This window comes from Gasterosteus aculeatus, chromosome X (assembly GCF_964276395.1).
Source record: "Gasterosteus aculeatus chromosome X, fGasAcu3.hap1.1, whole genome shotgun sequence".
Lineage (NCBI taxonomy): Eukaryota > Metazoa > Chordata > Actinopteri > Perciformes > Gasterosteidae > Gasterosteus > Gasterosteus aculeatus.
In genome coordinates, this window is record NC_135698.1 from 11789890 (window position 1) to 11861978 (window position 72089).

The following is a 72089-nucleotide window of genomic DNA, read 5'->3' on the forward strand; positions in this document are numbered from 1 at the left end:
AGCGTTGCTTAATAAGCTGGAGTCTGGCAGATCTTACTTGGTCTCGCCTGACAAGTGAGCCGTCGCTGTGCCGGCCCTTCGGATCCAAAGTTCGCTCCGTGCTCTGGCTGGCTCACACCTAAACAATCTATTTCGGTCTAGAACCTTTGAGCAGCGCCGCCGCCTCTCGCCTCCCGTGTTCAGTCCCTCCAGCAGCTTTGAACTCTGCACACGATCCCCTCTGTCGCGCCCTCGACGAGACCATCCTAACAGCACATGACTTTCAGTTTAGTAAAGATGTTTCAGGCTCCCCTCCCTCCTAGCCCCGTTCTCAAACAGCCATCTATATTCATGTAGTCGACGGCTGAATCTTATGCATGAACCAATTATTTCTTCCATGTTTGCTCCAACGTTCTTTTGTTCTCAATGGCTGCCTACTGCTCCTTCTATTCTAATTCACACTTCAATAGCTGAAACGTGTCACTCACTCGTGCATATCTTTTCATCTCGTAGACACACAGCACTTGTGATATTCTCAAGGTAGCTCTCAATGTCACCCTCTTGGACATTTTTGGGCTGTGTTATCCAACTCAAATCCTGGCCTGGGGCACCTTGCGATCTGATGAAAAATCCTGAATAGGGCTCGGATCTGCGAGTGGCTAAAGTTCAGCACGTGATAAAACACCTGCGATGGTTGGGGGGTTCGCGAAAACGAGGGCAGCCTGCGGCTGCGTGCAGTGGGCCGAGCCAGAAAAGATATGCTATGAAACAGGTCGAGCCTGCTGGGAGCACTGGTGCCGCTTCTCATCCTGGCCTCACTCCATCAAATGACCTTCTCGCCCAGATGTCCTCTTCTGTCCTTCTCCCCACGCTTTTCTTTTCTTCAATATTTTATTAGATTGTGTCTGTTAGAGTGGTTATGTGTGCCCAGGCTTATGCACAATGGGGAAGTAATCAAAATGTAATTGAGTTCTTTTATTCTGATTCATCAACTTTCATTTTTAAGATCTTTTTTTGCAGGATGACATGAGCAACACCTGGCAGAAGAAAGAGAATATAATTGAAGAGGTGGACATTATGCAGCGAGGAAGCAATAAATGTCTTAAAATGGAGGAATTATGTGAATGGAATAAATGAGAAATCTTTTTTTTACTTTCTGAGACAGTTTTCTTAATGCTCTGTTGAGTTTAATACAATTCTGGTGCTTGTGAGCGGTCCAGAAAGACTTCACAGGGCCATCCAAAGCAACAACAGATCAGGAAACAGAAGGTTGTTTGTCTGTGACTTCCAAAAAAACGATTTTCTGATGTGCCAGCTTCGTGGTTAAGATTTAGGTTCAAAGGGAAAATGACTCGATGGTTGATGTTAAAAGATTGGGCCATTTCCACGCTGAAGGGTTTTCAACACTGCGTCATGCTACTTCCACCTTTTTGTATGTGCATTACAGTTGCATTAAGTGTTGAACAGCTGCACCACTCCATTGGTCCAAATAGTTTGCCAAATACCCTGGATGGACCTAAAATTAAGCAAGGACATATGTGGTCCTCATGGGATGAATATTAAAGTCGTATTCTCTGCTTTTTCCAGTGCTACCTTGAGGTTGACAATCATGGTTTTGTGTGAAGTGGCCAACCAGCTGTGGAATGGGATGATGCACTGCTGAATATGCTCGGGGTTAGCCTCACGACGTTTGCTCCCCACACTTTTCATTCAGCTCCAGCAGCAGAGAAATGTAGCATTTCTCTAATCATATCTCTTTTTCTCTTCTTTTTTATCTCAATAAAGTGTCTTCACACAGTCTACCGTGGTCCTGTGGTTCATGTAGCGTCACCAGCAAGTTCACAGTTGTAGGTAGGAGTAAAATAAAAATAGTATAGCTATAATAGTTGCTGTCATGAATAGCTGTCATGAATTATACCCTGATTATTCAATTAATGTCATACACAGGTCACCATTTTCAATTCATCCAATACTATGGTTCATGACCTCACACATGCAAAACTATAACATCCTCACCAGCACCAGTTGCATGATAATCAGTGCACTCCCGCGCCTCAGTATCATTCTGACGTACTGCCACTGGTGTATCTGCTCTCTCTAATCAACCATCGTTTTTTTTAATAATGTCACCGTTTACCGTGAGGCCCAAGACAGTAACAACAACAACAGTTTAGCTCGTATTTGGCCCACAGAGAGGGACACAATCTGAGGGATGAAACCTTGAAGAGTGCTCGCCGTTGTTTTCTAATTATGTGTAAGTGAGAGGAGATCGTCCATTGCGTCCGTAGAGGCTGTTATTAAGAAAAGCCTCGACGTGTTGTTTAGAGACCAGACGTGATACTGGACTACTGCTGCACGTAGACCTGCTTTGCCAAAGAAAGTTAATCCGAACGCACACACACAGATTTATTTTTCATTTGGATCTCTTTCTATTAGAAAGAACTGCTGACTAGTATTTACATTTGTATGTGCAATGCAAGGCCCGAATTGATCTCATTCTTTTGCAGTCAGATAGCCCCATTTTCTAGTACAATAATGTTGTTTTAATGCTTTAATTTATTATACTTAATTTCAACATTGTGTTTTGCAATTTGCTGTGTAACCCATTCTAATCTGCACATTGTTTTCTCTCGCTTAATTAGAAAAGTAATTGTTGATGCTGCAGGCCCTTCTACCTCAAATTGTTATCGGCCCCCGCCTCTGAAATCCCAAATCAATATCTGCTCCTCGTTTGATTCTCTTCCTGGGCTTTATAGATTGACGGTCGGAACCCCCCCCCCCCCCCCACACACACACACACACACACACACACACACACACACAGACAAATGCACACATGCACGCCCAAACGACCCTTTCTGTCTCTGATTCAATTGTTGACGCTTATCTGATGTCCCTGCAGCGCCGCCATGCTGGACGTCAGCTTTGCTAACTAATGTCAGTGGAACCAGAGCATTAGTCAAATAATTGAATGATATTTCAATTAAGGCCTTTGGAGGAGCATGAAGGAGACTCTGGTTGACCATGAGAGTTGTTTAACTGTGTGTTTGAGCGTGGGATTGGTCACAAAACCTGTGCGGATGCGTGTGTGTGTTGCTTTGCGTATGCATTGTCCCTCAATATGTCACACACACACACACACGTTGTTCCTCTTTCTACCGCTATCTGACTCACACACTTACTCACTAACAGAGATTCGTCCTTCACGTCGGTACGCTGGTTATTAAATGTAAAAGGAATGTCAAGAGACACGCACCGGAGAACGAGCCAGTCCTTTTCGGGGCCTTGGCATATGGCGTCCCGACATGACAAGGACATGTCAACCCGAAGCTCTCAGCAGTTTATTGCTCTCTCACTCGCATTAGTTTTAGTGATATATTGGCGGAGTTCTCACTGACGGTGAACTCGGCAACCCTCGTTGGCAGAGTTACAGTGTATTTACATTCAGCAATACCCCACAGATCGCATTAAATGTTTGGTAAAATGCGGTTTTATTCCAATTAATTTGTCCTATTGTTGGCTTTATCTTTCTATTACAATATCCTCCACTTCTTCATCTCTCGCTTATCCCCCTCGTACTTTTTCCTCACTGCCGGTTTCCTTACTCATTCTGCTACTGGTCTGAAAGTGTTGTTGTTTTCTCTCAGCACCCACACAAACACAGATTCCCTCTGTGCGGCTCTTCTCACACGTTCCCTTACCTCTCGCTACCTCTCCTCTCAACGCCACCGCTCCCCCCAGAGGCAAAGTCATCCGAGGTTGTGACGCCGTCCGCGGTTTTCCACCAGTGATTTTCCAAATTGTGCCACTAATTGGGTCTCTCCTGCCATTAAGTCAATAACAACCCTTCATAATAGAGTTTAATGTCCCCTAATGGGATAGTCTGAAGGCCGGCGGCTAATTAGGTCCGAGCTGTTTAAAGATAAAGCCTAAACTGAGTGATGGACATTACTGAACCACTGCGTGAATCAGGAACATAGTTAAACTAATTTCTGCTTTTCGCTTGCACCCCCCCCCCCCCTCTCCACCCCCTGAAACAGATTATACCGTTGTGGTTCATAGATCAGCCTGTATAATTTGTGAAACCGCTCTGCATTAACATTAATGATAACTCCAGGGGAGCAAAATGAAATCCATTTAACATTGACTGACAAATCATCTCCCACCTCCGCAAGCGTTTAGTTTTATTAGCCCTGATTGTATACAGGATCTGTGCGGAGGAAACCTGTGTCTGCTTTCGTTAGCTCATTAAGATATTCACACGTGCCAACCGCATCCGCGAGCGAGAGCGTTTACGCCGTCTCGCATCGGGAGTCATAATAGACTGAAATACGTAAGGCCCCGCAGGCGACAATGGAGGGATGTGAGGACGGCGGGGCCCTCGCAGCAGCAGCAGCTATCGAGCTGGGATCTTTGACGAAGTTTAACAGGTTCAAACAACATGCAAAAGAACCTGCACTGGAGTTTGAGTCTGCACGAGGCTCTGGCTCGATAAGGCAGCGTGTGGATGGATATAAAGTGAGCTGGAGAAGTCTGATATTGGTACCCATCCCAATCGTACAGGCCCCCAGGTTAGCGTGCTATCAAAAGGGGGGAGGCAGGGGATTGTTTGAAGAGAGGGTTGTCTGTCTGCACACAGCTGCAGTCGTGTGATAAAGAGGAGAGAGGTTTGATAGGTAAAGCCTCCTGCCGTTCTACCCCTCTCGCTGTCTCCCTCTGATTCAACTTAAACACCCATATGAAGCACGAGGATACATGCTGGGGTGTTTTCTGCCTCGTAGCGCGGATGAATCAGCGGCCGGACAGTTCTCCATCTGGGTTGTTAAATATTTGATTCATGCCTATGTGGAAGGTACAAATAGTGAGACAAGTGTGGACAACTCGTCCACGCTTTGATGTTCTGAAGGTGTTTTCCTCTTTCAACATCAAGGCAAAACATACGTCTAAAGAATGCTTCAAATTGTTTGCTTCATTTTAATTTCTATTTAAAAAGACTTTCAATCAGTACCCCCTGCACGATTGAAGGGGGTACTTTTAAACCTTCCTACAGGGTGTCTATTTAATACAAAATCCTAATTGTTGTGTGTGTGTGGGGGGGGTCTGATAATTTAAGTCAGGCAGTGCTTTCTAACATCATGTTTTAGAAAGCACTGCAACGTACAATTACATGTATTGTAATGAATTAAATTCTTAAATGAATTTAAGTTATTTGGTCACAAAAGTCAATCAAAAGGAGTATTAAAATGAAAAAAGATGATAAGCTGTTGCTTCTCAACTATTGAGATGGCATTCTGTTTTTCATAATGTTTTTAGGTGAAGCTTTTTGGAAAGACTTTTGGGCTTTTGGGTGATAAAGTGGAGATGAAGACCCGAGAGGCTTAGCAGAGAACAGCAATGTCATCATCACGCCGGCATTTACAAATATCACAGTCTACACCATGTTAACTCTGCTATCGTTCCCTCTTTTAGTAGTGACATAGTCCGTCTCTGCTGTATTGCCCGAACCACTTTTCCTAACGGTGCGACCAAAAACAGGACCCCCGGCTCACTCCGCAGGGGACCGTTAGCGGTCCCCCGCCCGCAGTTTGAGAACCACCAGTCCCCGGGACTGGGGCGACCTCTGTGCCTCCGACTCCGACTCCGCCCCCCCCCCTTCACCCCTTCCAGCCCGGACTCCCTCCCACTCCCCGAACCGGACGACGTTACGTCCCAACGCGAACCCACCACCACGTCGAATGGACTCCTAGCTCTTACCGGAAGGAGAAGAAGAAGAAGAAGAAGAAGAAGAAGCAGCAGCAGCGGCTGAACTCGTCTCTTATCCGTGTCGGATAAGTTTGTTTTTTCTTCTTCTTCTTCTTCGCCCCCCCGAGTTTACGGCCCCGCGGCGGGGCAGGACAGCCGGGGCAGACCGGGGGAGGAGGAGGAGGAGGAGGAGGAGGAGCGGGCGAAGGGGGCGAAAGGAGACCGTAGGATGTGGATCTGGTACCTTCTGCTTGGTTCGGGGTCCGGCTCGAGAACAGTTGGTAAGGTTGTTTTGTTTTTTTTGTTTTTAAAGCAAACGGAAACCGCTTGTTGTGACGACGCTCGACACGCTTTACCGTGCGGGTGGGTTAGAGGAGGAGGAGGAGGAAGGAGGAAGGAGGAGGGCGATGAAGGGATCTCTGGACGGAGGGGGGTGAAGCTTCTACACTAAAGTAAAGAAGTTATCCGACTTTTTTATTCGCCGAAAGTTGCTTTTTCTGCAGTTTAGTGTTGCGTTGTTGTTGTTGTTGTTTTGCGCGTGTCCCCCTTCACTAGCTGGAATGAACACGGCGTCCGTGTCACAGTGTCCTCCGGCTGGGTTACGACCGAGCGGTTGTTGACGGCACATGTGGGGACAAAGTCAATCGATCCTCCGGCCCCGCCGTGGACAGCTGGGGCCCTGCTGTTGGTGCTGGTGGAGGACACGGAGTACGCGAGAGGACAGACACTTGGCATTTGGACTCCTTTTGAACTGGACAGCTGTGGGTTTTGGGGATGGGGTCTCGATCGGGGACACACGTGCGTCCACATTTTGCAATTAGATAGAATGCTTTGAGGCAAAGTTAAAGGTACTTGAAGGCGGCTTTTTAGTGTAAACAAACTGTTTCTGTGGTGAACAGGCGTTGAAGAGTTATGTCTTATCTGGGAGACATACAAACATCGGTGGTTGATGATTTCTATTTGGCTTCCTTGGGTTCGGGGTCCTGATGTTTGTGGATCGTGGCTCACTGTCACGTGGTCACGGCCTACTGGGACGCTTGGACGGAACCATTGTAGGTTATTAGTAACACCTGTTGCTGGTTCATGGCAAGCGCGTGCACATGAATATCCTCGTGTGAGTGCAAGTGAAGTGTAAATATCATTTTATTAGGTGTGGAACAGAAATGTAGTGTTGCGTGATTGATGTCAGGCATTTATATATTGTTTTATTAATTAATTTGTGCGTATGTATATGTGTGTGTGTGTGTAATATATATATAGAAATATGTATGATAGATAGATACTTTATTGATCCCTCGTGGGAAATTTTGGTATCACAGCAGCATGTACAGGAAAGAAAATAGAATACAAAGATACACATTATATACAATATAATAAGATAGACATATTAAATTAAATAAACTAGAACTGAAACAAAAGAATAACCTTGCAAAAGAGACAATAATAATAATAATTTGTAAAAGGAGAAGAGGAAGAGGAAAGAGCAGCAACATCACAGCAGTACAGGGTTGTTATTGTCATTATTTAGCCAGAGATGATTTATTGTAAAGTGTTATTGCACTGGGCAGGAATGATCTTCTGTATCGGTCCTTGTGTGCGTGTTGCAGATGTGAGTGCGGTGCATTCCCCGCACAGTGTCCCGTGGAACCTGTGAATCACAACACAGTAAACATCGTTTTGCATGTTGTGAGCAATGAACTCGCATTAACGTTCACCAAAAGAATCATTCATTTACATTTCCACTACGGTACCCAAACTCTCTGCTCTTCACAATCCATACATTTAAATCCAACCTAATTTGTGAGGCTTTGCAAAGCAGCGGATTCAGTCTACCAATGGCTACATCTGTGGTACTCGACAAGATGTAGATATTAATTTGTGGCCTCTACTTTACATACGTAATGAGCCATACAGTACACAGGATGCTGCAACAGTCGGCCAGAGCCCATTTCAGAACGAAAAAGACGTTCATAGTCTGCAGTTCATTTTATAAAATTGACAGAATTATCTGGGTTAGATGCTCAGCCTGAGAAGGTTCCACATTATTTGTCTTATTAAGTGTCACTCCTACTGTTCCTTCTTCTGGAACTTTGTGTGCTTTTGGTTGATAAAGCAGTTGTTCTAGTTGTATATTGTGTTTTGACTCAAAACAGATGAAGTGCAGAGAAACCTGTGTTCCAGTTTACGCACAGCACCTCTCCCACGGTAACAATATTAAATGCTGAGATATTAAATCTTAAATAAATACCACTTTTTGAGAGAATACTCACAGACTTTGCTTTTGCACGCTGCAGCCCAGATAGATCTGTGATAATATTTAGCTTATGAATTTGCCACACGACTGTATGAACGATGACTTGTTACGATGCCGTTACGAACGAGCCACATTTTTGGCGTTGGGCCGCGCAGCCTGAAATGACCGTGAGGATGTTGAGCTGGTGTGCCGGGCCGTGCACCATGTTAGCCGTAGAGATACACCGAGGTACGACGCCAAACAGATGAATTACATTTACAGTTATTTATTTCCCAAGGAGTGTTGCTAAAGATCAGCGATGTGATTTGTGTGTGAGTACATTGCTCTCACACAGAGGTCATCCCTTAATGTAGAGCTCTTTTACACGTGTGTGTGTGTGTGTGTGTGTGTGTGTGTGTGTGTGTGTGTGTTGGCTGTACTTTGACTTAAGAATATATTAAAATACTTACTCGCTGCAATCCCACATTATATAAGTAATAATATCAGATATCACACTCGTTCAAAATGCATCTCCTCGTCCGTCTCTACTCGTGAATACAAAGTGCAAATGGGAACGTTTCCTTTTTGTTAAATCCACCACACACGCACACATACACAAGTGCGTTTCGACTTGCTGTCACGCGTTGCAGCTTTAAAATGACACGTGCGTTTAGAACGAGCAACCTCAGGCAGCTCGGAAAAGCCGATGTCGTGCTTCTGTGCCGAATTCGGCGGGGAAGCGCGATGCTTTTCCACGTCGCTGTCGGGCTCAGTTCCCCCCCGGCTCGCCCACTCAACAGCCGCACAGTACAACCTGCAATACGCCTGTCACAGCCTCCTTCTCAGTTCTTTTTTGTTTGTCCACAGCGTTGTATGCAAGGAGACCATACACACTCTCCTGACTCCAATACGGCTCAGTTAGCCGGCTGACTCGGCCACTTTAGGATCTCCTCAATCAACGTGAACGTCCACTCCCGTTGCCTCCCCGCTGGGTCATTTCTCCCCTTTTTGAACGGGGAGACAGAGTTGCACTGTGTGCTTTGTATTTCCTCCCACAGAGAGGCCAGTCGGCCCCATAAAAAGCTCTGCGCCCGTGCTTATCTTCGGGGGAAAGAGGGAGGGAGGTGTTGACGGTGGCGGCTGACGGTGCTTCCTGCCGTAGTTGCCGGGAGGAGGCCTGGGATTAATGCGTAGCTCGGTTTCCCCCCGTAGCTGTTGATAAACAAAGACACGTGGCTGGAGTCAGGTCTCGGGCCACGTCAGCCCAGCGGCTTTGACGCGAGGGTCGGCGATCTTCTTCGTGGTAATATTTCAATCATATCTGCTGAAGTTCTCTTTGCATCCCGAAGGCAATCAATAAAACAAACGCTCTGACAAAAAGGAAGAACAAACGCTCTATGTTCATGCTCTTTGAGCATCTGTGATACATCGGTCATGAGGCTAAATGTTTCATGAACCCCGGGGTGTGCGGATCGAAGGGGACGCAGAGAAACGGAGGGTCAAATTTACTGGAAAAAGTTTGGGGACAGCTCATTACACATTGATTTTGGATTGATCCTAAACTAATCCGCCATGCAGCGATGCACAAGCTTTGTTAAGCCCCCGACGGTGACCTTCTGCTGATCCACCGCGTCCTTGGATGCTAAAGTCAATCTCCACTCTTTGAGGAATCTGCTTCTTTATTGAAGACGGACGTTTTGAGAATTCTAGCCAATAGATTTTGGTGTTGTGTCCACTTGTGAATATATACGTCCCTCCTGCTTTTTACCAAATATAGTGTCGGATCGGTACATGGGATGCTGGAGGATTGATTTGTGCTGGACCGTTTGCAGTCTCGTAGCTAAAGGCAAGAGCAGCTTAAGATGTGCTGACACGTTTGTTTTCAAGTGAGGCCCAAAGACAGAAAGCTTTTTTTTAAGCATTTTTAAGATCGCCGCTGTATGTTCACTGCGCCCGAGAGAGAAAAGCAGATTTACTTGGTTTTACAATGGAATGAACTGTGACTCAAAAGAAATGAAGAAGTGCAACGATGGTAACCAATCACACCTGACGTTGGTTACATATCTTATTGATATCAAGTCATTTTATTGACGGTATTGTTTCAGATGCAGGCTCCGCGCTCATCTGATCTTTCAACAACTACTGAAGCTCGCAGTAAACCGCGTGATTTATCCGACCACAACAAGTGGAGGTTTGTACCGGCAGCCTGACATTCTTTACCCCCACTATGCGACACCAACATCTTGTTCGATATCGATTAAATAACAATAACTATCTTCAGGCACTTTAGAATCCTTTCAAATGAGCCGAGTAAGCATATAAGATGTTGCCAACTCCGGAGCTGTAACCAGTAAGACGAGTCAGTGATCAACATGATTGTTACTTGCCGCCCATTTTCTTTTCTTTTCTGTTGCTTTTGTGTAGTGCAACGGTATTTCATCCCCGTGGAGGCTTTTATTTGTGTACTTTGAGGGTCGTTAAGCTTTTGGATTCACTCGGATTCTGCGTATAAAATGTCAGGTGGTGCTGCAGATTGTAGTTACTTTGATTCTGTACAAGGCCGATGTTAAACATTTCGATTCGCATGACTACGAGCTGTCGGCAGTGAGCTGGTTGTCTCTCTCGAGTTGAACCCCCGAGCCTTTGCGAATGCTCGACCCTGAAGGTGATGATATACAGGCATGTATGGAATGCAGACTTTGGACGATCTTAACTCTGCGGGGGGAGGGAGTATTTATTTATGAATTTTCTACCGAGCACATTTGCTCATCTTGGATTCACCACTTTTACCTTCGTCCACGGTGTCCCCTCTGAGAGGACAATGTTGTGTTGCTCTGGGACAGGGAAGGGACACTGGCCGGCTGACAGCTGGCTCCCCTGCTGCCCCCCCCCTCCCCTCCTCTGTGATTAGCCGTCATTTGCTGCACTCTAACTCTGCCAGTGTGGACGGGCTATTTTGGATCCCAGCATCCTGCTGTCAAACCAAACAAACACCACATTAAAGGTCAACAGACACCCAAAGAGAATCAGAGATAACATAAAGGCCGACTCTCCTCTGCGCGTCGTCTCCACCCGGGGGAAATATATATACGCGGTGTGTTTTTATATATTCGGTTCTTCGAATGGATTTGATTTGAGGTACTAAGAGGACCATGGTGCGGAAAATTGAGTCAATATTTTCTGCTGATGTGCGCTGAGCTCCTTTTTGTGATGTGAAGTCAGGTACACTAAATGATCTCCCACTGTTTGATGGTTCAGTGTCTGGAACCAGGCAGATCGCAGAAGAAGACAACTTTCACGCTTTTGTTTTTCCCTTGTTTCAAACAGGGTTACGTAAGCATTCAGTGTCCCGTGTGATGAATATGCAGATTGTCTTAATGTCTTTGGGGGTAAAATCAGTTTTAGGTTGCTACCAATGCATTTATCTGCAGGTTTAGTTTTTCGTTCACTGATCACAGAGATCTTTTGTGCAGCCGCTTTTTTTCTCCTTTTAATACACAACACAGGGATTGAGGATAACTTAATAGGAAAATCTGAGAAATGCTGGTTCATAAAACAAAGCATTTGCCGAACTGAAACACAATTATTTTTGAGGTGTCACAGTGTGAAATTTCAATTCTTTTGGTTTCTTTATCTTTTAACATTTCTCTGAATGTTGTGTAGCTGTGTGTGTGTGTGTGTGTGTGTGTGTTATTAATGGCAATTTGACAGATTATTTTCAAGGTGGAACTGGGAAGATTGCATACCAGTTGTTCTGGTACGGAGATCTTTGCACGCCACAATGTGTCTTATTCCAGTTTCCCTCAGAGCGCGCGCACACACACACACACACACACACACACACACACACACACACACACACGCACACGTGGCCTGGCCGGAGCAATATCAGCAGTACGAGGGACTCTCTGCACCAGACCTTTAAGCGACAGTCCCAGTAAAATTGTCCTCACCCCGGCACATGTTGTATTTCGCCTCCCAGGTGAAGTTACAATCACGTGATGCAAAAGCTGTCACACACATTAGGCTTAAATGAACAAATAAGCTCAATCTCAAGTTGGGTGACTTGAATAATGGGCAATTAATCGCAATTAATTGCAGAGCTTCGACTCTAAAACCCCCTTAATATTGAATTTTCCATTATTCCATTATTCCATACCCGAAAAGCGGCTGATTTAATGGAGCCGAAACCAAAGAATTAGTCTGTGTGTTAAATAGATGCTAAAAGGTTCAAGGCATTCAGGGGTAATTTGAAGGCTGTTAAAAGGAGGAGAGGCCAAGTGATGCAGAAGCAGGAAGTGGAGGAGACACGACTCCACCTCTGTCATGTCACAAACCCCTTGAGCCCTCAGCCCCTTGCTTTGTGTGTGCACTCTGTTTGATTCCCCGATGCATTATAGCTTGCTTCGCTAATAGTGCGTGTGTGTGTGTATACGGTGCAGTGAATGCACAATACATGTAGGGTAATCCTCTCTTGGACAGGACCCAGCGGAAGCTTATCTTCACGGGAACTAATCACCTGGTCTCGCCTGCTGTTTACAGAGGCGGTCTCGCTTGCCAAAATCAAATGCAAAACCCATGTTAATTGCCTTAATTCTGCTTCCCCGTCAACCATGACTTGGCGGAGGCTCCAGGCTGCGAAATGAATTCTTTTCACTTGTTCAATGGATGCCCAAAATGAAAGTGAGCTCCTGCTCCTTGGGAATGAGAAGCCGAAATGGATTTCCACCCTCTGATATTTTCGACGGGAGAGCAGAGGAGAGGTCGAAGGGGGGGGCGAATGAAAGTTGAAGTGGGTTTGTTGTTGGGGGCGGGGGGGGGCAGGAAGTTCAGGCCTGGCTTGGGTCATGATGGGGCCAAAAGCATTAGTCTTGCCCGGGTCCACTGTGTCGGGGTGGGTAATTGAGTCCGTCTCTGTGCAGCCTTCTCTAATGAGAAGCTGCAGGCCTCAGATTTGACTAATTTCTTTTATGCCCTGGACGATATGTCAGCCCGGCCTTCCTGTGCCTAATGACTCTGGATACTTAATGAAGGGTTGGTGGGATTTCCAAAGACTCTGATGGAGCTTTGTATTAATGTACTTCAAAAGTTTGTGCTCTCTGTGGATTTTCCTAATGACATTCATAGGCTTTTGATGTCCTGACGGTGCACTATGCCGCAGATCCAAAAAGTGGTTGTGCATATCGATACAGCTCTGGAATAAATAAAAAAAACACTCCAAAGTTGTTCTGAAACATCTTTATGGCAGCCATTCCATTCCAGTGTCTGTTGAATTCTAGTGTTTTGGGAGGATGGAAAAAATATTTTTATTTCCTTTTATTTCATGCCCCCTTGTTCACTGGTAGGAGAACCACTGCAGGAACACCTGATTCTACCTAATGTGGTCGCTTGAACCAAATCTTACTTGATGAAGAACAGTATAAAAACCAGTGGTGTGGTCATCACTCACTATCCTACTTCAGTACTGGCAGCAATTGTAATAAAAAGTGAGTTAAAAAATAAAAGAAGGATTCAAATCTGGTTTTGCTGGCAGGTGAAGCGTCATGTTGCTTCTATCATTCAAATTTCAAAGACGGTGTTTTATAAGAACAAGATCAAGCAGCAAGACATTGGGGACACAGAGTCCTGCACTTACTGTGAGTCAAGCTGCTCAAACCTTTGTATCCACAGTGACACAATGTCACCCAACAGGAAAGAGACGGGAGGAGAGCAGGTTGAGATGCACGGAAGCTGAAATTGTAAAAGATTTCTTGCTAAGTTAAAATATTAGTGTAGCGTTAGTGTTTGTTCTTTAAAAATGAAAATTAACTTGTTATCCTAACATTGTTTGAGAACTGAAAACACTGCATATGTTTCTTATTTTTGCTAGTTTTTTAAAATTTGGATTAAATATCAATTTTACTCACACACCAGAAATAGCAAAACTTTAAACTTGAAGTTGTCTCTTAATTTTTTCCAGACCTGCATATATGGGCTGACTATCGATACCTTTGGAACCACAAAACAACATCATCATCCTAACATCAAAACGAACTTGAGTTATGAATGGCTCTTTTCTAGGGGTGGGAATCTCTTGGCACCTCACGATTCGATTCGATTCCGATTCAGAGGTCAACTATTCGATTCTAAACTGATAAAACGATTATCGATGCATCTCAATTTTCTAAATTTTCTCAAATCTGAGTTTGCTACTCAGAGGTTGCTAATCACTTCCTACTTTATTTGATAATTAAAGAAAATCAACAGATGAATTACCTTCTCTAATTATTTATAAGAGGGGAAAAAAAATGTCACAAATATGATTTTCTATCAACAATGCAAGAACCAATGCAGCTTGCATTTCAACACAATATGGAAGTAGCCTATGTAAAAAAAAATATTAAACAGATTCATTTTTCTTTTAAATGAAGATAAAGCTGCTCTTAGTCTCAGACCGGTCCGTATTTGTAAAATACCGGAAAAAAGTCCAAATCTGTGAATATCTTTCACTGAATCAACTTTCAATACGGATCGACTTTTTGGAAAATGGAAATAATGAGGTGAGATATGCGCAGGATCCTCCATAGTTCGGTAAAGTTGACAAGATATTCAGATTCAGACCGACGGACCGCTCTGCGAGCTGGACGCATTGCTCTTAATGTGTCGGTAATGATGGTAAATAATGGTTGTAGCTGGTTGTCATCTACGGTCCACTACGATTACCGAAGGGGGGCGTTTGTTTTTTGACAACGTTTTCAATCTCATAATTTCGATTGGTTACAAACCCAATCAGGTGTAGAGACCATGGTGACTGGCTCCGCCCCCTTACTGTCAAAAAGAAAAACAGCGAGCGCGTAGAAAACACCTTCGAGCGACTAACCTCGCGAGCGAGGAAGTTCACGCTCCGCGAGCGAGCGAGCAAATATCTCACGCGAGACAGACTTTTTTTATTCCGATTATTAACTTTTCTGAATCGAGACCGAATCGTTCTAGAGAGAATCGAGAGAAATCAAAGAATCAATTTTTTTCCCCCACCCCTACTCTTTTCAAATATAATAATATTGAGAAAATATGATGTTCATTCATATGTACGATCATTTGAGTGACTTAAACTGCAGGTATTTGCAATTACCAAAATGCTAATATTTTATGTGCATGTGCATCATTCACAGTGCAACATCAAAGAGGTGATCTGAAGCTCAATAACGTCATGCTCCTGTAGGCGCCCTGATGTGTACACGTTGTCTACACGCCGTCCGATAGAGATGAGAAAACGTCTTCTACAGGAACCAGTCAAGCTGGTAAACATCACGTTCCTCTCCAGCGTGTCGGCCACGGGTCAGGAGCTCATCTGTTCTGAAGAACCAGCGCTGCAGCTGATTATGATGGATTATGATAGATTCCTCCTTGACTGACCTCTGCAGCCAGCCACATATCCTTTACAGCACACACACACACACACAAATAGACAATCACTGATACATGGACACTAGTGTAAACATTCGCATAACTGCGGGACAGTTGTTGAAAGAAGGTACATTCATCCGAGGAAAGACGTGCAGGACATTCAGTCACATATGGATGCACACACACACACACACAGCAAGCATTAGTAACTGACCCTCTTGCAGGTTGGCTTCTGAAACTTTTCAATGCAGTGTGAGTTCATTTTAGCCATTACCAACAGAGAGATCCAGGGCTCTGTGTGTGTGTGTGTGTGTGTGTGTGTGTGTGTGTGTGTGTGAGAGAATATGAGAGAATTAAAAGTATTGCAGCTGATCTCGTAGAAGGGAGGCAGAATCAGATGAATTAGGCTCAACAGCAAAGATAAATTAAGTTCCGGTACCGCCGATACCGCCGCCACGTCAACATGGGTTCAGATTAACAAAAAAACTGTTCAAGCAACAGCAGATGAAAATCTCCCAGGCGTTCACTTTCCTCCCTACAGCGCAGAGAGACGAGCGTATCGCACTAGAAAATCCGACATCGCCATGCTCTCTATGAGCTCATTGCCCTTACTCTAATTACCATTTGGGAAAAAAAATTGGTGACCAAGTACTCCGGGGACCTTTCTGTTCACTGCTCATGTCATTTCCTGTCACGCGGCGTCTTTGTCCAAGTTGGCCTTTCAAAGACGTGCGCAGACTCAAATCGTGTAAGAACGACCTTTTTTTTCCGTTTGCGAAATCATCTGCCGCCGGTGAGAACTGTTCACTCGGCCGGTGCCTTTTTAAACTCAAACTCCATTTGACTTAATAGCATTTTGACTCATTGAAATTCAGTTGAGTAGATATTTTATCGTACAGAGAAAAAAAAAATAGAGCGGCGACAGATAAGGAGCAAGAAAAGAGCACAGGCAACGACTGGCACTCTTTTCCCTCCTCTGCATTCTGTTGAAATAAACATTTGCCCTGCAAGGCGGCTGCCATTTTCCCCTTTCCCCTGTAATGTGGTGTCTCTATCCCACATCTCCCGCTCACCTTGTGCTCCTCTAACACTGTCCTTCCCGGCGTAATCACGGCAGATATAGTTCATTCACACGGCTTCTCTTCCCCCGTCGTGACTCCGTGGCCTTGCTACACAATTAGGAGCTCATTACTTGCTAATGCACAGACTAGTACATAGACCAGGGCAGTTTCTGCCTTTTTTTTGTTGAGATCCTCCTCCTCTCCTCTAACCCTCTGCTATAGTTTCCCCATGGTTTACAACTTCAGGGCGCGCAGACATATACACAGGAGGGGGTTTTGTCCCGCTGATGGGGCAATGCGGGGAGTCGGTATCAATGGAACGGATGGGTTTGGTCTGGTAGGAACAGTTTTCTCTTTGGGATTGATGAGCAATTGAAGCCCAAAAGGAGATATTTATTTTACTGTGCGTGCATTTTTTGCTTCTCTGTGTGTCAGACAAGACAGTTTTTGGTCCGAGTGGTGAGCAGCTAACCTTGCAAGTCCCATTTTTGACAGCGTCCCCCCCCCCCCCTCCCACCCCTCTATCTCCACCAGCTCCGCCTCGCTGTGAAGGTAATCCCAAGGTGATGTTGATAAGATGGGATGCCGGGGAAAATGCCGCTGTCATCTCTTAGAGGATTAGATGGACAGTTGCTTCTCTGCAACCCAAGCCAAGAGGTTAAAACCAAACTGCAACCAAACAAGTTTTCTCACCCTGTTATATACTAACTGTGTGGGACATGTGGTTTATTGTACTACAACACAACCACACTAGATGTTGTGACCTCTATATTCAGCTTGCCATTGTAATGTGTATAAATATTCGGATCTCGGTTTAAATTCCGTCACAGACCGACTCATAAAAAGCTAAAATAAACTAACGCTATATGGGATTATAGGCTGAAGGTGAACAGACCAATGAGATACCAGTGTGTGGTTATTAAGGCCAGTCACTGTTCCAATCTAAAGGCAGTGGTCACAATATCTATTCCAGGGAGGAGAGGCTGCTAATGAATACATAACATCAAGACAGAGGCCAATGAAGCAATCTGCTTTGTGCTCATGTTGGCAAAAGTTGTTTGCAAAGTAAGCATTTTTTTGTTTCCGTTAACCTTTATGCATCCATACGTGAGAACACGGAAATAGCTTCAGGGAATCAGTTGCAGGGAATTACTCAAACAGACTTCTGGAATTTGTTTATTATATGAATAACGTACCACCAATTCTTTCTGCAGCAGCATTGGGAGGAGAATTTGCTGATGTATTTTCTCCACTGCCCCTTTGGTTACACGGTGTGAGTCTACAGCCAACAACCTTCACCTGAAATGGTTTGCATGCGTGCCTTGTCGGGGTTTATGGAAGCCCAGTGGCATTTCATTCAACCAGTTTTGAATTGACAACAAGTTCAGCATTACAACATAACGCAAACATACAAATGTAGTTGATATTGACACACTACAAATAATACATACATTTTTGACAAAAAGACAAATATTACTAATAATACAAATAATGCAATGTAACTCTTCAAACTATTATATCCTCGCTCTATCTCTGTCTCTCTGTGTCTCTGTCTTGTTCTGCGATTTCAGCCCGCAGATGTGCCATCAATAATGCAGCCTCTTAAACAAGGCGGAGGCTTTTAAGAGGGTTTTTTTTTTCTGTGCCCCTTCCTTCTGGATGCCTGCAGGCTGCTGGGTGGTCACATTCTGATGGGAAATCTTTGCTTTTGTTCTGACACCAGAAATAAGATCTGTTAACTGACATTTCATTCCTCATTTATATTTTTTGGCGAGACTTTGTATTCCCGAATCTTGCAAACGCTGGAAAGTCCTCAATGCTGGCGGGGCAAAAGGTCGCCGCCTCTGAAGGGAAGGAAAGAACTGAGATCTGACTCTATGCCTTTAGGCAAAACCAATGAAATGGTAGCTAAGGCAAGAAGTAAACACACACACAGTATCATGCATATTCTACAAAACATATTTTGATTGCATCCATGCAGACCACAGATGGTTTGAAAAGGCATCGCGCACGTCGCACAGCCTCGTGCTGTGCTTCAAGCAAACTATCTTCTGCCAGACCCATGTGGTGCAGCCTGCTTGATTTTGAGTTGGATCTGTGTGTGTGTGTGTGTGTGGGGGGGGGGTTGTTTATAAGGGGAGTTTGAGGAAATAAAAGGGTGTTGGTTTTCTGAGTTATGCTCTGAAATCACAGTTATCCTTCAACGTCTGTGATAATGCTATTAGCTGGAGGAGGGAAGGAAGCTTCCATTTGTTTGTGCACGTTGGCTGTAAACAGCACCGTGTTTGATTGAGAGTTCACCCAATGCAGAACAACAAAACTAAATTTTGATAGTATTGACATTTTGGTATTTTATCTTTATTGTCAGAAAAGCTCAAGATTGAGAAGGATGAAAAGCCAAAGGCTATTTGCAGTTCATAAAAGCAACACGACTGCTTCCAAACTGCGATAAAGTTATTGTTTTGGTTTACATGCTCACAGTTAAAATACTATACAGTGTATGTATGCATATATGTAATAGCAAGAAACTCACGGTAACTTATGTATCAGAATACGACGTTTGTTGATTGATAATGCACAACTTGCATGAAAACCACTCACAAGGTATCTTTATTAAACACTCACATAGCACATAGGGATTAAAATGGACATTGGCAACATAATGGACAGTTTAAATCCATTTGAAACACTATCGTTAAAGAAGTACTGCAATACTAAACTATTGTTTACATTATCTATCCACAGCCCTAATGCTGTACCCGTGTATCATTTATGTTTCATACAAAGAATAAGTCGCGTATCTTTTTCTGCCTCCTTTTGAGGACAATGCAAACAACAAAGTATAGTGAGACGCCGTAGAAGAGACTGTTTTTCACATCACTCGTCTTATATTGTGTCTTCTTACCTTGAGGAATTTACGCCGACACTCTGTGTCCTTATTTCATTATACAGCCAAAGCTAAGTCCCGAACACAAACAGTTGCCTCGTTATCGCGCTGCATTGTCGGTGGCTAATCCTGCTTAAGCTGAGCGGACGGGCCTGTGGTCCATTGTTCGTTGCTCTCTCGATGCACCCGGGGGAATCTGGTTCATGCCCCACCGGAGAGGACTGACCGGCGCCATTTGGCCAATACTGTTGAGAATGAACCACTCTCTCCCGGTGAGCTTGGTCCCAAAGACTTTTTTTATAATTGCATCGTCCTTGGACTGTAATTCCTTTTCCCAGGATGGGGAAGTCGGCTCAAGTCATGATTACTTTTTCTTTTCACCGTCAAACTTGGACTTCATGGGCGATAAAAACAGCCATTCTACTTGGTTAGCATCCCCCCCTTGCAGTATTACACAATGGTATGCGCAATACTCTGCTGTAAAGGATTAAAAGTACACCAACTCCTTCGTACTTATCAAAAATGTCTAATTCATTGCACATGCAAATATGGACGTGCTTCCAGGTGCATTGGACCGCCCTGTTTAACTTTGAATTCTAAGCGCGTGTGTTGCATGAGCGCTGAGATTGTGTTTTCACATTTAATTCAGCCAGGTGGGTTGATGGGTTTAGAAATGTACTCTTTTTAATAACGTCTGCTCCCTCGGGATATTGGCACATGTGTCCTGAAATTTTCTTTTCATTAGTTGGGCAGACAGATGTGCTTTTTTTGTGGTAGGAATGTTTAAGTATTTTGTGCGATGGGGAAAAGTGTAATATTGCTACACCGCTGACTGATATAGGCAGTATAATTCTGTTTATCCCCCCTACTGCTACTGTTTAACTTCCTTGCACAGTATGCCTCCTCCGCTCTGTCTGTATGTCTCTTTGGTGATATTTATATGCATGGTTTACCAACAGAAATAAACAGAGGAGGAGGATGCTACTGCTGAATGTAAAGCCAGAGAAAACTGAGAAACATCATTGCACTTTTTCATTTTGATACATTTTATTGGTGCATTGGTAGATCGAATGGGCTATAAAGAAAAAAATCTATCATTACAATATTGTTGGCCAAATACCTCTATTAGGATTGATCATTGGTGCACAAAATAGTCACTCGATCACATTTCTAACAGGTAGTCGTTAGAAATTTGGATATGATGACTAAGTAGGCAAAGGCAAATAACTTTGCCCACTTACTGACAGAACAGTTTTGGAAAATTTAGAAAATTACATAACTGGCCTTTAAAACCATGAAAAAACTAGATTTATGCCATATCACAATATCGAAAATATATAACATTATTATATTGCCCAGCGTCACTTCATTAACTAAATCTGAATCCTAGAGTCAGTAGGAAAATGTTCTACATATGAAGTGCTGAACACAAGATCGGTTTCTGTAACCAAATCATATCCACCACCATATCAAAGCATCTTTTTTTCTTCAACTGTCTGTCTGACTGACTGACTCTTCCTTAATTAAGTGATGATGACTTCATGAGACACCAAGATGTCGGCAACGGTTTTACATCCTCATCCCTCTCTTTTAGAATAACGCTGATTCGGATGTTCATCGCTCGCAGCTGTCACTGCTAATAAATCTATCGTAGCACAGCAGATGACTCTAGTTTTCAACAAGGCAGCACTTCAGTAGTATAATATTATGCACTTAACTTAAAAGTGAAATGTAGAGTTGTTTGCCAAATAGAGTGCTGTAAATATTCTTTTTATTTTGGCGATCTACTCGCATGTTGAACTTTGACCCAATAGATATACCAGGAACTATAACCCGTCATTAAAACTAGCATTGACGAGATTTATTTATATATCTTTATTTTATTTCTTAATAATTTGCATCGTATGCATTTTGATGAAAAAACAACAACATGGTGACTAAAACAAAGAAATAATAACCCATACAATTTTTTAGGAGTGGTTTGAATGATGTTTTACGCAGACCAGCTGCTGTAATTAAACCACAAAGGGATCTGTATCTCTGAATACGGATCAGCAATTAGTGTCGGCGGCAAAATAACGGGATCAGGAATCTCTAAAAGTTACATTTTCTGTCTTTTTTCTATTGGGCTGATCTGAGTTTTACGATCCTTTGCACCACCAATTAGAAGTATTATGAGCAGCGAAGCTGTCTGGCCTTTAATATTCACAACCGTCTGCTCTGGGAACAACAGATGCTCCGGCAGAAAGTCCCCCTTGTCTATTTTTCTCTGGTGGGCAAGTCTTATTTTTGGAGCGTGCTACACATTAGACGCTGCAGTGAAAGAAAGATATGGCCTACATATTGAGTGATCCGATAGAGGCTTTACTGTGAATAAATCCAGATTCTTGTTAGATTTTGATAGATTATTTTATCATATATGCAAACAATTGGAGAACAATGTTGTGTGGTTCGCACATTTAGCCCTGAAGCTGCACAGGATTAGGTACTTTTGCATCAATACATTTTCAGGAGAAATATTGAAGGTTGAGGGACTAGCAAAAGAATCCTTGTTGGTTATTGTCCCAAATTGTCAACCTTTTTCTTTATTTTTTCTCTTTCTTTTTTTGAACAGATTATCCAGAATCCTGGGGTTTATTTATTAAGCAATACACCCCTTTCCTTCCTCAAAAGGAGCTTTTAAATAAGTTTCCCTCATGCGATGCTGTTCTTCTTTTTACTCCAGTTCTTTCTTACAAAGTCCCCTTAGTTTGCTTTAATTTTCTTTTTTTTAGGAGATCTAGCTTTGACATGTTGTCCCCTACATTACTTCGGTATCCTGACTAGATTATAATAATATATAGTTTACTGAATTACTCAAACAAATGTCTGTTGTAACACACTGTGACTAGGGTTTATCCTGCTGCACACCATCATGTTTAATGATGTGTCTAAAAATAATATGTATCTATAATAGGATGGTTTTCATAAGGATGCATCACATCATATTAATATGAGTGTTCAAATGTTATTATCTAGGACTTGATATCTGCTTAACGACGTTAGTTCATTTTTAAGCCTAATTACATGATCTGCTATTGTGTTGTTATTGACTGATATGATTCATATGGTGCATTGCAACTATTCATGGTTGTAATTTAACCTATTTTAAGAGCTCCCTTTTGAAATGAGTTTTGAATGAACTTTGTCTTTTTAGCTCAGTTGCTCATTTAACATTTTTATGGCCTCAACTTTCTGCGCCGCAAATAACCACGTTGCAGATGATGAAGCCTCTTCTCCAATACTCAGATTCACAGAACCTTCTGCAATTAAACTATTTCCATGTGTCTTTAAGAGAATAACAGGCCCAGCAGAAAGAGGTATAGAGGCTAACATGTAGCCAATATTATTCTGTTGTACTTTCTTTTTTCATGCAAGGCTGCCCTTCGCTCCGTCTCTGCCCATCAATTCCTCGCTTGCTCTGTTGCTTTGTGCTGCTGTGGCGTTCTGTCCAGAGCATTGTCTTTAATTAATGCACACCAGGTCCTTTACATTTTGGCTTACTTGGCGCCTCAATGAGCTGGAGGAACAAGATGGAGACTCTATTTCTCTTTCTCTCTCTCTTTCACACACAATGGAAGTGAATCGACCTCCTCCCGGCCTGCTACGCTTTAGAGCCTGCTTGTGTAGCCAGCCCATTAGGACTTGTGTGCAAATGAAAAATAAGTTTTCATCCTTTAACCTAGATAAAACCTGTTCAGCACTTGGCCGTATTGATTCGTTGTCCTCATCCTCCAACACAAGCAGACATTCTGTTCATGTTTGCGTGGACATTACCAGGCTGAATGTAACTTGACTTGCTTTTTTTACACAATGTTATTGAGGACACAATGTGGTGTTATTTCTGTGGCGGCCAAACTTTTGGAGAATTTCATTTTTATTCTACTTTGGCTTACAAGATCAAATCAAATCAATTTTCTGCTGCCGTTTCAGTTCGAGGCTCGACCTTTGACCCAGGGCTAGTCCACGCAAGTGGGCTATCTCAGCCTGCTGAAGAAGACGGGTGAAAGCAGTCACAGCTAAGCCCAAGGCCATCTCAGATATGGATTTGTATCTCTGTCCTTTCAAGCGTAGAGCACAGGGAATAGAACTTTCTTAGGGAGGCTATTAATAGGAATCTGAAGCTACAAAATGATGCCATTGTCCACCTCTCTTTCTTCCATACTGGTTCCATGTAACCCGTTCTCCAGGTTCTTTACATCCCATTCGCTCTTCATATACTTATCTTTACTTCACCTTTCCTCTTGGGGTTCTCCCCAACAGCTTTACTTGTCTTTGTTTCTCTGTTGAGACTTCTAGGAGCAGCTACGTATGTCCAGACATACACTGAATAGTCTTCTAATGGAAGCGAATACTTACATGTTTATGTATTTAATAATAATACGCTTTTTTTAAGAGTAATATAGAGATTGCTACCAAATTAGTTGTCCATTGTTAGGTGGCATCATGACATTTGGTTTTCATCTGGGTGGCTGGACTGAAGGCTGACCTGCGCGGCCATGTTTGCATACTCAGAGAATCAATAAGGCTCTATTGATGCCTTCACGCTGCCATTTCCAGCATCATCATGTTTGAAGTGCACCCATGGAAATTGTGGAATATTAGTTGGAAGCTTGCCATTTATACACTGACTTCATTTTTACTCTTCAAATGGGACACATTGGTCAAATATATTGAATAATAGAATAACAATTTAACATTTTAACTAGGACAAAGATTAAAAAATATGCTTTGATTAATCTCATGATTGTTCTGTGATTAACAGTGATTAATCACATTTTGCGCAAAATTCAACAATACATAAACTATGTATTGTTGATACAAAACTAGTATATTGCACCCTTTTTGTTTTATTTTAAGGTAATGTTATCAGAACAATATAAGAGGCATTTTCCGGAATAACAGCAAGTTAACATGCAGCACATGAATATTGGTTCAGCATTTCTCTTTTATCAGGGAGCAGCATTTGCATAATGCAGCATATCCTCAGTGGTAAGGCTCTCTGTTAGAGTGAGGTAATGTGGTCTAGCATTTAGACTTTTTAGTCTGTAAAGACATTTCCTTTGAATCTCAGTCAAAGGAAAAATATTTTAGTGATGCAGGTTGAGCAATTACCCAATGACAAAATTACTTTTAACGTCCACTTTCTTATCCATTTCTCTGACTTTGCATTTTCCTACTCCTCTGCAAGCCAGTTGCTTACGTTTTCAGACGATGAAGAACTTTTTTTTCCTTTTGAACAATTTTACCAACACGAGAAAAACACCTTTCAAAAGGTATATTTTGTAACATCTACAGGAAAAACAATGTTTACATTGATGATGTCGGCCCGGGTTAGGGCAAGACCAGCGCACGGCGGTTTGCGTCCTTTTACAAACTCTGATTAACCCAATTTTAACTAATTAAAACAGTATTTGCCTCCAAAGGTCTAAATGATCTCATGCGGAAGAAGACGACTTGAAACCTGTGTTTACTGAGATAATAAATCAAGTGAAAGGTAGGGTCATGTTTCCATAGACACAAGTTTTAAGGACACTCCTGCATTGGCTTCACCGACTGGAATGGGGATGACAATATTAGACTATTGAGGGATTCTTCTGAGGGATGCGGGTTTTGCTGTCCTCACCTTAAATCTAATAACACACAAGCAGGATTGATTATTTTATTTTTAAGGGTGCTAAAACCATCAGAATTCTTTAATATGTGTGACATTTTACTTTATTTATTTGTGCGCTCATCTTCCGTTTGTAATCCTGATGAGCACAGCAGTTGTGCTTAAAATGCATGCCACTTATATCCCAATGGAGGATTGCATTAACGATGAGATTACCTTTAGAAAATATTCAAAACTATTCCAGATGTGTCTTCAGTATTATGCAGAACTGGAAAATTAGTTTTTGTTCTGTTTTAAATTATAATAGAGGTAAGAGAGGTGCACTGTGCTCAGAGAGCAACAGCAGCTGACCAAAGAGATGTAGTGAAGAATTTCAGCCTGTGAAACTCAGCCTGAATGTAAACGCTAATTATAAAAAGATTCTGCGCTATATGATTAAACGGTCCAAATAGGACCTTAGTGGACACAAACATAGTGGCGGATGGGGAAGGTGTGGGTGTGCACAGGCAAGGATAGTATAGTCAATATTTACCCCGAGTAATTGGTCTACACTTCCCCCAGCAAGATACATAGACGTCCGGCGTCATCCCTGCCTTATCTCCTCCGGCTCTCCCTCACACACTCACCGCGGGACCACGCACCGGTGGTTTGGGCGGTGAGTGATTTCCTGTGCTGGGACGCTGTCATGTCCGTTCACGTTGTCCCGGTGACCTCGTTGCTATTATTCAGTTAATAAGCACATAGAGCAGTCTCTAATGAGCTGTGTGGCCACAGTTACCTTTGTAATGAGGTGGTTATGTTACTCCCAAAGGTGCTCTATCGATAGGATGACACGGGTATAGCAGAGAGCAACTCACAGCCTTTCCTCTTTTTGGCTGTCAAACTCTCTCTCTTTTTCTGTCTCTCGCGCTCTCAAAGCAACGCTCCCATTAGCCTGAAGTCCTTTTGATTGGCTCCCCCCTACACTCGTTCTGTGTGGGTTTGAACGGACGTCAGCTGCGTCTCAATTCATTGTAGGACGCTGGGCCGGGTCCTCCAACAACAACGCATAGGATGAACTGAGCGGTCTCTGAAATGGGACGGTCTGGCCTACGGGGGGACCCCCTTTTTGCGTCGTCACCTCCGCTGCTCCCGTTGCCTAGCAACCTGCGCGCTTGACAGTAAAAGCCTTAAAATCCCAAGACGTATAAAATACAGAGAAGATAATCTTCTTACTTCATTTAATTTAGGATGATATATATCAGGCTGAGAGAAGAGCATTTTCCGTTTTGTTTAAATGCAAATTAAATCAGACAATGTACTTTCAGCTAAACGTAATTTTGCAATCTTAAGGCAGAGTGCATCAATCAATACTGACAATAAAAACCACAGCAGCAAATGTATGCAAGGACATACCACAAAACAAAAGGAGCCAAACAAACAAGTTGAGTTTCTTTGTGTATTTATTCTCAATGTTTGTAACGTTACTGACTTAGAAAGTGATATTTCAGGTTCATAACTTGATCTCACTTTGTTCATAATATGAAGTATAAACAGTACATAAAAGCATCACAGCATCTGTAGGATGTTATTCAGCCTGTGTGAGTGTGTAAAGTTGAGGCGTTAAAGTGACTTTTTTTGTATGACATAGATACGACATTGGTTACCAACGTCACCTAACTTAAGCCATTTTATGAACTAATATGTAACGTTGTATATCATTACAGTTCTAACGTTACATATTCGAGTGAATTATATTACTTAACATTACATTTAAATGTGAACTCTCCCCCGCGCTGCTTCCGTCCTGAATAAACAGAATTCTCGCCGGGCCCGCACTGCATGCTGGGATACGCTTAGGACAGATCAGATTGTGTCCTCCAAATCAGCGCCTGGAGGGCTGCGCCGCTCGGCCGCGCCCATAGGACCAATGCAACGGGACAGCCGAGTTGCAAAGTTCCAAAGTGATGTATTTTCAGTCGGCATTTATAGCATTTTATTTCGTTGCTGGTAGGAATCCATAGTGTAGAACTATAACATCAGGGTTACGTTATGAGGAACGAGTCAGAATGAGAATTAAGGGTGTCTGACATTGACAGAGCAGAAGGAAATGAACAAGGACAGGAGGGGACGAGCCGGGGGGAGACTGAAGGAATATGGCGGTGTTTTTCTCAAATAGATGAAATGACATTTGGTTGTTTTTGTATTCCTGTTGGGATTTGTATTGTAATCACTGAAATTTTCCACCACACAGGTGACACTAATGAGAAGACACAAACAGTCCGCTATCTGTTTTGTTTTTTCGGGGAGGCAGTAATCACGTATTTGCATAACACTTTATTGCATGTGACCTGGAACAGTTCCATTGGGCGAGGCCTCTCACCAATGATATACGATAATTGGAATGCTTTTCAGTCCCCATAATTCACGAGGCCCTTTGCATTTTACCCATCTCTCCCCCTCTTGTACATTGCAAGAGACAAAAGGGGGGCTTGCATCACCCACAAATGATCAGACGGGTCGCGCTGTCTCACGAGGGGATCTTTCTATGGTTTCCGCAATCTGCAGCAGCAGGGTGATGATGTAAGAGCGGATGATTTCAATGTGTCAGTCACTCAGCGGTACTCTGGGAAGTAGCTACCAAGTGCATATCAACTAGCTGGCAACTCGGGTTACGAATTCACAAACACTGACTTTCTATTCGAAAGCGCTGCCTTGTTGAGAATGTGTCTTTGTAATTGTTTGATAGAGAAAACAAACCGCAAAGCACAAAGTGAATTCATTTATATGATTTATTTTGACATAAAGAAAGAACAGAGGCCGTGTCTTCAAACAGCACTGTGATATGACATGTTTCATCCCTTGGAAATATGGCATTTCTGATTGATCTCTTAGAAATAATAATATTTATCTGCGTGGTGTAAGAAAGAGTTACTGGTTTAGAACACCGTCACTTGAGGCCTGAAGGTCCACTGCTCCTCCGTCCTGCTCCATAGTGAAATGAGGTGTCCAGCACTGCAGCACAGAAGTGTTCCTCGGCCTGTCCCGAGCTGCTCATTACCGCCCTATAGCGTTGTTTACGAGCTTAAAGTGTTCTCCGCATAGTGTCAAACCTCCGCCAAAAGACCATGTTTCACATTCCAGCCCATTATACCACAGCTGCACTGCGTCAACTAGAAATGCCCGGAATAAGCTCGGGGCACATGCGGCTGGATGCTTTTATTCCTGGTCAGCGTGTATGTGTGTGTGTGTGTGTGCACATGCGTCTATGTCCGAGGCATCATGTCCTCCTTCTTTTTTTTTTGTTGGATGGGATTGTTGTTGGATGTGTCATCTGCCCGATTGGGATACTGCCAAGCGCTAAACTTGCTTCTTACGCACACCACGCTGTTAACACTGAATGACCCCCCGCTTCCGTTCTGTATTCACGACTGTGTTTATTTGCAATGAGATTGATATAGCTTTTTAAAGAGAGACACTGCCTTTATTGCTTCTCTTGCTATCTTTAGTGAATGGAGATAATAACTGTCTTCCTGTTTGATTGTGCTGATGCACATTGCGGGGGGAATGCAATATCTCTCGGGTTTAATAATCGCTTCTCTTTCTCTTGTCTTCCTGTGTTGTTCTGTTTGTGTGTCGCCCAGAGAGCCAGCTTCTCCCGGGGAACAACTTCACCACGGAGTGCAACATCCCGGGAAACTTCATGTGCGGCGACGGGAAGTGTGTCCCGGGTGGGTGGCAGTGTGATGGATTCCCCGACTGCTTTGACATGAGCGACGAGAAAGGCTGCCGTGAGTGCAATCTAGACCTCATTACCTTGTTTACAGGCCGTAGCCGTGCGAGCGCGTGAGGACAGCCCATTTCGAGACGCCAGATCTCAATTCCTCAACTCCTCTCTGCAATCAAACATTCTCCCATCGCTACCCATCGAGCCGTAAAGGCCGTGTAATCCTAATTGTCCGCCGATTTAAACAAAGCGTCTTCCACGATCCGTCCCCGCGCCTCACAGCGTGCGTCCGTCCTGCTGGCTGTTAGAGCCGCTTCAGCACCAGCTGAATCTTAATACCATCAAAGCAAAGGCCGATTACTTCTTCTGCGCGCAGCGATAGTAGCGCATGCATAATTCTACTGTAAGGCTGCAGTAATAGTTCCGTTTGGATCTTCACTTTTAGTTGGCTTTGATCTCTCTGGCCCGCCGCTCCGCCTCTTCCCCCGCCGCCGTCTCGGCGAGAGCTCCACGCCGAGATGAGAGCCCTGATGGAGGTTGACTTTAATACGCATATAGGAACATCTGAAGAGGTGTCCTAGACTACATAGTTTATGTACAGTTTTGTTGTTAAATATCCCTGTAACTTTAAATAAGTCACGCACCACTTGGATGGATGGGTCCTGTGTCCCAGATTCTCCTTGTTCATTGGCCTTAAGCTGTCAGCAAGTGTTATTTCCGATGCATTGAGGCTAATTTCATCCGAATGAGATACATTAAGTGCTCCTCTTCCATCTAGTCGCGCATGTAGCGTTTCATTCGTTGCACTCAAATTCATCTCGAGTTCTTTCGATTCGAACCCTCAGACAAGTAAGACTTTCTTGTCTTTCTGCTGACTCTACGTGCTGTACGGGCGAAGATAAAAACAAGTTATCCTTAAGCGTCACGCTCAGCTGGCCTCTCTGGTTGTCAGAGGACCGTTCGTGTTTTGTTGTCAGCGCCCACGTTATCTGCTCTGGCATAAGTAGGCCTAATTATGCTCAAATAGACGGCTACTTGTCAGTCGATATCTCCGGTGACTGCTCCGCAAAACTCCCCAGACAAACCTTGAGCCGCACGAGGGGATCTGCAGGGGTCAGCCAGAGGGGGGGGAGACGAGGGAGAAAGCCAAGGAGAGGAAGTAGAGCGGAGGACTCGTTAACGGTGGCTGCAGCAGGAGCCGGATGTCTATTATCTGAGGGGAGCAAAACGCCTGCGAGCTTTGAGGCGGCACTGCTGGATTCTCTGCAAGCACAATCCTAATTAGACACCCCTCTTAAGAAAGACACACAAACCAACACACACACACACACACACACACACACACACACACACACATATTTAACAGAGGGGATGATACATTTGCTAACTGCACATTTGTTGACTTCTTCTCATTCTATATATATATATGTATATATATTTAGCCTGGGGGTCATGTGTTGATCCCTCATGTCTTATTAAATAATGATAATTTTGGAAACTATATCGAATGGGGAACACAAAGGAGAACAAATCGATTTGGACTTGCAAGTGTTTTGGACAAGCGTGGAAAGATCAATTCTCTTTTGAATCCGTATGAAATATGTGAACTTTGCAATGCACACACTCTCTGGGGCTCAAGTACTTTGATCGTTTCGGTCCAAGTTCGCGAGACCCAACAACCCCACACATGAACTGACGATGACTCTGACCGGTGTTAAGGTTTCGGAAAGCTCTCGAGGGAGGCCTCAATCCTTTGTTCTCGTCCCGGCCGGAAACAAGGACACGAATGAGTCAATTCGTTTAAATTCAAAAATCAAAAAGTATTTAATAACTAAACAACGTTATAAGGAATGCAATTACAAAGTGAAATACTAAGCGAACAGTGGAATATTTCGCGAAATAGAGAATCCTCTGAGCAAGTCTAAAGTGACTTTTCAAGGCGGCTGCAGGTCAGATTCTCCAGTCCTTTTCCCCGCTTTGGTCCTTTGAAAACTCTTGAGGTGTGTCTTCTTTGGTGCATTTGAATGTCATTGGCCTCTTCTCCAAAGGGTCACCTCCTCCATTGTCCCTTCCACGTCGAGGTGTGAATCTGCAGCTGTAACCTGAAACCTCTCTGTCCTAGCTGTCCCTCACATTCCAATGCACTCAATGTAGATACAGTTGGCTTTATGCCCCAATGAGTGAATTTAACAAAGCATGCATCGTTTAAGTCTTCATCTTATAACTAGTACACTTTCATTACAACAACCCATCATTAATGATCACCGTTCATCACACTTCATCTTAAGATCTAATACAGTTCATGTGGTCCAATTCTCAAGACATTCGCCTCAGTCGGCTGTCTTACATTAAGTTGTTCATTTATTACCTGACAGGAGAAAAAACTCCCAAAAAACCCTCTTTGGGGATAAAATTGGGAGAAATCCATAAAGAACGGCAATTGGCATCCGTCCCCAGGTTTTAACATCACATTGTGACAGAATGTTAATGTGTACAGTGTTTATATGATTTAAATGACTATGAATTGTGTTTGATTGAAATTGCATTCACTTCATCTAACATGTTAATGTAACAACTAATATCTAACATCACACAAACTATAATTCTAACACTAAACATTATTACACGTACTATAATTTCCTGACTAGGGGTGCACTTCTGGCTTAAATCCCTAACACCGGCACCAGCAGAAATCTTTCTCCACGTAACTTTAATTCCCGGCAAACCTGGTGGGCATTTGCTCGATGGTGTGTGTCGGCCGAGTTGTCTCTCTAATGGTCAGATTGTTTATTCCCTCCTCCTGCCATGGCCCCGTTGCTCTTGTTTGTTTGCTCTTCCGGTACCCTCTAGCAAATGGGTCAACTCGAGTCACGTAAATACCTTTCGCTTGCACTTCAATAACAGTCTGGGCAGAGAGCAGATGTTGTATCTCCATCCCGAGTTTATTGCCATTAAGATTCAGCTCATTGTATTAGTGTTCTACTGAGCGAGGCCAGGATCCCCTTAGAGATCATTTTAATCAAATCCAATTGTGCAGTGTAACCCCTGCTTTGGGCCACGTAGCTGAATTTAAGATGAAACAATATCAGTAGTTTTCACAGTATCACCAATACTGAACATCTGCTTTACTCTGGTGTGCTTGTTTGCATATGTGATGTTTTTTCAAGCTGTGTCAGGGGACAGCCTGCTGACTAACCTCATACAAAGAGGTCAAAAGTACCACCCTGCTCTCGGGTGTCCATGACAACAGCCTGGGAGACTGTTGGACAAAATGAACCCTGACAGAGGAGAGAAGGAGGAGAGCTTTACTGAGCTCACTGGGCCTCACAGGCAGGAATAGTGTCTTTGAGCAGACGTGCAGCGGGGCTGAACGGGTCACTGGGCGTGATGTATTACGCCAGAAGTGAGGAATACGAAGACAGTGGGTCAAAAATGCAGTTCAGAGAGAAAGAAAGAGAGAGAGAGAGAGAGAGAGAGAGAGAGAGAGAGAGAGAGGGATGTTTCAAAGAAATAAGCTGGTCCTGCAAAATGATGTACCAGAGATGCTTCTCATCTCCTCATATGTAGCTCCAAGGCTAATACACCCGTTTTTACACTTGTGCAAAATCCAAATGATACAACTTGTAATCTTGGGTTTCCGGCCATGTTGCTGGTTGAGCCCTTCTCTTCTTGAGAAGAATGGTCCCCTGCCAGCTGCTTTGACAACACCAAAGGGGTCGCAGGATAAATCAGGAGTCATCACATGATGGTTCAATGGTTCAATAAAATGAACCGTTGCCCAATTCAATGCACCCTCTGGTTTTTACTGCATCATCCTTATTGGGCCGGTGCAACTAGCAGCTAACAGTGTGCAATGTTGGCCCACTTCAAATGCATCTTACTGCATTACCTGAGATTGCAGAGCCAGTCGGCTGACTGGACGACTCCTCTTTACCGGAGCTACATATCTTAACATATACTTTTATACTATTATGGCCTGCGTTACTCAATCGCTGCGGGACACACGGCGAGGAGAGCAAATTGGAGGCTTGCCCAGCGGTGGACTGATGTTTTGTCGGTTGGTTTTAGAAGTCTATTATTACTTCATTAGAGCACGGGATACGACCATATAGGAGTTTTCATTACCCGATGCCAACTGTTTATTGATTCTGTTACAGTTAGGGGGGAAAATGAATTAATTTCAGAGGATTACTAGAACGTGATTATATTATTGCGTTCCGCAGTCATAACGCAGCCGAAGCCTGGAGCGACATCAGTGCTGCTTTTTGTTTTTCTGCGTACTGACCTCCATAAAATGCCCACGAGAGGTTGAGCTCAAAAGAGCCGCTAAATGCTTATCAACAACAACGTGTTCCTGGAGAGCAGCGCTGTGAAATAGCTGAAAGGACTCCTGAGGGCACATTTTTCTTACATTTTAATTTAGATATTTAGGCCCAATGCTCAAAATAGCAGGTGAAGGGGATGGGTGACTTCGACTAGGAGTGTGTTTGTCTAACAGCAATCCCCAATTCACTGACTTGAAACACACAAAGCCATATTTTTCCGTGAAATGTTTTTATTATTGTTTTTACAATCTTGCTTCCTTCAAAAATACGCATTTTCTGCTCTGAGAGTGTGTTTGCGTGTGCGCCTGCGTGGGTGTGTTCATTCATGAGGGGAAAGGGAAAAAAGCAGGTGGGATTGGAAGACTGAGACTGTCTGGGTTCGCATGTGTGGTTCCAGCACGCATGTCAAATTACAAATTGAAAGACGGTGAAAAAAGGAAATGAATATGGTGCACTAATAGCAGGGAAAGTAGCGGGAGGTCTAGGTCTGCATCCCCATGTGCTAAATGTCCGACTGATTAATGAGCTGCTGTAATTAATACCAAGGAACAGGGATGAAGTATTGATGAGCGTCTTCCATACAGTCTCCTTTGTCTGCTTCTGTCTCCTGACGTCCATTTTCCTCTCCTCTCCTTTTCTATATCGAATGCTGCACCTGGCAGATCGTTAGTCACAAATTAGACGAAATGATAGCTTTGAAATGTTCAAAGAGAAGAAATGTGACCGTTTCAATTAAAAGCACCGTGTTGGGTGCTACTAGTTGAAACATCCTCATGATGAATATTGCAGCAGGGGCTTTTTATCCAGCAGATCCCACTCGCTGCTTTCTCACTATGCGCTCTTTCCTTTCCGTTCTGCTGAAATCTATCTCAATATATATGTTAAGACACATGTGGCCACCCTGGCTTCCTCGTCTAGCATGCAGTTTGAGGGCTTTGCACAACGCCCCATTGGCCCGCGAACACGTGGCCCTCGAGATGAAGGCAGCGATACGACGCTTGCTGCACACGGGGGGTTATTGTATGCTAACGTGCCGGGCTTAGACGGTGCAACGCACCGGGTGATTATTTCTGATCCCGCAGCCCTCTGGACTGATACTACCCTTCCCCTCTTGCTCACACCCGGACAGCATTACCTATTGATTTCCTCCCCGAAGAAACCTCAACAAGGTCAGAGAAGCCTTTCGAGCCGTCAGCTGTCTCCACTCTTTCGCTGCCTCCGCCGGCCGCCGCTCCAACCGACCCCGCGCTGTTTTCTCACTTGTTAGTCTCCTCCTCCCGTCTTCCTCCTCACTCCTGCCACTCATGCAGGCCCATCACGGCCGGGGCTACCTGTGCCGAAACAAGTTATTCTGTTCTCTCGGGATTTGAGGAGAGTGAGAAAAGGGGAGAAAGTGTGGAGAAGGGCATAGAGGTGCGTATTTGGGGGAGAGCAAAGCACTTCCGTCTGCAACAGGAGTCACGCTGTCAGATTGAGCCTGACATTAATGCCGAGGGCCACAGGGGACCTAGAGACTGTGAAGAAGCATTTTGATGCTGCCGGATGGTCTGGATTTGAACATTTGTTTTTTCCTTAATCACAACCTTTGAGTTTAAAGCTGTGAAAATAAAGCGATGGCTGCAGGGACTTTGTTTTGTAGAAAGTACGGTGCAGCATTGTAGGCGAGATTTCTGGCAGATGTGATTATAAGCGCCTGTGTGTGCAGGATTGTGCAGGAGACCTTAAACCACAGAAAGAGGGGGGCGGTATTGTTGCGTGTGCTTTTGTGCGTTTGCTTGTGTGTCCTCCAGCTGTGCGTTTCCGTGTGATCCGGCCGTGTTTTTCTGCCAGTTTACGGTGCAACCTCGAGTAATCAAGCTTGACTGCTAACCACTCACTTTCATTTGTGCTGCTCGGCCGAGCACTGGGAATACGTTTGGAAGTCACCCAATTTTTTGCAAAAAACAAAAGGCTCAGAGAAGAGAAAGTAAAGTTGTTGTGGGACTAATGCGGCTCAAACCAATCAGCAGAGTGTTGACAGACGGGATTGAGACTGGGGACGCTGGGTCGTCATAGGTCACAGAATAAGGCACAGGTGCTAAAATCCATCAGCGCTACCTGCATTTGAAGCCCCAGACCTTGGAGTAAGACATGACACCTTCAAAGGATCATCAAAGGACGGCTTTTCTTCTCACCATTTCCTTCCACCCTCAACCAGCTTCTCCTAATTAATTTTTTCCTCCTCTCCGCTCTGAAAACGGCTCAGCTCAGCCTGCAAAGGGCCACACAACCCCCGGAATACAGCTGAGTACGTTATCGCTCTGCTTCCAACCAGTCCTTGCCGCTCCCACCCACGGCTTTCCCTTCATAAGCTTACCCTTTGCGTGACTTTTCAGCTCATTTGGAGCGCGCACACTGGGTCAGAGGAAGCCTGCCAGCGGTGGACGTAGTAATGAGGATTCGGATGAGGGAGGGAGTGAGTGAGTGAGGAATCTCGGAGCAATAACAGAGCTATAACAGAGCTATAACAGAGCAATAACAGAGCAATAACAGAGCTGTAACAGAGCTGTAACAGAGCAATAACAGAGCAATAACAGAGCTGTAACAGAGCAATAACAGAGCTGTAACAGAGCAATAACAGAGCAATAACAGAGCTGTAACAGCTGTAACAGAGCAATAACAGAGCAATAACAGAGCTGTAACAGAGCTGTAACAGAGCTGTAACAGAGCTGTAACAGAGTTGTAACAGAGCTGTAACAGAGCAATAACAGAGCAATAACAGAGCAATAACAGAGCTGTAACAGAGCTGTAACAGAGCTGTAACAGAGTTGTAACAGAGTTGTAACAGAGCTGTAACAGAGCTGTAACAGAGCTGTAACAGAGAAATAACAGAGCTGTAACAGAGCTATAACAGAGCGACGTTGTGGCCAAGACCGCCAAGCAGATTGTTCAAAAAGCAGTTGGGTGTCTGCGCGCACGCAGAGGAGCGAGACTTTATGTTTCCAGACCAGAACATTGTTCCTTTATTTATCATGACAGGTAAAAAATAGAGTTGGAAACAAATAAAATAAATAAAAATAGAAAGTCTTATTATTGTTATATTGCCTTTGTGGCCAGACAAATTCAATTCGCCCCTCCACGACTGCATGTTTTTGTATCTTTTATTGGTCTGTGCGGCTCAACGGCTCTGTGTTTTGTCTCTGGACAGAATGAGGTGTACCGAGCAATATGAGCTCCGGGTGGTTAGACCCTCTGCTGTCCAGGTAAACAAAGGCTTTCCAGACAGGAACACAGAGATCGGGCGCTATCCCAGCTTCCTCCCGCGTTCAGGGGATTACATTTCACCCCCCCGCGGGGCTGTTGCGCCTGGCCCTCCCACCTCGCTACACGTAATCGCTGCAGCTTGAGAGAGCTCATAAATCAGCCTACCGCAATACATTGCAGAGGGAAAAATGTGCGCCCCCGGCATTTGAGACGGCACCATGCCAACCTATGAGCGCGCCAATTCAGCCCTTTGTGTCCAACAGAGGGGGGGGGGGTTGGTGGCTTCTTGAGATGTCTAGCATTTCCACAAGCCGCCCTCCTCCCCCTCCATCCTTTTGTTTCTCTGGAGGGTTCAATATGTTCAGAATGCTGTTTCCTCACTGGAATTAGCGATCATACTTGTCCTGTTTGATACTATACAAGTACCTGAGTTTTGTCAGCGGTTTTTTTGTTTATTTTCAAAATAATAATAACAGCAACTTGATAAAAAGTCTTGAAAATTACTTTACAATGTCACGGTTTTTAATGCAGCAAGAAATCAGTCAAAACTGCCATTTATATTCCAGCATATTATGTATACATAATATGCTAGAATATAAATGGCAGTACTATACTATATATATTACTATACTATACTATAGAGTATATAAACATTTAACAGCATTTAACTGAATAGATTGCCCCCATTTGTCACTGAATGTAATATCAGCATCATTACTTGCTTCCCTAGTCTCCAATAAGTACAATTAAGACAGCTCTCACAAAAGGTTTAAGCTTTAGTATTATTATTATGCACCTGCAGGGAATAGTTCATGAGCTAGAGTAGAAGAACCAAGGTGTGAGCCATGATACTGTAAATAAACTATGGATGTCTTTTAAATCTCTTACAGTCTCAGGGATTGCGTGGTGTTTTATTTTTTTCTGCTGTCTATTTTTCCGAATCTACCTGCCATCTTCGGCCTGTGCTGGAAGATATCACCGTTGGCCTGCTTAGGCTGATCAATGACATAATCTGTTTAAGTCCTGGCCCACACGATTTGCTCTCTTTGTCTATGTCATTAACTTCTTTTTCTACTCTTATCGGTACCTCGTGCTCAGGATCTTACCATTTAGTCTAAGCATTACAGAACCCCCCCCCCCCCAAAAAAAAGAAGCTCAGTGATGAATTGGTCTCTAAAACAAAGCATCTGTTTGACAGTTTGAACGTTCTACCATGGGTAATGGTTCAATGGTTGTTATTAAATCATCATAGAAACATCATAAAACATGATGTAGTGCTTTAAGAACTGCTGCATCATCCCTTGGACTGATCATTTTCCTTTTCTTTTCTTTTTCCCTGAACCCTCTGTCCGTCTTTAGCTAAGGTCAAGTCAAAGTGTGCTCCGACCTTCTTTGCCTGCGCCAACGGCGTCCATTGCATCATCGGACGCTTCCGCTGTAACGGCTTCAGCGACTGTCCTGACGGAAGTGACGAGGAGAACTGCAGTGAGTCCCAACAGGATCAATGTATTCTAATCATGCTGTGGTTCATGATGTGCTCGTAATGGTTTACACTACAGCTGCTTCGTACCGGTGGTTTTGGGTATGCAACTATTCCCATACAATCTGCCACAGCAGTATTGCTCTATGAACAATGTCCCTCTAAATCCTGCATTTAGAACAGATAATAATCATGCTGACAGTATGGGTGGGAAATAGAAAAGTAGCAAATTCTATTCCATTTGCAATAAAGTTTGAGTCCTCTTCACAGGTTTGTATCACTTGTAACTTCCCAGTCTGCGCCTTTTGTTTCTAGCTCTGCCTTTTAGATTATAACACATATTGAATCGAAAGGACTGAGGGAGACCAGGTTCCAGGTATAGAATGTGTTCTTGCGCATATTGCTTTTATCCTCACACGGCCCCCATCCCTGCTTCGCCCATTGGGGAGCGCGCATCCCGCCGATCGCTCACCATTGTCGGAGGCGGCGCTCCCTCGCCTGCAGGGCGCCTCGCTCACAAATCTAATCTAGCCATTTAAATGGAGCTTTGCTCCGCGCTCCCAGCACATACTGCGTCACCGCCGTGTAATTGTCTGGATCTTCTCAGAAGATAAATCTGCCTCATTTCACAGGAGCTAAAGACCAGAACGTAAAAAAGGAAGGGATAGTCAGGGTCATGTGGGTTTTCTTTTCAGTTTGATTTTTAGCGACTTATCGAGCCCCCAGATCAAATGATTTACTACTGTAACTCACGCTGTTTCTAATGTTTTATTTCTGCTGCAAAAAAAATCCCATGACGATTTAAAACCGCGGCAGAACAACTTGATTTGCTGTTAAATATTTGAGTCTCACCCACAGTTGCTCGTGTTTCTCTGTTAACTTTTTGAACTCCTCGCTGTAGCCCTGCTGGAACTAACACCTGACCCTTGACCTCTACCCCGTCCCAACCACAGCCGGCAACCCGTTGGTGTGCTCGGAGGCTCGCTTCAAGTGTCGAAATGGCCACTGTGTAGACCGCAGCTTCCTGTGTAACGGCCAGGACAACTGCCAGGACAACAGCGACGAAGAGCGCTGCCTGACTACGGCAGGTAAGCCATTAACTCGATGTTTGGAGTGGTCATGTGTGCGGAAAAGAGGGATGGGGGGTGGAACATCTGTTCAGGCATTGAGAAGCAGACACGCGAGAAGGACGATGACTTAGCGGCAGAGGACAGCAGAGCAGAGATGTTCCCGATCTCCCTGATAACTCACACGTTCCAAACTGCCTTCGTTGAGGTTTCGGTTGGTCGACATTTCGGACACACTGAAATCGCAGAAGCCAGCGAGAGGCGGTACAACAGTGAGAAACTGAGCATGTTGAACTGCTGCTAAGGCCACGGCCAGAACATGTAAAGGAGGATATTTTGAATTATCAGGGAATGCTTATTAGATTTAAAAGTTCAACAGGTACACAATGCCAAGAATCAGGCAAAAGTAGTAATATAGAGTATGTCTCTGATGAGAAAGATACAAGAGCATAAAACAGTTTTACTTCATGTATTACACATTCATGTATGATATGAAAAAATGTGTGCCATGACACTGTTTCACTTCATAGAGAGCTAGTTTCAGACAGATGATGGCATTTTAACAATACACACATATTTGCAGAGAATTAATTAATTTAGAGTTTGTTTACTTCATAATTCCAGATGGAGGGAATATATTGCGCCACAAAAACTGACAATTGTTGTATTCATGTCAGTGTTTACAAAGTCTCTTTGATAAAGCACAGGTTTTGCAGGTGTGCAGCACATAATGAATCCCCTTTCCCTGCCACATGTAGTGCTATTACACCAGAAAGGTTACGTTGATGATCTTTCATGCAGAATTTTGAACAAACTAGTTAGATACGTTTCCTTTCACATTTAATGGGGGACGTCTTGAAATTGACACATATATATTAACAGCAACACAAGCATGAGCAATTAGATTAGAATTAAGTTGAGTCCGGATTGTAACCTCTGGCATGTTTATCTGTTTTGACAACCAGAGTGTGTGGGATTTATGTATAATCACGTCATAACTGTTAGAAAAATTGGCAGGACCTTTGTAGAAGATTTCAGAGTAAGTGGATGCTTGTAGATACAGTATTTACAGCTTTTCTGTTCAACCGGATAAAACGATGACTGGGGAGTTGGAAGATTCTGCCACTCAATATGTCACCTGACGATATTTCTGAAAACATCATAAAGATACGGAAGATCCACTGACAGAATATGTGCTGCTGTGAACATTTCTCTCTGTGCCCGTTTGACACACTCAAACACACCACTGCACTGTCGGTGTAACGCTGTGATGCTGAGGTCCGCTTCAGCTGTGCTTCCAACGATCCAGATGTGCATATGACCCCCAGCAGTAAAGCGTGGGCCTTGCTTTGCCTTGTGTTTTTGCTTTTGTTCTAGAAAGCCGTGTCCTACCTTATTCTTCTGTGACGCTGTTGACAAACAGATCAGATGTATTATTACCCCACAACCATATTAGGAAAGCTGATTAAGCTATTAAACTTATTTTCTTGACCTGTGTTAGTTTGCAAAGAGAGAATGAAAGAAAGAGTTTGTCCGTCGTCAGTCGGCCGTCCTTCTCGCGCTCCGTTCTATGCAGAGCCACATAACGCTGAATAGAGCTGTATAGCGGAGCGGAAATATGGATCGATGTCCGTGTCCGATGAACTCCATTTCCTTATTGACAAGTGAAGAACACCAACTTCACTGCTGGCACAATGTATGTGGGGCGTTAGTTGTCACAACCGACTCAATTTAGGAACCGCGTGAACAGCTCGCTGCCTGCAGGACATTCAACAAATGTTATGCACAAAAAGAACATTCAGCAATAAGTATCTATCTTGCAGACAACATTTTTAAGCAATTAGATAAATAATATCATAAAAAGGGGCTTTATTAGATATAATTTTGCATGAGAACAGTTACTATACTCCACTTCCAACACAAAGAAAGTGTTGGGCTGCTATTGTTCACTGAGAGGCTCTTCACTCTGCCTCTGTGAAACGTTGTGTTTGGTACTTTTGTTATATTCCCAAATCCTTTTGTGAGCACAGTTTCTAGTTTTTTTCAGCACGTATTTGTATGTAAGGAGAGCAAATGACCCCAATGTTCTCCAGCGTGTTTGCAACTTGTGTGGCGCTGCATCGAGGGCAGTTGTTGAGAAGTTGTGAGCTCCGGGTTGTCGTTACCTTCAGCTTAGTGTTTTTTTTTTTTTTTTATCATCGGCCTGTGCCCTTTGGAGGGAGTGAAGGCATCACTGCTGTTTGACTCTCTGCAGTTATTCCCTGTATGCACGCACGCACGCACGCACACACACACACACACACACACACACACATTTCCTTCGTGCTCTGACTTTGGCTCTCTTTATAATAAGCAAGCAGAGACCTGCAGGTGACAGATAAGGCATACAATATCCGTTCCAACCCACCCGAGCACAGAATATCCTTTCTGACTTTCTCTCCTGCCCTGTAACTGCTCCTCTGTTTAACTCCTCTTCCTCCTCCTTACCAATAATGACTTTCTTCAGCGTCTCCAGATTTGGCTACTTGATTTTGAATAGTCTAGAGAGAGACCCGCGCTCACCCTGGCAGCAACAGATCACCAGATACATAACCGAGCATTTGGTTAGCCTGCCTTAGAGGGGTGGGATAATTAGATCTACAGAGGCACCACCATCCTCGCTGCTCCTTTACGCCTCCAGTGCTTTTATTTTCCTGTCAGAGGGATTTAAAAAAATTGGATAGTTACCCACAAACCGCAGCACGGAGGCATTTTTTTAATCATTTATCGTTTTCTTTGATGGGTAATTGATTTTTGAAATAGCAGAGCGCTGGCAAAGTGGCAAACAGTTCAATGTAACAGTGCACTATCTTCTTTAACTGCAGTGGTGCAATCATCGCACGGCGAGATGGAAGAGTCGGGGATGGGGAGCCTGTAACCGATAACAGATAAAGGAATAGAAAGCCCTCCACGTATACATAATATATTGAACCGGAAAAGGAGTCACGAGGAGCAATGAATAGCAACGGGCGGCAAGTCAGGTGATTTCGGTTAAGAGAAGAGGGGGAGGTAAGCGATTAGCCGAGAAGGATGAAAAGGGGCGAGAGCATCCGTCCCAAGACGAGCCTCCGAGGCCGAGCAGTGGAGCTCCGGAGACGCAAATCACACAAATGCAAGTTTGGCAAAGCTGAGCTTCTCATTGCTGCGCCTGGTTCCGCGCTGCAGCGAATTGTCGTTGAAACGACGCCGCGGGGCTCACAGATGCTGAGGGAACCCTTGCTGAGAACAAGAGACACTGCATATCCAAAGAAGCATGTGCATGAGCGCATGACCGCACACACACACACACACACACTCAGAGGCACACTCGGAGGCACACAGAGGCACATCTGACAAGCGATTGTTCTGCATATTTAATTCCAAAAGATAACTGCATGACTTACAGAGGAAACTTGCTTAAGGTCACAGGACTGATGCGACTCAGTGTGAATCTGACCAGCACGGAAGTTGCACATATCATTGTACCTCATTGTGCATTAATTAATACAAGTACACAGTAGTAGTAGTTGGGGAAGAGAATGTGATCGGGATTGATTCTCCTCAATCTCAAACAATCTTCACCTGGGCCTTTTTCTTACTGTTTGAGGAGAGCGAGGGGAGGTTTAGGTGGTGTGAAGGAAGAGATGGAGGACTAGGAGATGGTTGGATGCCATCAAAAGCTCACCAATGACTGTGTGAAGCTGTGACAACAACAATCTCCAATCCGGCTTAAAGTTTCACAATGTTCTGTAGCTTTCAACATCACACAAGTACGCTACTTTCTCCGCTCCTCTAGACTCTAGATATACACTTTATTATCAGGATCACAATGTGTTGCCCACGTATGCATACATGCCTGAGCATACACGGAGTGCACAAAGAGTCTAATTCCATGTACACACGCTTCAATGCACACTGGACAGTGTGCAGATTTTGGAAGTATAGAATCACAGATTCTGTTGAACTTGGTGACCCCATCAGATTAATCATTGGCCTCGAGGTCCTCAGAGCACTGTCCATCAGAGAGAGGTTTCGGGCAGCAAGCTGACACGCAGCATTTTTCTGCTATATGAGTAAAGTGTCAAAACATGGCAGGCAACATCACCCTTGACCCTGATTGATTTGATGAAAATTTCCATACGCACTAAATAATATACAAGATCGGCCAAAATGAGAGATGGCAAATACGTTTTTTGTGAAACATGACTGTGTGTATTTAAAGTAAGTTGAAGACAGGTTATTCTGTACATTTTTAAAAGCCTGTCAGTGAGAATTACTGGTTTCGTCCTCCCCCAATGATGGCTGCCCAAACAAATCAGGTGCTCTACATTCAAATAACGAGTTGATCCTGTTTCAGTTTTCGTGGACGAGACGTGTGTGACGCTGAGGCGGTGGTCTGTTCGTTGCCGTCGTCACTGGCCACTCAGAATGAGAGAGAAAGGTGTAGGAGGAAGCGTGAGACGGTGTAAAGGAATATAATGGCAGCAGACCGAGGTGTGGGAGCGCGACGTAATAGTAGCAGTTTATCAGCCAACGCACAGACAGAAGACACAAATAGGGGGAGGCTGCACATGTCGTCGCCCATGGATCTGAACTCTGGAACAGTTTGAGGTTTGTGCTTTTGTTAGCCGGAAGCTAATGTCCACAAAGCAGAATACATCCATTTCATTTGTAGTCACATCGAATCCCTCCCTCCCTCCCTCATTCCCTCCCACTCGCCAAGTCTAAGTGTCAGTTTTTTTCAGAGCTGCTATTGTTTACAGGACCCTGTTGCTATTGGCCATGGCCACATGGGGGCGGGGGGGTCACAGGCTGCATGAATCATCCCCGTCCTTGAATCACGCCGTTGCCGTTTAGGCTCCTGTAATGAAAAACCTTTCGCTCCTAAACTTATCGTCATTTAGTCACCATGGTGATGGTGGTCATGTGGCGACCGGCACCGACAGACTTTTGGTGGAATAATGGCTCCACTGTTCAGGAAGAGTTGTACTGAGGGTTTTTGGAGGGGGGGGTTGTCTGTCTGTTGCTGCGTGGGTGTGCAAGTGATCGTTTCCCATCACATCGGTCCACAGTCTCTGCTGGTTTAGTCCACGATGGTTACGCCTGAATAATTGCACTCGTTCACAATACACTAGCAATTTAAAAAAAAATCCAATGATGCTCACAAGGCCGTTATAGGTCTCCAACAATATCGTGTTGATGAAAGACCAAGCGTTGTTGAGGCTGCACCAATACTGCTATTGACTCCTCATTAGTCACCCTGCTAAAGTACTCAATAGCTGTGACGTACTACCAAGTGTTGAGTTTAATAATGAAGTCCTTAATCGGTTCAGCGTTCAGCAAGACAAACCTAAAAGTAAAATGTAATCCTTTGTTGTTTTTGTAGTTTGCGCAAAAGGGGAAAAATGCTGTTTTTGAATTTTTAAATCGCATTAAGTAATGTATAGAGAAAAGTGGTGCACTGAATACAATTCCCTCTGATACCTTTGATGAAGGTTGGACAAATTGTGAAACATTACTTCCAAGGGATGGTTATGTGCCCAGAGCTCAATTAAATTTCCCTCCACACACCCTACTATCTTTCCTTAAGGCATGTCCAATGCTGCCATGCATAAGCAGCACAGTCGCTCTACAGCGTTGCAACTCTAGTCTGCCTCCCAGTATTGAAGGAAGACTAATGTAATGAAGGAAATAACAGAAGCTGAACTTTAAATGTAAAAACGTGACGAATCGACACGGGTGCATCTAATCCAAATAATCGGCTCCATAAATTCCACTCTCTTTCAGCCTCCTGCTTAATGGCTGAGACATTGCAAGGGCTTTGGATGACTGAGCACTTCCTCCCGTCTCATTGCTCAATGCAGCTTTACATTTTCACGCATGATTTCTTCATGATAACCTGACGGCAACTAATTCAGTATTAAAGATTGAAAAGAGGCGGCATGATCCCCACATTTATCTACAAAGGGGGGGAAAGCACCAAAATCGGACGCAGCCATTGTGAGCAACCTGATTGACGCTCTTGAGTGACCCATTAGGTGTCTCTCGCTAATGGGCCGGTGTTATTTTCTGCAAATGCTTTTTTTCGGCCAACACTGTGAGCGTGCACTCACCCATGACATGGCTGAACCGAAAGTGTTGCTCGACAAGGCACCATGCCAATTGTATACGGCGTGATATATATTCATTTAGGTGGTGATAAAGCGCAGGGTGCAAGGGTGTGTGTGTGTGTGTGTGTGTGTGTGTGTGTGTGTGTGTGTGTGTGTGTGTGTGTGTGGTTGAGTGTGTGTTGGGTGTGTATGTGTGTATCCATCAGGGAAATGCAAAGGGAGGGAAGGCTTTAGTGAAACGGAGGAAAAAGAAGAGTGCCCCAGAGAAAGGGAAGAGGGATTGCATGTCAGAGAATGTGGGAGCTGGAAATGGAGGATGGGGAGAGAGGGGGGGTGCTTTAGTATGGGATGGAGGGGGGCAAAGATGTGAGCGTGACAACGATGAAGCGGAAGAAGGGATGGCAAGCACAAGGAGGAGAGTGATGGAAAGCGAGAGGGATGCTGATGGAGGTGAGGGATTAGGGATAAAAATAAAAACAACATTAAACCATCTGGATGCATTGTGTTAAAAGACAGGGAATCATGAGCACAAAGAAGTGGAGTGAGGCAGCGAGATGTAAACAGCTGCGCTCAAAGGGGTCACGGCTGCTGTGTAGAGGAGGAATAACCACTGAAGACAGGCACTGAGTGGAGAAACGGGTTAGAGGGTACGCAGGAAATACGGGGTCTGCAGAGATGGAGGTGATCACGCAGAAACCTTCGAAATGGAGGGGGGGGGCAGGGAGCAAAAGTCAGAGCAACACTCAGAGGAGCGTGCAACAGGAGACGCCGGAGTGAGCGATCGGGACGGGCTGATGGATGTCGGGTGGGAATGAAGCAAAGCGCAGCAGACACGGGAAGAGAGAAGGCGCGGATGAAAAGCACCAAATACCAAAGGGAGAGCGGGAGTGTAGATGTGAGGCCGGTGGGATAAACTACAGGGCTCGACACCTTGAAGGAGGTCTTGCTTGAAGCTCAGATATTTAAGAGAGGGGCTCAGATTAGTTCCTACATGAAGCAGTGCTCATTGGTGGTAATTACTGGCTCCTGCCCCTTCTATCTCAACTGCTTATTGCTCTCTCTCTCTCATGTCTCTCATGCTATTCACCACCTCCTCATGCCCCACTGTCTCGTCTCATCGTGGGCCTTCTGCGCCCGCCCTCTGTTCCTCTTCCGTTGTTTCCTATGGCAGTCGGCTGTTATTATGTTCGGATGGGCAAGGCTTAAACGCAAGATGAAAATAACACCCGGTGTTGCTGTTGCAGTGGGTTTTTTTGTGTGTTTTCACCATCCCCTCGAATGCCGTCCTGATCCTTTCTCTCTCGGCCTCGCTCAGTCTCCCTCGTGTTCTCATGCTTTTAAACCCACATGCACGTTGCATTTCATGTAACCCGCTGGATAGTTCATAATACAGTTATACGGTTGCAGCAAATAAATGAAATAAAAAATACAAATATAGGTTTGATTTATGTAGAAGTAATAAATAACATGAACCATAAGAAAGTAGTAGAGTCCCATTAATCTATATTAATGTCTTTTTTTTTATTAGCGTTTGAGTTTAAAACAGATGGCAACACACAATGAAGGATAGATTTTCACTCATATGCGATCTGAAGGTTAACTAATAAGTATTGATTACTTAACAGGGATCAGAATGGCATAACAGAAGCTTTTTGGTCCCGTTATTAATCATCTTCCACACTGCTTCAATTTCCTATTTAAAAATTTAAAAATATTCAAAACAATCTCAGATCTTCCAGCTTCCATCAATTCATCATTGATGAAAGCAAAAATAACTTTAAGCTGTTTAAATAAGACCGAAAACCGCTGCATAGCTCCATAGTTTGCATTATAGTTTGTTACATTTAACTCTTGTTGTACATAAAGGCACCTCACAGTGGCTATAAAGTGCATTTATTTTCTGTTTTAATCATGGAAAACTCGTATTGCCCTTTGCTTTGAATGTGTTGAGCTGTAGGAAATGTCCTTGCAGACTACACATAGATGTGGCGGTTTAGAGCTGTAGAGTTACTAGCCTAGTTTCTCAAAGCAGCATCCTCCAGCTCTACCAGTCCACTGGGAAACATCTCAGCTCTGTTTGTATTCACAGAAATTCTTTTTCCTCAACACGGATTCCTTTTCTCTTCTTAAGAATGTCTTAAAACAGAGTTCATTGTGTGTTCGTTCACCCTTGAAAAGTAGCTTTCATGCTTTAAACCCCCATTTCTTTCTTTCTTTCTTTCTTTCTTTCTTTCTTCTAGTTGTTTTGCATAATGTTGACCTGTTTCTGTTTTTGTTTTACTCAACTAGCATTTTTATTACTAATATTTAATGAGCAGAACAGCCGCAGTTATTTATTTCTATGTGCTGCTGTGTTTCGCTTACACACACACTAACTTTGACTTTCTGCGTCCGATTGGGTTTCATCCTTCCGATAACATAATTACTCATGCAGCTCCTGCGGGAGTTGTGAATGTCCACAAAGTGTAAGGAACAGAACCGCTTTATACTGACTGCAAAATAGATTACTACGGAAACAGGTTTTTGTATACTGTAAAGCCTGTGATTCTGTAGTCGTGCCTCACCACAGAATGTACAACACGGTCGGCCTCCCTAACGCGGCTTCAGACGCCGCCCTCGGACTGCTGATGAGGAATAGCTGGAAGCTGCATTATTAGTTAAATGGGCATTGAGTTTACACACTTGAGACCCATAGCTTGATGTGTGGTCCGCTTCCTCTGTGCTTGTGTGGGCTGAAGATCTCGTTTGTGTGTTTGCGCATACGTGCCTGAGCCTGGTGCTCGTAGATGAGACCCAGAATAAATGTGCATATTGTCAAAAGCATTAAACACGGCGAGACAATCGGACGCTTCTGTTGTGCGCCGTGAGTGCACTCTTACCCATTAAAAGAGGCTCCTGCTGAAAAAAGCGTCGACAGGCATAGTTAAATCAAAATGAAAACAAAACGTTCATCGAGATTCAGTCATCAAACCAAGGAAAGAATGAGGCCGATAAAGTGGGAGGACGAGAGTGCGATGATAGAAGTAATAAAACAACATTCAGCAAGTAAGTCGCACACTGAGCGTATGGACCACTTGTAAAGGTTAAACACACATCGGGCACCATTGTTGCACACAGAGCAGTATACAGTACACTATACTACAGTAGAGGACACGGGTAATTGATTCAAGAGGTGTGGATTCTAATTGGCAGCGTTGTGTTAAAAGTCTCACTGCAGCCACAGGAGGCGTTTCCTTTTCCATCCCCCCCTCATCTCTGCCAGCACAGCGCCCCGTCCCGCGGTGCATTCTTTCCAACCCGAACCGTTCCCGTTCTGAGTCGATACGTACCCGCCTCTCCTTCATCGCTCAGACAGCCCACGGACGCCACTCTATCTGAGCAGCGGACCTCCAGCAACGGGCCGCTATGTTCTGTGTGTTCCGCCCGTGATAAAAGACGCTTCCACCAGCACGACCGGGCCCGTTGTTGGAGGAGAGGGGGTTGGGGCGGCATGGGGTTGTGCTCTGTTGGTTAACCAGGAGAAGAGCGGCGGCGGAGCCGTAGCCATGAGAGGTCCGGCATCGTGGACACTGATAGTCGTGTGCGTGTCTCCGTGGCGTTTTTTTTCTTTCTGTTTGCGTGTCAGCAAATACTGGAGGTGTGCGTGTGTTTGTGTGTGTGTGTGAGTTTGCAGGTTTTATCCCACTCGACTTCCTTGTGCCCTTCACTCCTCTGAGCTCATCCTCATCGCGGTCATGTGGCGGTTGGGTAGAGCTGCTGTGCACTGTACCTAACAAAGATAAGCAGAAGTATTGTACAACTTTTCCCATTTTCAGGATTGTAATTAATGAATCTTGTTTGTGTGTGACACACTCCTATCTGAGTGCGTGTGTGTTTTGGGGGGGTAGGTTTATGTATAGTTTTCGTGTTTTAAACCTACTAGTGCTGCACTTTTTACTTGCAATGCTATTTAAAATACAACCTAGGAATTCAGTTTGCTTATTTGTCTTTAAAATTCTGCGTTATTACATTATGGTTCACCAAAAATGTATTGTAAGAAAACAAATACAATAACTCCAGTGTATAGATGAGTGCTTACTGTGTCTCATCTGTTATGTCAGCACTAATACAAACAGCGGCACCCCGGTGAACCCCCTTGCACTTTGGATCAAATTCAGCAGGTGAACCGGTGACTGGCAGCTCAAGAAAGATTGATGGCTTAACTGCCACTTAATGCGGTTTTTAAAAGTGACATCCACACAGTCAGCTCGCACACGCACCCCGAAGCAGCCAGCAGTAACTACACCGCACTAATCTCATCAGCCGAGAATGAGCGTAGCTTCCAGTTGGATAAGCATTGGCAGCCTGACTACAGGCTTTTGTGACCACAGTGACAGCTACTGTAACATTACTTTAGAGGACTATAACATTTTGTTTTCCAATTAGTAGTTCGGTAAAGAAGCAGGTGCTAAAACTGATTCAGACAGAAGGTGAATACAGGGATATTCACACAAAATGATACTGTTTTTTAACATCAAAGCACATGAACGCGTTAAGGTGTTATTAAACATATTAAAGTCTTAATATGCATAATATGTCTCTTTTAAATCATTTTCATGACAAAATTATTATATTTCAGAGAAGGAGATGAAATACATTTTATACTGTAGACATGTTGTTTTTCACATTTGAGCTTAATGAACATCCTTATTCTGTCAGCCAGAGCCTTTTTTTACACATTCAATCCCAACTGGCTCTACTTCAGTATTTATAAAAGCTTAATAAGTCAATAAATCCAATTATTTTTGAATAGTCAATTGCACCATGTCAGATGAGAGTGTGTTTCTTCTTTTTTCCTCCAGGAAGAACTAGCCTTCCCTTCACCACCACCCAAATGGATTCCACAAAAAATATAGGAATTGATACTCCAATTCAACGATTGACGCGTTGTTTTTGCAGCTCGCGTCGAGTCTGATTTTCTGTGAAACACAAGCAGAAGAGATATTCATCGCCCACCTTTTCAGACAAAAGTTTGTTATTCGCGAACAGACCACAGAGTCCTTCCCTCATGAGCTGCAGAGGCTCCGCTCCTTTCCCGCTTCTGTCTGCTCTCAAATGTTGCCGCCCTTAGCAGCAGCAGCAGTCCTCTGTTGTGTAGATGCGGCAGTGGAAACCAGGTTTTTCTCTCTCTGCACGCCAAATAAGAAGCTACTTCTGGCGACTGGGCTCAGTGGGGAGGCTTGAAGCATCTATTCATCTATAATCACACAAACACAGTACTCTGTATGCATGAGCTCACATATTGCACATACAGTACATAAATATTGTTAACATTCCTACATTTCAGGAATTATCTATAACACTTATAAATATCCTGAGTCTGTTTTTTTCCCACCCGGCACTCGGCTGTCAGGTCGGCCAATCTAACATCTTGTCATTACTGCTGTCGTACCACTCGCTTCATTTATCAGCTACGCTGCATTACCTCTTTTTTTAAGCCCGTCCTCGGTCTCTTTTATTTCATCGTAAACGTCTGACCTTTTCTCCACAGCTGCACCGTACATGTATCAGGCAGTTGTCTTCCTTTTACCTTCCACGTTCCCGTCCGGTCCTTCCCCATCTATCCCTGCACACTCCTCCTGCTCCTCCTCCCCTGTCGATGTTCTACAGGCACTGAAATCATTCATTAACCCTCGATCATCTCGCCCTTTTCCTCTTCCGGCGGCCCACCGTGAACTCCGACTGAGGGACACGTGGGGTCTGATGGTGGCAAGCGATGGAGCGGACAAGTTCTTACAGGACAGGCAAATGGAGTCCCGATGAAGCAGGAAAGGCCTCCCTTCCCCAAAGAAGACAGATACAGTATTACACCATACAGGTTCTCCTCCATGAAACCATGAAGACCCAAACACGTCTATGATGAGAGAAAAAGTACCACACACACATGCAGTCTTTCCAATAATTCCCGTCTGTCTCTGTGCATGCTAACGAGAACAGACATATAGTACACGATGGGTCACAGCAGCCGAAACAGGGTGGCAGCATGGGACATGAATATTAATACAGGGAATATTAATACAGGGAAGCCAAAGGGATCCGGAACTGTGCTGTCGCAGAGCAGTTAACTCGCTTTGCTTCCCGGTGCTGCTTGGCAGGGCGGCTTTCAATCAATCAATCTTTTATGTCCCACCAGGGGGACGCGTGTTGGCAGGGAGGGTTTGTGAAAACAATAGCACGGGAGAGAGGACAATCGTACGCTGAAGTAAAAGGGTACAAACCCGAAGATCCCAAGAGGGACACGTTCAAGGTCGTTTCATTGAACACCGGTAACATTGGACCTTTACAAACTTTGCTGTGACGTTCAGTCAAGTGTTTCCAGGTTTTTGCTCATTGAAATATACCGCCAGGGTTTCACGGTTTCTCAGCGAGGATCAGAAGCCATTCAGCAGTTTTTCCCGAAGCAAACATCATAAATCTCAGCTGCAATAGTGAAAAAAACATGAGGTGGGAGGAGGTGAGGCATGAACAACATTTATTATAAGGAATTAAAGTGTGATCTCTATCTGGATGTCTTATCGGGATAGAGATTGTGTGTTAATGGGGGTGATAATCTACACAAACACGATCAGCACGTGGTTGGATCAGCCAGACCACCTCTGGAGTTGAGCTGGCTTGCAGAACATTACATTTTTTTTGGAGAGTTACCAATGAAACCACTTGAGTTTCTGCTCTGCCACTAGCCAAGTTGACGTACCAAAAAAGCCCCAAAGTCAAGAAGAAAACATTCAAATGTGCACCAGATGCTTCCTGCAGAAAAGGGTATAGTCGACTTTTTCATTGACTTTAGATAAACCTCCCCCACCAACATGTGTGCTTAGCATAACAGATCGACCAAATTGCTCCCAATTATTGGGGTTAAATGCAGTGGAGTGTTCAGGTATATTACGGACGCAGACTTAAATTTAATAGCAGCAGTAAAAGATGCATAGTTTAATTTTTTGGCAGATTTTATTGCAACCACAGCCCCCACATCCACAGTTTGTTTTTCACCCTCTAGATTCCTCTCTGCTGGTTAGTCAGTAAATACACGAGTGCACCGAACAACCCACAAGTTGTGTCATGGGTGTAGTTTGCTCACTCTGGACCAGGATGAAAGGATTTATGGGATTTTGTTTGAATTGCCCTTTTCTTTTTGCCTGTATGAGCATCCGAAAAGCAGCCCCTGTGTGAATGTGTGGGCGCGTCCATGTGATTGAACATTTTTAGTTTTTCTTCTCATGATGAACTTACTTCATGGCATGTATGTGGCTGGTTGGCGTTCAGAACCAATGGTCGTCATTGCACACGCTTGCATCGGTTTGAAGCGCCCTCCCACTGGTTTGGATGCCCGCCCACTACTGACTGATTGAAGTGAGAATTCTTTTCGTGCATGTAGGTGTGCGCGTTGCCAAGTAAACATGCGCGCTGTCTGCCCCCTAGTGGTTTCAACGCTCTCCGCTCGTCTCATGCTGGACTCGATGTGCTCACAGGTCTTGTCACCGGTTCTACGCCTCATTTTGTCTCCCCGTCGTAACTGTGGCAACCGCGCTGCCAAATGAGGCAGAAGCCCCACACCGGTGATTATTAGACCGCAATAACGGAGAACACCTCTGTGGCCAACTTTAATCAGCTGGAGACAGTCGCACTCGACGTGTATGCAAATCTTGCAAAAGCTGAAAGGATCCTCCCCCCTCCCGCTCCCATTTGGACTCTTTTTAAAGATGGCACTTTGTGAATGTTAAATGAGTCTTCATTGCTTAGGGAGAGGACTGCGCATCTGTGCCGGCCCTATCTTTTCGCTGAGGAACGAGCCGGAGGGGGGGGGGGGGTGTATCCCCATTCCCTTTATTCAGAGGCGTTGCAGAGTGTGGCAATTAAGATGTGTGGACTCTTTTATTAGCCTGATTTTCTTTTCATGTCACCCTGCTCATTCATCTTTGGATGAGCGTATTCTGACAGTTGTTAGTTAGCGTATTCAGCAGCAAATAGCCAATCAGGGTAGAAGAATTTGCTCTATTAAAAAAAAAAAAAGAACTGGCAACCCAAAGACGTGTTTGCTGTTGATCTGCAGCAGTTGATTAAAGGCAGACAAAGGAGGGCTGCAGAATATAATCACTCTATGCTCAATGGGCTATTTTGCACTTTGCTTCAGTAGCTGCATACAAGTTCACAATGTGAGGGGGGTGCACCCATATTCTGTCTCATCTCTTGTAGCGCCATTTAAATTAACATCATGTATAAATGTTATTTTGAAACTGTTTCCTGGAGCCAAAATAAACTGGATTTTAGAGGAAAATGTCAATATTTGAAAAGTATTTCATTATATACTGCTATATAAAATACCTTTCCTAGATATGATACATCACATTACATATATATTAGTTTTCAGCCAGTGCGACCTGAATCCCGGAGAAAAAGAAAGCGAGAAAAATGAACCCATTTATTAAAATGAGGCTTGTTAGCCGGGCTTACAGAGGATAGCACAGTAGAAGAAACTAACACTAGAAGGCATTCCGGCTAAAAGTGTCTGTTCTTGGTACTCAAGGGACGCAGCCTGTGTGACTCTTGTTCTATATTTGAAGCCAGTGTGGAGCAGCATGTTCATTTCTATTTTCTTGTGCTAAGATGAGACGAGGTGTGTGTGTGCAAAAATATCCCAAAAGAAACATCTTTCTTTTGGGATATTTCTTCATCTGTTTCTAGATCTCTCCTCCTCAATGTCCTCCCCTCTGTCCACGGTTGCGTCGTGCATGTGACCCCCTATAATTCTCTTCCCTCCTACAGAGATAAAACGATTAGAGCTGGCGGGAGATGCAAGGGGGAAAAAAGTGGTCGGCTATTGGTGAGAAGGAACAAGGTTGGAGGGTGTAAAGCTGTTGATAAGCATTCTATAATTGAAAATGAAATCTAAAATCAGTATAGTCGCTGTGTATCTTAAAAGCAAGGTGCATGTCATCGACATGACAGTAAAGTATCGACAACACGGGAGAAGAGCAGAATAGGGGCATAGGAGAGAAGGAAGCAGGGGGGAGGTGAGGGGGGAGATCCGGGGAGAAGGCACTCTGATGGAATTAAAGTGTCTTGGCTGAGGGGTTGCACCTTGCCACAATCCCCAAGTCTACAAATGCATAAGGTTTATGAGTTTATGAATAGAGGATTCAAGCACTATTAGAGGTGCCAATGTCGCTGGAGGACATGCAGGTTATTTACGTGGAAGGTAAGTACAGCTAGTTCACTCAGAAATGCTCCAAAACGGTGGGTCATGCTTCCTCTCTCCCTAAGGAGGAAATTCCAATTCCATCATTCCATGAACATAAGATTTATGCAACTGACACTTTTCACAGTTCCTCCTGGCACAAGGAGGGGAATAAAAAAACAATCTATAACTGATCATCTATATATATAGCTTCATATTATAAGATACATGCACGGTGCAGTCTATGCGCATTTCAATGTTTGATAGGAGTAACTGACTAATCTGAAACTTCTGCAAATAATATGACAGCAGAATAGACACTATGAGCCATGTGATCAAAGATATTGAAACCGGAAAAAAACTAAACATTAAACATACAGACCGCTGCAGGCTGAATACCACTTCATGTCGGCTGTTTAATTCAACATGTTATTGTTCTCCTGGAAAAGGGAACACAGTCGCCTGAGCCCTGCCAAGTGCCAAGAAACTGTGGAATAATTCATGGAAATGCCCCGTTTGTTGTGCACATGTCTGATTGTGGTCCCGGAGTGAGGCTGTCTTTGCAGTTCGAGGCTGCAGATGGAAGTCACCGCGAAGGAAAAGGTCGTCGGTACGGTGCTGCCAACTCTCACGACGAAAGATCTGCATTGTTATGTGAATCAATGTTATTGTTGCTGTGACAACAATTAAGAGATATTACCAGACTAATGCTCAATTTGCAAATCTGAGTAATCCATGTCGTCAAATAGCGATTATGGAAAAGCATCCAATGTCAATTTGACTGGAATAAATTCATTTTTTTTGCAGTTGCCAATCTGGCAGCATGCTTCATTTACAGATGTTTCCACAGTTGAAAATTGTTTTAAGTAAACTCTCTCCGCATCATTTCGCTATAATTTCTGGTGGTTAAATATGGCAATCCACCATTCACATTCGTCATTCACCGTACTGACTGCTTTTCATCACTCGTGCAGTAATGTCAACTAACTAGTAGATCTAATTGACAAATCTGTTCAACTTCCTCCACACAGAAGCCCACAAAATAACCACTTTAAATCTCCGAGCGATTTTCCTCTTGTTTTACAGCACGAATGTAGCCTCCCTCAGCCTTTGTGTCAGATTCGACTAGACGAGGCAGGAAAGCCTCTGGTGACCTTCGACCTTTTACTTTGATCATGACGCCTCCTTCCAATGAGTCAGGTACAAAAGTAACGACGCTGTGAGTACACGTAGTGTTACCACAAGCGTACTTGTTCGCTCGAAAGGAGATAAAGTTTACAAATGTTAATCCATAGGATTGGCATTTAAAATATTTAATCATAGGTGAGAGTATGTCGCTTTTGAATTTTAAACACAACAGCTCGCCTTTCCAGGACTTTGATGTGGGAATCCTCACTTCAGAGAAATGAGATTTCTGCCATCAAAGGACATGAAGTGTGCATGTTGTCCATCAGGTAGCGGTGTGTAATTCTGACCCGTTGCCTTTGTTATTATGAGACCACGCGTACCTGTCTCTGAATACGAGGATCGACGCCTGCCTTTGTGCCGTAACTGCAACTAACTGCTCAAAATGGTCTCAATCACATTCTCAGCGGGGGTGGGATGGGATGGGATGGGGGTGCAACACTCACACGCACACACACACACACACACACTTCTGTCCTCTAACGGAAAAGAAGCTTGCTTTGGTCTCTATCTGCCTCTCTTTTCATCTCCTGTGTGATTTGAAACACCCTTTCACGCCTCCAGCGCTAATGCTCTGGATGGGATCCATTGTTAATGTTCCAGCGTTACGAGTTCCTTTTGTGTGTGTGTGTGTCCCCCTCCGCAACCGGAGGACTGAAAGGCAGGACAGGGTGCCAGAGGTGGGATCTTTTTTTATTGGTGTGTTTTTAATTTAGTAATTACGGAAATAATGTTTCTTTGTTTTGGCCTTTCTCTGCTGAGAGTCCAGTTCATAATTAATTGGTAGCATTAATTGGCTTGTTTTATTGGCTGAGGCTCGGTTGGGGGGCAGCGGGCGGGTACAGCGTCTGAATCAGATCTGATTTAATTAAGGCGCTCTGACCAGGGACCACTGCTACATGAAGTGGGCTCTATGCCGGGCTGGTTGTTGTTGGGAATTCAACAGCATGTGTGCACACAAACCCGAACGCACACTGCCGAAGACTCCCGGAGGCCTTGGAGGTCAGCGTGCTGTTTGGGAGAACACAAAAACAAGCCTAAGGAAAATGTCTCCTCTGATGAAGCGTCTCTGCGTTGTCCAGAAAAGGCTCGGTCAAATACGAAGCTTCGATATTTTCTCCAACCCTCTGGGGTCCTTAAAAGAAGTTCAACATTTTATCAATTATTGAAAGAGATGAACTTGGCATGGAAATTGGAAACAGGCGAGAACCAGCCTTGATTATCCCAACTGGCTGTGAGACATTTAGTCCTCATAAAGAATTATTAAGCCCCTCTTTTCATTCACTTCCTCCGTGGTAAAGAGTGAGGTCTCCACTTGTGAGGACGCGCCTCGCTCTCTCGGTCCAGGGTTTCCCCCCCCCCACCCACCCCATGCTTATTATGTAGCACTCTCATCTCCAAGAGAGGCTGCCTCCATTGAATCCCACAGAACACATTTCAGAATGAACCTGAATGCGCACCACTTTAAATTCATGCCCGTCTTCTCACTCCTTTCTCCACCACTCATCCTGCTCCACCCTCAGCCGCCTCTTCCCTCAAATTGTTTTTCCTCCCCGTCCTTTATTTCCTCCACGGGTCTCTTTGTCTCTCCTGCCGCCACTCGTCCTCCCGTCTTCTCCCAACCTCCGTCATCATCAATTTGCTCTTCATTCTCCTGCCCTCTCCCACCCCCACCCCCCACCTGCTCCCCCACACCTCCACAGAAGCCCCGGGGCAGGACTTTGTGACACTGGACTATCGCATGCGCTACCACCCGAGCATCACCTACGCCGTCATCGGCAGTGCCGTTATCTTCGTCCTGGTGGTGGCGTTGCTGGCGCTGGTGCTCCATCACCAGAGGAAGCGGAGCGTCCTGCTGCCCAGAGGTGTAAGAGGAAGCACGCACCACCACCACCAGCCCCTGCTGCTCTCCCGTCTGGTCATTTTGGACCGGGGCCACGGCCACGCCGGCGGTCCCGGTCTCTCCCCCGGGTCGCCCAGCGGGGGGGTCCAGTACAACTCAACTCCTCAAACACTGCAGCTGCTCTCTGGGAGCCTTTATCCCTCCGGACTCTCCGTGGACTCCCCTCCGTCATACGCACAAGCTGTTCTGGATGTCAGGTGAGGGCGATGAACACTCCAGCAGCTCAATGGAAGTTTATAATATGTGACCGTATCCCAAAGGCTAGCGTTGCACCGTAAGCCGCAATTAAAATAGCATGAAAGCATTAACGCAGAAGTAGTGGTGTTAAACGTCCCTGGCAGCGTCTAATTCAACGTAATCAATAATTATTCCCTTGAAGTTCATCCACATGGAATAAAATGAGTTGACAGCTGCCTTTGTGTTTCTCAAACAATTAACCCCTTTACTCAGCTAGTTACTCATTTACTGTTATTTTATTCATTTAATTGTATAAAATGAATGATTTCTAGCAGATTTGTGCAATTCTAAATTATTTAAGTTAACCAAAATTGAGTAAACATCAATTATATTATGATTTAATCAATCAAATTTTCTCCTATTTGCTTCCCAGTAATTAAGTGTAGTTAAGTGCATCTCAAATCTTCCAGCGTGATGCTGGTTCAAAGCCTGACATCACATTAGTATCTGTTTCTTCTGTTCTTTTACCCCTAGTCGGCCTCCCTGGTTTGATCTCCCTCCTCCTCCATACCTCTCCGACGCGGAGCTTCCATCAGAGGGCGAGCTCCCTCAATATGAGGGCCCACAAGACCCTTTGAGCTACACCAGAGCGCAACCCGCAGCCCCCTCCACACCCAGAACTGAAGCCTCGGCCCCGGAGCAGAGCTCCAGCTGCAGGGACGAGTCGGACCAGCTGTAGCGTCGCTCTGTCAGAAAGAGACTGAAGGACTGAAGGACCAGGCTACAGGGCCACGAGGCCACGAGGCCAGGACAGCCCGCAGAAAAGACCTGACAAAGCCACCAGGACTAAGAAAACTATCTCTGATAGTGTCCTTCGCTGCTCCAGCTCATCGTGCTGGACTGATCTTCTGCGTTGGCTCCCCCTTGTGGGGGCTCGGCTGCACTGCATCAACATTAGTTCGACATTGAGTCGATGCTTCCTATTTGACATCTATGGTGTTTTCCATCGTGGGATGTTGGTTGCGTTCATAATTAGGTCTAAAAATGATGTACTGTTGAGAAATACGGGCTATATTTGATGATTTTCAATCATTTAGCGACATGTTGAAGCCTTGTTCTTATAAAAGTTGATTCCATGGTCAGAGTAAATCTAAAGCAATCGAATGCAGTAGTGTGTTTTGATTTCTCATTTCTCAACAGTTAGAATCTTTTTTTTTCCAGTGTTGATGTGAACAGCGACCCGATAATATTGCTACAGTGGACTTGTAGTAAACAAATAGTTACTTAGTTTTTTCAAAGTTATTTTGAAAGATATAAGAAATATTTCTAGATGAGAAGTGGAAGTCTTTTTTATAAAAAAAACTACAAATTCAGCAATTCTGTACGCCATTAATGTTGAAATAATGTAGAAATGATGTGTATATGTATGTGTATATATACATAGATATCTGTATATATATAGTAAGTTACATCATTCCTCTGAGCAGAGATTCACGTGTCTTTTTCAGCACTAGCTAGCTATTCCATTTCAGTTTGAAGACCAATTATGTTTTTACGGAGACACAAAAACAAATGTAAAAACTATTTTGTTGATTGGTTTATTGTGAGCCATTTTGGCCCCATCGTCACTTTGTATGGGATTTCTTTTGGGGCACAGATTTCGAACATTTAAAGACAGTAGCATGGTAAGCTCACATGACAACATTCATTTTAAGAATATCGTCTCTTTAATAAGGTGAATTTTGCTCTTTTTTTTATGTCAATGAGTCATTTTGGTAAATCATCTTGTCTGATGACGGTATTAGACAATGACCATCAAAGCATATCTGAAGGATCTGTGTTTATAAATCTGATGTCATCTTCAAACCTTTTTGAGTGTTCAACACTGTAAACAGGAGGTGAGAGAAGTATAAAAATCTATTTAAAAGTCTTTACAGTGAGACACGTGTAATGTCCCCTTGTTTCGGATCTTTCTGTTCCTTCAGAGCCAGATGTAAATAATAAACCAAAAGCTAATCATCATTATTAACATTCACATGGTACCCTCCAAAGGAACCATCATGCGTCCCACCAACTGCCTGTATCTTTATTAAATTAAAATGCATGTCATCTGATGTAGTACTGGAAGCATTTCTCAGGACAACGTTTATTTTGTTCTGTTTTTCATATAAAGATATTGTCTTGTTTTGTCTAGTTTTGTTTTAGAGGACGTTGAAGAAAAAATCCTTCTTTCTGAATTTATATCATGCGGTCGGCTTTTTTCACATTTGTTCACCCATCATGATCTTTTCATCCCTGATTTTCTGTATATTGAAGTAATATAAAATGCTGATTTGTGTCTTTTGTGAATTAGTCTCCCTGCACAGCTAGTATTACATTCTGCCGACGACTAGATGTTTATAGCACAGTCTGAAGCTTTAACGCCAGTCTGTGCCACCGGCAGGCGAGCCTCACACTAATAAAGATGAAGCAAGTTTGCAGACGACAGGACAGTCTAAAAATAGTAATCAGAGTACTCTAATGACATATGACAGTGCCAACAAACCAATCACTGCGCCACGGCCTCTCTGCACATCTGCACTTGCGATGTAATATACAGTCTTCGTGGGGTTCCAACAAGCGGCGTCTGGCAAAACGGATTGCCTCCTCAGCAGCTTTTATCTGGAACAAAGAGTTTGGATCACGTGTCGATGTGTTTTATTGGAGCTCTGTGCTCAAGAAAGTGCTGAAGGAGCAGCTGGAGAAGCGCAGGGAGGAAGATCAGAAGCAGCTCAGACATATTATTGTCTCTCCGAGGTGAGGTCCAAGGTAAGCAGGGGATTCCGCAGGAACTCATCTCGGAACTTATTAAAAAATATAGTAAACAGTATTGCATGAATACATTTTTTTGTATAGTAACAATGTCATGAAATGGTCGTAAAAGATATGAAATAAAACTCCTAGCGAGAGTTTTATCAAATTGTATAAGATTTTAGTATAGTTGGGTTCACTCATTTCAGGAACGGTCAAAACCTGGCGAATCAGCCTGCGAAGCAAATAAACCGGGCGGGCAGGGTCGGAACAGGCCGATGAGGAGGGATGCTGAGCGGACGTTAACAGTGAGTGACTAATGACGGAATGGCTGCAGGAGAGGGATATGAATGCTGATGGGAGCGAGAAGCGGAATCTAAAGTGACAGGAGAGGTCACGAAAGTAGAGAACAGGAACGAGTATTAAGTGCTACTTTACAGGGCGTGATGATACCAATGAATCAGATTTTAACAGTATTTGACACTGTGAGGCCTTCAACCCATTAAATGCCCTAAATGCGTTATCCACTTCCCAAAAACAGTTTGAATTAGGAGTCAAAAATAAGCTCTTGCTTGAGTCCCATCAGGTATCCATCAGGCAGATGAAAAAAGAAAAAGTCCTGCATCTCTATATTTACACCAGGAGAGGTCACCATGGCACCATAATGGACTAAACCTTGACCTGAATGTTCATTTTTCAAAACGGAATAATTTGTGTGCACTTCAGTGAAATCTAAAGAGTCAGATTAAGTTTTTATGGTAAAAAAAAAAAAGATGAAGGTTTGAACAAAGTGCACGATTTGCATACATTCTAGATTCATGGCAACTATCCACATCTCTCATGACAACTAGTTCACTGAATACATGAATATTATGAATACTATCTCACCAGTCACCCCCCTATTTTCATTGTAATGCAACCCGAAACCTGCCACCTCTTAATGCCCCCCCAATCCAATATCCGCATTACATTATGACATATCAGATAAAATGCAATATCATTTCTGACAACGCACCCGTCCCGTCTCCCCTCCATCCCACCGTCCTGCTCATCCTTTATGTTTCAGCTATCGTAAAACTTCAGCAATTTTAACTCCCCCCCCCTTTGTCCTCTCTTTCAGTGTTGGGAGCGTTTCTGTCATCACCCCTACTCTCCCTTTTCTCATCTCAAACTCCGATGCCGGAGGCCCCTGTTTGCTCAGCCCGAGTCCTTAACAACACAGACTTTAATTAAAAGCTTGCACACTTCTATTTTGCCGTCTGCCCTTCGATTTACGGCGGGCAGCTGGTGAATCGCCATAAAGGATTGTTTTGTTTTTTACGTATGCTGTAAAATATTTTGTCGCTGGACCTTCGAGTTATGATCCAAACAAATGATGAGAAGTATAGTGGCCAATGATGAAGTAGGGAGCAAACAAAGACGAGAAGGAAAAGGAGTGAAAGTTGGCTGTTATGAGAGTAGTGAGGAAATCGTAGCACTTACATTGTACTTTTAATGGCTCTTATCTATAGCAAGTTGTAAATCAGCGTATTTGATTGCACTTCTGGGTTTGTATCCTTATGGTTGAAATGCACTTACTGTGAGTCGCTTCGGATTTAAAAAAAAAAAAACGACATGTAAAAAGTGGTGATGTTGGTGTTTATGTGGGACTATTGTTACCGGCATCATGGTGACTATTAGTCCTTTTCATTTCATTTGTCATTACTAGCTGAGAGCTTTTGAATATATAACTGGATTATTTCCACTGTCAATAACACTTGAATTCCTCCAACTGGTGCTGACTGCTGAATAACAACCTTGAGGTTACTTAACGGCCTAATATGCTCATGTATTTTTCAGATAATAACAGTCCATCCATGAAGGGTTGTAAATATAAATGCAGCCACATACACTTGTGCTCACACATAAACGACCATTTTCTCTCCCTCTCTCTGTCTGTCTCTCGGCCGGGGTGCCATAACTCCAGTGGACTGCAGATAAGACCCCGTGTTTTCACATGTAAATGGTGTGAGCGTGGAGGGGAAGGAGGGGCGTATTGTTAGCATGGAGAAGCTCTGAGGGGCTCTGCCGAGGGTTTGGCCGGCACGACCCTTATCAGATGAAGAGCAGGCCTCCGAGGGAAGGAGGGGTCGGTGAAGGGACCGGGGGCCGGGCGGGGTTGAGGTGGCGGGGGGGGCACCACCAGGAGAATAGAACAGCTGGCGGAGTCACGCGTGCAACCTCAAAAACACACAGAGCCCCCCCCCGACACGCTGAGCGCGGTGGGAATCTCCTCAGCCAGGAGATCCTCAAACACACGGCCTCTTGTGTCATTATCAGCCACCAGCCAGCAAGCCTGAGAACATAATCACACACACACACATGCAGCACAGAGAAAACCAGCATTTCACACAATCGCGGACACACACAGACACAATCGTTCAGGACAATCGCAGAGATTCACAAATACACATTTCCATACAGGCGTCTTAACGCAGCGAGAGCAAATGAAAGGCCACGGTCGCCCTAAAACACTCTGCACACATTGAATTAAGTTGGCTAATACATCATAACTAATTTCAGCAACCACCTGCTTTCACCTTCATTGTGTAGCTTGTGGCACGATTACCGGAATGGATGGATTCATACCATTCGGTGAATGGAATAAAAGCCCCAAACACCCCGATTCTGCAAATCTGACCACAAACAAAATGTGTCGATTGAATCGGTGGATGTCTGATAACAACTTAAAGACGGAAAGAAAAGTTTTGGTCGATGACTCGTTGCATCGTCCCACGTTGGCTGTAATAATCTCAGTAAACGTTCCAGAAATGAGAATTCCTCTGATGTGCACCTAAAGTCAAAGCGGCATCAGCAGCTGAAACAGTAACACTTCCCTGCTTAAGAATAGACCAGGGTGCCGGCTCTTGCCCTTTCCATTCAGGCCAGTGTTAAACACACCGACCAGCATGCTAATGGGTAATCCCTGAGGACCGAGCACCTTTGTCCCAGCCTTAAGAGGATGTCTCTTTCTGGGCGCTGGGTGTGACAGCCACCAGGCTGCCGGCTACTGGACAACCAGCATGATGCCAGATACTGATCTCAGTTCTGCAGAGGGATGCCAGCAGGTCGCCAGGCCCTGATTGCTATCCTGCGGGCAGAAGATTGGCGTCTGCCCTTGTTTTCCCTTTTTTCTGCGTTTCCTTCCTGTGATGCAGGAGGAGGTTTGCTTTTCTTGATGAGAGCAGTGTGAAAGTGTGGCGTAAGTGCATTCTGTCATGCAGCAGGTGGTCTGTGTGCGTCCACAAAGACCTCCGGCTAATCTGATAGGGTACAGTGGGAGTGGTATGAGGTCGCTGCCTTTGTCTTTGATCCAACAACCTCATACTCAACACGTTAAAAGCCCCATTCAGTGAGACAGCGTTTCAAACACGCTTTGTAAACAAATAATTGGTTATCTGGATGGAGCAGCATCAACACAATTATCATTCTGTAATTCGTGAAATGGGTATTTTATATGAAATGTATTTAAGCCAGTACTGAGCAAATGACAAGAAATTTGAATGCTGTCAGGCAGTTGAATGGGGATTGGATTTTATGCAAATTGCTGAAAGGTGTTCCTGTGGTTGTGAACAGTTGATGATTATCTATGGACTACAGCATTCCACATTGCAAGGTGGACACTGGGAGACGGAGGAGAGTCGAGTAGGAGGAAGGACATTGATTTGCTGAGGGGACATTCCAGAGTGCAAGGTGCAGTAAGGAGGACAAATGAGGAGGGTTCTCCTTCGGGAATAATAGAATTCCTAATTCCTTATGGTGAGATAAAATAATAATACGATTTTCTTTAGGTTACGCAAGCACAGGAGACCAAATCGATGATCACCCCGTGTGTGGTATTATATGCTGTCGCCACATGATGATTATTTTAAACAATTTATCTAGTCCTGGTTTGTAGTGTCCATGATGAAATATCGTGTCCTCCTCCTAACTCTGTACCCTCATCTGTCTTTTCACCCCCAGAGAACTGAGCTCCACATATTTCAGCAGCACCCAAGAACACACGCACACACACACACACACACACACACACACACACACACACACACACACACACTCTCTACTCTTTCCTAACAAAATACCATCAACTGGCTTCTCAATTTGCAGTTATTTTATTCTGTATTCAAATATATATCATGAGAATATTTAATATTTAGGTTCATCCTATATAACAGCTGCCTGTATTAATCAACTTAAGGGGGGGTCTGCTTGTGGACGACTTTTCTTGCGGCTTCTTCGGGTGAGCTGGATTCCCACAATGCTAGAAAGTTCCTATTCCTTTGAGCATGTAGCCACAGCCTAAAGTAACGGCTCATTTCCGTATTTCCTCACCCGTAGATTCAGCTTGCACCGCGACACACTCCGTCTCACCAAGGCTTGCACCCTCCCCCCCATTTCCATGAAACACGTAACATAGAGACCATAACCCCCCCGGGCAGGGTCTGTGCACCACCCAGGTTCACCCCATGCCACGCACGTTCCTCTCAGACAGGGAGCACGACACTGGGCCTCTCCATCCCTGCAGCCCCCCCGCCTCCCAACTTGTCCATACCCCCAAGTTCCATCCATCATACATGCCCCCCGGTCCCCATCACTTCCCCACAATGGCAGCTAACCCAAAGAGAAGAAAAGGCAAAGAAGAGGGGAGAAGAATATAGCCGCTACCATGCAGAACAGCGTTGGACGAAGGACCGTCTTTTGTCCTGGGCCCTGCCTCTCCTCGCCTGGGCTCTTTTGCAAACACACCCTCTTCTCTGAGGGAACAACAGCCCCGGGGCTTGGGGGATGGAATCGGGGTGTGGTGCCATCTAAAGTAGTATAGTTTCGCCCCCTCAATGGCCCCCTTGGTCACCAGCAGACCCTGTGTGTTGAACTGTCAACCTGGCCCTCCCCTTGCGTCCACGGGCCCTCCCTCTGGGGGGCAGTAGGGGCCCCCGATCTCCTGAGCCAGGGGGCCCAGAAGGCCGAGACTTACCGCGCTGCGCTGACCTGACAGCTAGCGCTCTGTGAAGTGGAACAGTAAAACTCAGGTGCGGTGAGGGGCTGAGTGCACATCTGCACAAGCAGGAGATTTACATCAAAGACACCTTTGACTTTTGTGTGATATGTGCACTCAACTGTAGGGCCACTGAAAGCACAGAGAGAAAGAAACCTTTAGCAGCGCTGCTTGTGAGTGAAAAGAGACAGAAACCCAAACTAAAAAGAGCTAAGATTGAGGAGGGGAGCGAGTAAGTGAATGGGCAGCATCCATTAAGTGCAAACAAAAGCGGGTGCCTTTCTGTGGTTGCTGCTGTTCTGTTGGGGACCATCCGGCCTTTGTGGCCCGAGGAAGAGAGGGGACTCCCCGCTTGGTCACGTTCACACCCTCTGCTGATAGAACACCTCTCGCTGCTGGTCATGGGTGTTATTTAGTCCTGCAGCTGCGGGTCCACAAACAGAAGCGGCAGGAGAAAGGCCGACTGCGAGAGCGGACGGGAGAGTGAGTGAGAGATTGATTTGAGGAGAGGGTGTAGAGGGCAAGAAAGTTTAAGTGAAAAAACTCACCAAGCATCCTTGATTTCAATACATTTCTGTGCAAAGAAATACAGTAGTGGAATAAAATAAATAAAAAGACAAACTGAAGCAAGGTAGGAAATATGTTGAGAAAAAGGTTGTACAGAAAAGGTTAGAGAACAGGGACATTAATAATGAGGAGAAAGCCCTGGTCGGGGGTAACAAAGCACATGTTGGATTGGCCAAATTCAGTGCATTATGAGACCCCAGAGACTTGTAGGCAGATAGTAGGCTGGTGGAATTAGAGCGGGCCGGAGGGGTGGAGAGGGGGAACAAATGGTCCTATATGTGGCACTGCTATTGTTAATTAGTGCCTAGCAAAAGCATGAAGAGAAGAGGGGGATTATACATCAGATGCATTCTACTATAAGCTATATTATTAAATGAATCAATATTTTCTTCTTTCATTTTATTAGACCTGCAAGACCGGAGGAGTCAAGGACACAAGTACACATAGTAACACAAAAAACAACAACACACGCATAAGCAGACATCAGTCTTCAATCACACAGCACCCTAATGGAACCGTGACTGACCACGTTCCAGCTCTATTCACTTAAAGGACAATAGTGCGCTGAGGCTGCAAAAAGCCAGTTGAATGCGTGTTTGTGTGTATGTGCTGGCCATGTATATGTGTGTGTGTGTGTCTATATACATCAACTTCTGTCCAGTGCACAGATTGTGATTTTCCCAGGTGAACAACGCCATACGGAGCACTGCATCTTCAAGCTTATTAAAGACCATTCTGAGCCATTAGAAAGCATTCAGCAGGGTGCGCATTCCCCCAGACTCCGGTGTCAGGGCACAGAGCCATGCCCGAAGGCCCCAGGGTGGGGACCTTTGCTAAACGGGCCGAGGGAACACAGCAGAAGGAGCTGATCCTTTTCATCAATGAGCACTGGTTGCTGTGTGGATTGATAGGAAGACGCGGGAGGGGGGGGGGGGTTATGTGTAACAGCTTGTTGAGTTCCCTTGAGTTAAAATAAAGCATAGCAACTGTTGAATAGAGAGCGGTATCAGTTTCCAAAATAATTTAGAGAAAGAAAGAAAGAAAAAAAATATTATTATTCATGCAGCTTCTTGATTTTCAGCTGAATTAATCCATCTGAGTGAATGGAAGATGGTGTAATGCTGTGATGGTAGACCCGCAAAGACAAACAGTCCCCCTTGTGGACGGCAGCCAGATCCTCAAACATCAGACGTCCATTGTGTCCGCTAACCATAGAGTATTGTGATGCCATTCAGTGCCGAGCGTTGCTAGGTAGAGTGCACGAGTACATAGTTTGTGTGTATATGTGTGTGTGCGTGTGTCGAACAGGGTGAGCTCGGTGGAGAGGGAAGGATGCAGCATCCACCCTTGATGGTTATAAATGAGAGTCCTGTCGGCAAAGGGACCCCAGGCCATCTGTGATACCCTAAGATGATCTCACAGAACACACACACACACACACACACACACACACACACACACACACACTCGCACACTTAAGTGAAAGCTTTCCCCCTCGGGACACCATATTGCAGAGAAGAGCAACATATGAAAAGATTTCTCAATTATCTGCTAAAGTAATACTAAAACTAAACTAATATCTGAATCTAAATCATTTCTCTATGTGTCTTTGTTGGGTTTTACCTGAGAGGAAATACGGGATATAGTTATCTGTGCCTATAACCATGCCTGCTCTCTCCTATGCCAACTTAGTACTCACCGACATTATCAAGATTCATGGAGAGATATTTGGTAAACTGGGAAGACGTCCCTGTATGTAGCTAATTTTAGGGCATACAATCATGTAATATTCTCTCCAGTTTGGGCCCTTTGATACTTTTAGCTCCTTATTTAAGATCATGCTGTGTGAAGCAGTTGTTATCCTGCATTTACCTGAAATGACATATTATTACTTATGTGAAATTTCACTTTACTTACAGATACATTTTGCCCAATTTGTTTTTTAACAATAATTGATTTTTGTTTCCTGAATTTCTACAGAGGTAAACATTGACTACAGCTTTATGGATGAGCTTTTGTAATGTAAAAGCATAGCGATCTATTTCTGGGACAAGTTGAAACCTAACCAAATTCACCGGTTGCGTTTCGCGAAACCAAGGTGATTTATGCTTTACTAGAAAATCCCAATTGCCCCTTAGCTAGTAGCTAGAAATAGAAAAGAGCCACAGAGATGGGAATACATCGAGGAAGAATGCGTTTCAACAGACGGCTGCAAAGGAAAGTGGGAAGAAGCGGGGCATGTTTCACTGGCAACAGGCTCAGATTTAATGCTGAATAAGATGTTCTGTACAGAGGATAGCCACAAACTTTTTCTAGGTCCTCCGAAAAAACATGATCTATGTTCTCTTTTAGTCAATTAATCAGCCGGCTTGCCACCCTGTTCCCTCCGGTGAGGAGAGCAGGAATAGGCAGAGCCGCCTCTCGCGGTGGGGAGCTCAAGGAAGGAGAGTCAAATATTTATAGAGCAGCACACCGAGATTCATTTCTCTCTCGTGACATTCACATAATCCTGCTTCAGCAAATAGCGCTTTGGCAGCCATCTCCAGGTAGATAGAACAGCAGACTGTCCAATCAGATCTGACTTTATTTTAGCTCTTCTAGAAGTCAAATATGAACTTTGACCCACAGATGGAAGAGAGATCATGAATCAAACCCGGAGGAGAGAAATTAAAAGTCAAAGTGACCATTCGAAGGGTAAAAACTGGAGAATGCCGGCTGCTGAAGGAAAGCTGCCATTTCCTCCTAACTACTGTAGGGTTTTTTTTTTTTAAAGAAAGGCAGTTGCCAGGGTTACTCGTGTCGGTATGTTTTGGTGAAGGCAGGGACAAAGCAACACGTGACAGGCTCGCCGTCCCCCTACAGCTGTGACCTGTCTCCCACCCTGCAGAGGGAAAGAAGAACAGGATGGTTGAAGAGATGGACTCAAAGTAGGGAAAGAAATGCCCCAATAAATAAACGACCATTGCGGGAGGAGAAGAAAAAGAAGTTTGGATATGATCTGATAAAAGTGAAAGAAATGCAGACGACGTCCAACACAAGCAACAGGAGCGACACATGTGTCAATCCATTTCGCCACCAGCTCAATCCGTCCTGCCCACTGCTACTTCCACCCCTCCCAACATCGGCGAGACAAAGAGATCGTAAAATTGCACAGAGAAGTGAAACACAAAGAAATATAAAATACTGGCGTCACAGAAAAGAAAAAGTGTAACTGTGAGGGGGGGTCAAAGTAGCAGCGGCCTGAACTCCTGACCTCCCTTGTGACCGGTTAAAACAATACCTTCATGATGTCTCACTCTCCCTCAGTGTGTGTGTGTGTGTCTTCTGGTGCCAACGGACAGAGATACTTTGCGGTGGGCGTCCTTTGAAAACACCGTCTTCATCAATGATCACGTCTCCCACTCTCCCTCCACCGTCTGCTCCTCGCCACCCCCCCACCCAGGCCTTCTACATCGGAGGCCCTCTCCAGCTACGCTCAAGAGGGTTCACCTCCCTGCAACAAAAGACATCTTCCTCTCATCCTCCACCAAGGGGACAGAGGGACGGATGGGGAGGTAGAGGAGCTTCAGCTCATCCCTTTAATCCAGGGTGGACAGAAAGACTCTTCAGTGAAGAGGTGGTCAATCAGGGGATTAAGACGCAGACTCGTCAATAGACCTGTGGCTCTCTTTGAGGTCATCGCAGCAGGATGGGACACCGATCTCTGTCTGTGCATTGTGGAGCACACACTGTGGCTTCATCATGCAAATACAAACAGTACATACCAAAGCTGTCTATTTCTTGCAACGGCCCTTATTGTCATCAGCATGAATCATCATCATATTGATAAGAGGGAAAGTTCTTAATGTCATTACCTTTAATGTGTAATAGTGGAGTAATAGTGAAATGTCTAATTCTAGCTCATACATGTGTTACTACACATGCAAAAACAAACATATATTACATTATATGTAAAAAAGCTCTTTTTTTGGGTTCCGTTCTTTGTATTTATCATAAAAATAACAAATAAATCAAAATTCCCCATGGGAACATGCTCAAATTTGCACAAATTATCAAAGCACAAGAATTGTTTAAGTACATCCACGCAAATTACATTTGTAAATATGTGCACATGTGTGTGAGTATGAGCATGCATGTCGCTATGTGCGTTTGTGTCGTTGCGTTTCCTTGTGTGTGCGTGCGAGGCAGTGAGTGTGCGCCTGCTTTCAGCATTTCCCTGCAGCTAATGAGCGGCGGCCCACCTCTCCAGCAGGCCTGGCAGTCCTTGGCTGTGGGGCCGGAGCTGGCTGTTTTCTCATGGTAATCACACACTTTGTCCCGGGGTGGATAATCCTGCACCGGCATTGTCTGGGCCCCAGAGGAGAGCCCCACAAGGTCGACCCCGCTTCACAGAGAGCCACAAAGACCCAAACACAGTAGCAGCACCCCACTCCAGGCCTGCGCTCCTCAACACTCAGACACACACACACACACACACACACACACAAAAAAGCATGCTTGCACAGAAATGCGTGCACACACCCACCGGCGCACACTCATTAGTTATCCTCAATTTCAACAGCGCGCGCTGGACTCGTTAAAACGAGCCGCTTGTGAAAAAGCGCAAGACGTACACGTTTTCATACACGTGTGCGTTTGCTGTATGCAGAAGTCTTTACGGCATAATGTATGTTCAAAATACACATTCAAAAATGTTCGTGGTCAACAATAAAATAAACATTCTTCATCAAAACGTGTTTGTTGCAGCTTCTTAGCCTGATGTGTATAAAGGGAGTAACGCGCTCAGGGCTCGGCGTGGCGTCAGGGAGGATCAACTCAGTGGAATATCTGGAGGGGCAGAGCGAGGAAGGAGAGCGGAAGACAGGCTCCCACAGGTCTCGCTTACACTCCGTCTGCTCTCCCAGTTAGTAACGAACAGGCCCAGAAGGAATGCCGGCTCATCCCACCGCCCCGGTTGATCTTTCGAAGCATTACAGCGGTTGCACAAAGCGCCGTAAACAACTGGAGCTCGGCGGGCCGCGTCTGGGCCTTTAGCATCAACATCAGCCTGCCAGCTAGTAACTTTTGGGTGAACAGAAAAAGCGTAATCTCTGTTGGGTTTTACAAATGCCGCGATCCCGCCCCGAACGAACGGTCGTAGCTCAGCAAAGCAGCGTTTTATTTTAGCAACTCGCTTTCTGCAACTTGAACTTGTCAAAGTTCAGAGAGGACCCGGAGCAACAGGAAGAGCACGGAAACTCAAGGGGCATGATTCATTTAATGTGCCTGATGTTGTGGCAATGGGCCTCTGGTGTTCAAATGCTTTGTTGAGAAAATATCAGAGATGAGCCCCGATCTGTGGTCTATTTGAGGGACTGAATGTGTCTCGCTGGGTCATTAGCCCGGGGGGGGGTGTGGGGGGTGGAGCACTGTGGGCCAGTGTGATGAGGCAAAGAGAGGGTTTGTAATCCTCTATGGCCAATGGGACACAGCCAAATGTCTGTCTGGGGACACACTAGGACATTTTTGTTCCACAAACAAGTGCGACACACACATACATACATAACCACACACAGGCGCACACACACCTTCTTCAAATCCCACTGCTTCCAATCCAGTAATCCTCATTGCGTATTCTGTTGGAGTTTTGCTGTGGACACCAAGTTGACAGACAGAGTTAGAGAGTAAAAGAGGAACAGAGGGTGGGAGGAAAGGGAGAGGAAAACAGACAAAAAAACATCCCCTTTCTCTGCTCGCGCGGCCCTCATTGGTTGATAGCACTGGGTCCTTTCTTTCCTTTTTGCTAATTGGCCACCCAGGCATTGACTCTGGCGTGAGTTCTTACCCCGAAACAAGTGCAATGTCCCTCAATCCCACGAAACACCCCCTGGCTATTTTCTACTTACCTTGCCATTTAAATGACTCGGAGTGGGGGGTCTTTTCTTCGTGGCAAATGAAAGCACCGTCCTCGAGGAAATTGTAAAATCATTTTTTGCTGGTGCAAAAATAGTAAGACTTTGCATCAGCCTTAGCTGTGAATACTCAAACAGCGAATAGAATTTTAACTTGGCCTCGTCAGCGCGACCAGGTGCTTCACCTAATTCAAACCACACAATGATTAGTGCCATAAGAGTCGGAAAGTCATGTGCATATGAATGTCAATTTTAGATACATATTTTGTAATTTAAATAGGTTGACGCTGCAAACCCTTTTTCCTAAAAAGGGCATGTTTTCCAATGGAGGTCTGGGATGCGTGAACCCCTGAGCCTCCTCACATATAGAACGAGGCATTTCCTCAAGAATTCTTCAGGGGGCTGACGGACGGGCCATGATCTCATTATTCCATTAA

At 44.5% G+C, this 72089-nt stretch overlaps 1 protein-coding gene across 4 annotated transcripts; it reads left to right on the forward strand.

The window, feature by feature from the left end:
• Positions 1-5627: 5627 nt before the first annotated feature.
• ldlrad3 (low density lipoprotein receptor class A domain containing 3) lies at positions 5628-59555 on the forward strand. Of its 4 annotated transcripts, none has more exons than XM_040163366.2 (6): positions 5628-6002; positions 28565-28711; positions 37575-37700; positions 38649-38783; positions 56993-57389; positions 57904-59555. In XM_040163366.2, exons 1-6 carry the CDS (start codon positions 5951-5953, stop codon positions 58106-58108), a joined length of 1062 nt encoding a protein of 353 aa, XP_040019300.2. In that variant the 5' UTR covers positions 5628-5950; the 3' UTR covers positions 58109-59555. The 4 variants fall into 4 exon arrangements, with proteins under 4 accessions (XP_040019300.2, XP_077938875.1, XP_077938876.1 ...); XM_078082749.1 differs by having other exon boundaries at positions 5678-6002; positions 28565-28651; XM_078082750.1 differs by lacking the exon at positions 5628-6002 and adding an exon at positions 6107-6173.
• Positions 59556-72089: the final 12534 nt, after the last annotated feature.

Bases quoted from the DNA above. Each gene is read 5' to 3' on its own strand.
- ldlrad3 (XM_040163366.2), top strand. From the start codon at position 5,951: ATGTGGATCTGGTACCTTCTGCTTGGTTCGGGGTCCGGCTCGAGAACA. The intron at 6,003-28,564 runs GTAAGGTTGTTT...TGTGTCGCCCAG, and splicing joins GTCCGGCTCGAGAACAGTTG to AGAGCCAGCTTCTCCCGGGG. The intron at 37,701-38,648 runs GTGAGTCCCAAC...TCCCAACCACAG, and splicing joins AAGTGACGAGGAGAACTGCA to CCGGCAACCCGTTGGTGTGC.